This window comes from Musca autumnalis, unplaced genomic scaffold (assembly GCF_047663935.1).
Source record: "Musca autumnalis isolate F117 unplaced genomic scaffold, ASM4766393v1 scaffold_4, whole genome shotgun sequence".
Lineage (NCBI taxonomy): Eukaryota > Metazoa > Arthropoda > Insecta > Diptera > Muscidae > Musca > Musca autumnalis.
The window spans coordinates 168780450-168852538 of NW_027411977.1; the positions used below are offsets into that span (position 1 = coordinate 168780450).

At 30.2% G+C, this 72089-nt stretch overlaps 1 protein-coding gene and 1 pseudogene across 1 annotated transcript; both read left to right on the forward strand.

Moving 5' to 3' along the window:
- The first annotated feature begins 9096 nt into the window (after positions 1 to 9096).
- On the forward strand, positions 9097 to 46036 carry LOC141403154 (NADH-ubiquinone oxidoreductase chain 2-like; annotated as a pseudogene).
- Positions 46037 to 54262: 8226 nt separating this feature from the next.
- On the forward strand, positions 54263 to 56135 carry LOC141403155 (NADH-ubiquinone oxidoreductase chain 6). Its single transcript, XM_073985318.1, is given in 2 exon segments — positions 54263 to 54284; positions 54423 to 56135. Coding segments are annotated over 2 exon segments (600 nt in total). The 3' UTR covers positions 55001 to 56135.
- The last annotated feature ends 15954 nt before the right edge of the window (positions 56136 to 72089 follow it).

Here is a 72089-nt window from a genome sequence, read left to right on the forward strand (position 1 = left end):
ATGTTGCACAGTGTAATTGCGATTTGTTCGAAAGACCAATTGACAGACGGAGAGACGCACATAGCTTCATTATCCTACCAAAAAAAGTAAACAGACAGCTGATTTGCCAAGACTGAACAAATTGTCTGCCATTAAGGGAACCAAAGCAAGCAAATATTTTGTAAAAAAGAAAATGACCTCAAAAAAAGAATTTTTCCAATTTGCAACTTGGTTCTCCAAAAAACAAAACAATTGACTTGCTTATTTCCACAACAAAATTGTTCTCAATTTGCCCAAACATAAGTAACCGAATAATTAAAAACAGCTGATTTATTGTTTGCAGGAAGAAAAACAGTTGCAAGTGCTTGCTAGAAGAAATTTGTCCAGCAAGAATTTGCAAACTCCCAGTAAAAGAACTGTCAAAATGTCTCTCTCGAACAGACGACTTCCAGCAACAATTGGTACAAATTGCAGGGTAACCAGACAAACCCATTATTAGCAAAATATAAAAGCTGTGTTCCTTTACTTACCTGTGGTTACCATTTTTAACCTGCAAAGCGTTCCTTAACCCCGAAAAGTGGCAAAACTGGAAGCAATTTTTAAGAGAGTGAGGGAGGAGAGAGTGCGAAAATGGCTTTCTCTTCTACCACAGGCTACCAGACAAATTTCTGCAGGTAAAAAATGGCAGAACTGATTTTTCGACTTTTGTTTGACGATTATTTCACAAGGAAGAAAAAAATTAACAAAAAGCAGAAGAAAAAGTCGAACGCTGACAAAACTAAATTAAAAACTGTGAAATAAAAGACGAAAATTGATTTTTTTATGTTTACTTCCTTTACTTTTCTGGTAAAAGTGTTCATGAGAGGGCAATTTTGACACTTTTCTCTTTTACCACTCTTACCATTAAAAAAGTAAAGGAACAAAGCTAAAGTGTATAGTTACAAGAGATAATAATAAAATATTGCATTTCTGATTCATTATTTAAGGGAGAGACTTCGAAGACAATAAAAGTCATCATTATAATACGCGTGTAGTTATAATCGGAAATGAAGTAACCAATCTACAATTAACCCTCATAAAGCCACTGGCCGTTTAAACGCCACCAAAAATGGTTGCAAAATTTGACGTAAAACTCGGACATTTTCGCAATTTTTTGTGGGCCCTTTTTGCATTTTGTTATAGTATTGTCATCTGTCATTTCATGCTTTTAAAGCTTCATTTGGCCTATGAATTTCCATACAATTGGCCTAAAACCCAAGCAATTCAAAAAAATCGACTTTTTTAATTTTCGTCTTTTGTGGAAAATTTAAATATGCCATAAAAATTTAATCATAAATGTTACAATAATCCAAAATCAGGGATTTGTTAGGAATGTAGTAAAATCAATCAAAAAACAAGGGATTGCCATGTAAGAATACACTTATTATTACCCTTCAAAGTTTTCGGCACTTTTAAATAAGCCCGATTGCAGGAAAACTATACGTTTTAGAGAAAAAGTTATGTGTTTAAAAATGTTTAAAAAGTAACAAAAATATAATTTTCAAAGAAAATTTTAAGGTTTCTCGCAAAAAAATACGAATACGTTGATATCGAAGAAATAAGGTGACCATGTATGTGGATAGAGACAGAGAAGTGCTATTTCCTGCATCAATCCTATTTCCTCCTCGATACACAGCACTAATCAAGTAGAAAACGTCTTCATATCTCCTATATTTATGAATTAAAATATTTAAAATGGTAAAATTAAAAGTTAATCAAAGTATTGTTACGAATATAACTGCTAGACTTAAGAAAGTTAAGATGAATTTCTGTTAATTTAAGAATGTGAATTGTAATGTAAATTTTTATTGAGCATTTGGTTTGTTCGTATCAGATTTGCAACAACAACTATTACTGCAATCATGAAATTATTGCTTAGTCTTAATTTACATTCTTTACTTATCTATTTTTGTTTTGTACTCTCCCTTATTCATTTTGACTATTCAATTATGATTCTATATTGTAACGCCTCTTACTCCCTCGTATTTATTACCGCATTGATGCGTTATGCGAGTATGTGCATCTGGATCTCGTTCGAACATTGGAGAACCTCCCAGATGAAGGGTGCTGCAACAGTCTATGCATACGCAAGCGGGTATAAATACGAGTGTGTAGTAAGCTGTGTGCTTACTAGTTAGCTGTGTGCTAGTAGAGAAATAATGTCTTGCGTGAATAACTGAAATGAGTAACATCTTATTGATGAGCATTGTAGAATCGTAATCCAAAACAAACCCGGTTTTGTTTGGTACAAATCGTATCGGGGCAAAAACAAGTTCTAAACGGGATTTAGTTAAACCCTAATACCGTAACAGTGTGTATAGGCATTCCTATATATTTCATCTTAGGCGGGGTAGCGAAGCGCACCGGGTTCAGCTAGTATATTATAAATTTTGAGCTAAGAAATTAAGTTTTTCTCATTCGTCCTTGCCCTTATCTACAAGATTGCTGCATAAGTCAAAATAAATTTCGTAGCAGTTTCAAATATGTAGCCGCGATTTGGTTTTAAAAGTCAATATAATAACCGTATGTAGATGAGGTCAAAAAACCAAACCCGATCTGACAAAACACAACCATGCTAGGGCTTTTTTCTCGTATGGGTCTGTACTTGCATAAAATCCTCAGTAGAAGTTGTTTTGCATACAATTGCCTTAAAAATGTTGCACAGTGTAATTGCGATTTGTTCGAAAGACCAATTGACAGACGGAGAGACGCACATAGCTTGGACTATGCACAGTGGATTCACCCATTGGCCAAAAATACAAAAAATGAATATCAACAACGCGCCGAACTTGTTATACCCTCCACCACAAGTTGTATTGAAGTAAAATGGAATAAATAGTTTCCTTTCGTGTATGAAGAAGACTTAATACTAAATTTCAGCAATTTCATTAAAACAATGTGAGGCACCATTCTATGGGGGCTATTTCAAAACGTTGATCTATACCGACAAATTTCTGACGAAAAGTTTTTAGGCTCAAAGAAGACTAAATACCAAATTTCCTATATTTCGGTAAGAGAATGGGGCTAAAACTAACAAAATACCGAAAATCAAGAAGTAAGCTTCTATGGGGATATAGGAAGACGTGTACCTATACTGATAATACTCTTCTGGAATATTTTATAACTCTTGGAAGACGAAATAACGAATTTCAGCCATTTCGGTTGGATATTGACGTCACAATCTTCAGTATTACGAAAATCCGGAGGTTCTATGGGGGCTATATCGAAACGTGGACCTATACCGACGAATTTTAGTCAGAAATGGGGCAATATGAAAGCGTGGACCTGTACAGACATATTTCTGGCGAACAGTTTTGTATCACATTGAAGACTAAATGCCAAATTTCAGCCATTTTGGTGGAATATTGAAGACACAACCTTCAAAATACGAAAAAATACGTGGACCTATACCGACAAATTTAAAGGGGAAGTTTGAGTACCCCCAGCGAAGTCTAAATACCACATTTCAGCCATTTCGGTGGAATATTGAGGCCACAACGTTCAAAATACCGAAAATCGGGAGGTACCGTTCTATGGGGGCTATATGAAGGCATGGACCGATACCGACAAAGTTCTGGGGGAAAGTTTTATACCGCCAACGTAGACTACTTACCAAATGTCAGCCATTTTGGTAGGATAATGAAGCTAAAACCTTCAAAATACCGAAAATCGGGAGGTACCGTTATATGGGGCTATATGAAGGTGTAAACCGATACCGACAAAATTCTGGGGGAAGTTTTATACCCCAAAAGAAGACTACGTACCAAATTTCAGCCATTTTGGTAGGATAATGAAGCTAAAACCTTAAAAATGCCGAAAATCGGGAGGTACCGTTCTATGGGGGCTATATCAAAACGTGGACCGATATATCCCATTTTCAATACCAACCATCCTGCAAGTAATAAAAACTTCTGTACCAAATTTTCTATCTTTAAAATTGCGAGCTGTATCTTGATTTTAACAGAGGGACGGACTTAGAATTTTATCCTGATCAAGAATATATATACTTTATAGGGTCTCCGACGAATATTTCGATGTGTTACAAACGGAATGACAAATTTAATTATACCCTCCATATGGTTGTGGGTATAAAAATTTGGTACATCTGGCAACTCTGACAGCTTTGACATGGACCTTTTTAAAAATATATTTGTTTTCGTTTCATTCGATCTTCTTAAGAATAGCTTCAAAAATCGGAACATTTGACTAATATTTTTGCTGTGAGTACAAATGTATTTAAAACATTTTTTTCACCAAAACAGTATTTTCTGCACGCCACACAATTATAATTGTGTAATAATTATTACTGATCTATCTCAATTTGACAAAAATAACAAAGTGTTCCAAAAATAAAACAAAATGGAAAATAACGATACATTTTTTTATATTTTTTTCTTCATTTGTCTATTAAAATCAATGCGTGGAATACAAATGTAATCGCAGAATTGCCTAATTTCTTTTGCTAAAAAAATTGAGTGTTCCTAAATGTTGCCTTTTTTCTGTACTCAGGCGAGTACAATGGGCGGTAATGGGTTAAGTAACCTTATTAGGCTTTAAAGTTATAAATTTATAAATATAAGAATGTTTTATAACTATAGATTTTTGACACAAAAAACATTTTGGAGTTTTTTGACTAGTGCCTCCCTTAATTTGTTAACATTTCTCCAATATTCTCTATTCTAAAGCATTCTTAAAAGGAACCATGTAGTGGTTTTAGCTAGATTACACTAGATTAGTGGTTATTTTCTGAAAGTACATATTGAGACTAGAAAACCCTTATTTGGGTTTCGGGTTTTTAGATCGGGTTTGGATTTTATGGCCTCCTTTAAACCGGGCTAAAACTACGATTTTTTCCATTGATCCGGGCTTTATCTCAGAAACTAATAAGAATTTTGCTTTGCGGTCTTCAGCAATCTTGTAACCCTAAAGTAGTAGAACTTAAGTGTCAAACAGACGAACTAAAAAAACAGCGTCTAGCGCATCAAAATTGACAAAATATAGGAAAGTTTACTTACTTTGTGGAATTATGGTCAGTATAAGCTAAACTATTGAGAGTTGAACTAAGTAACCTTTCGCAAAAATTGCCCAAATAATGTGCTCTGCAATTCTTCAGAACATTCTGAAACTGTAAAATACTTGTTTCATGTTGTTTAGGTGGCATTTCATATCATACTTTCAACAAAACATATTTCAAACAATATTCACACAGACTGTTTATTCTCATATTTGAGATTTTAATGAATTGTTGATATATTTATCAAACTGTCGTTGAATAATATGCTAGAAATAAGTCGATATAGACATTTTACAACAATGGAATGTTCCTAAGAATTGTGCGAAATATATACAAATTAAGGAATTTTTTGATATATTATAAAATTTGAGACAACAAATGCAATTATTTGAGTTCATTATTCCACCCAAATGTTTTCTTCTTGATCTTATCTACAGTTTTGCTGAGGAGGTCATAGAAAAATTCGTATTGGTTTCGGAGATATAGCACCGAATTTCTTTAAAAAGTCAATATTTAACCATGTTTAGAGAGGGCCATAAAATCCGAACCCGATCTAACAAAACAAAACCCAAAGAGGGCTTTTGTCCATAAGGTATGTACTTTCATAAAAACCACATTAGAAGTTGTTTGCACGAAATTACCTTAAAAATGTTGGACAGTGTTATCCGTGCCAGTTTAAAAAAATTCATAATTTTTATAGTTTAGTCCAAATACCTTGTTCTCTTCTGTCCAAGGTTCTATATGTATATTGCCTTTATTTATTTTCTCCATCAGGGTTTGAGTATATTTGGATGACCACGATCATGTGCCCTCCAACAAACGGAATTCTTGGGAGTCACTGATTGTTTCGGCACCCTCTAGTGTGTCACTCGGAGGATATAGCCCCCGGCTGTGTTTTTTTTTTGCATCCCCTTCCTCACCTATCCGATCCAACCCATTTCTCCTCCCTGTAAAAGACTTCCCATCTCTTCACTTCCACAGCCTCGTTTTTCCCGTCTTGAGTTTGCAGCCATACATACTCATTGACATATACCGCCACTTTCATCAGGTGAGAGATTCCGTCCTTCTTACCAGCTTCAGTTAGCCACCTTCCCAAAGAGTTGCTATATTACTGACTACCTCTAAGATAGCTGCAGAGTTCAAGTGGTACATTAAGAGGTCCCCCTAAAGCTCACTGCAGATTATTTTTTTATTACTTCACGTCCTTGGAGGATGGGTATAACAATTTGTCGTTGACTGTTTTCTCGATGGCTTCCTGATGACCTTTGTGTAACCTGCTGATGTCGATTACCGCATAACACTACTCGTCCGGTAATGTTTTGGCTACTTTGAGGTATGTAGATGGCTGCTCTGTTCCTGCCTCAGCGGTCATCTTTCTCTTCTGGAAGGTCCTGTACTTCCTTTCGGATTCCCCAGTCATTCCAGAAGGTTCTTCATGTCCGAGCTCACTTTGTCTCCAAAGAATACTGGGACAATTTCTACTGGGTGGGTCTTGACGAGGTTTACTCGTGACATTTGAGGTAGGAGGCTCCTTTTCTTCTAGAAAGTATAGTGGTGTTCTGTTCTTCAGGAGATCTTATCCTGTGGTTGGAGGAGGTGGATGATCACACTACACTTTCTGATACGATCTGTCTGGAGTAGAGTAGTGTGATCACGTCTATCTTTAAACCTTCGAGGACAAAAAAACTGACTACGGCGGTGTTTCACTAAAATAAGAAACAATTTTGGATTAGTTTATGTAAAATGTTTATTGCACAATAAAGAAGAATAGTATACATTTTCAAAATTGCCAAAATTTTTGTCCATTTTGTAAGATGTTCCCAATATTCAACATTTTCATTCTTTCTTTTTAGGTATTTATGCTGCTAATATATGATAGAATTCATTGATAGAAGAAAAGTCTGCCCTTGGTCTTTCGGGACGTTAGTTTGAAATTGTTTGCTTGGATAAATCATTACTTCAAATCATAAAAACCAATTGTTGGTTCTTATATTCAGTTCAGGAATAAAAAACGATTAAACAAATATTGGATTGTTATCCATTTGAGTTGAAATGTATGATTCTAATATTCACAAAGTATATAAATTTCACCTTTCCTTCTAGACCTACTGGCTAATTAAACTTGGACACCATGAAATCAATCGAACAAAATAGAATATTTCGAAGGCTTTTTGTTGCGTTAAATGTTGACTGTGTGTACGTGGGTGATTTGCCGAAACATTCATTCTGCAAACAGATTTCAATTCATTTTGGTATTGGATTCATTAGTCCATTGGCTCAACATTGTATTCCCAGCATGGTAATGCTGCTATTAATGCTTTCATAAAATAAAACAATTAGTGAATCAGCATCTTTTGTTTTCGCCAGTCATTCAATAATAATTATGTACAAAGTACGATTTCCATTTTCGCCACTGGCACCATTCACCATTTTCTCATTTCCTTTGTTCTATATTGTTTTCTTTCACGACGTCGAAAACTCGATTAGCTATTAGTGTTCTGATGGAAAAACAAAATGAGTTTCTGGTCTCTAATGGGACCTCAAAGGAAATCACGCATATTTTCGTAATTTCTACGCTGCTAAAACAACAATGAAAAAGAAGCGTGCATAATTTTTGTAGGGCAGCGTGTGTACTTTACGAAGAAGAATTTGACAGTTTGATTAATATGTGAAGCATAACATCCAGTACATCCATACATATACATATAAATATCAGTAACTATTTTTTAATAAAAAAAAAACAAAAAAAATGAAATTATCATCCCTAAAATATTGCATTAATTTACCTAATAGAAATATATGACTCACATAATTCAGCATTTTATTTATTTGTGATATCCATTTACTGGCCCATCATTTGTCTTAAATCTGCAGAGTGGCTCTTAATTAATGTACAAGCGGTTCCTATATTTCCAACCTCTTTGGAACGAAAAACTTTTAGTAACACGTTTTTAACGCGTTCTGTATGTTCTAAAAAAGTTGTTTCACTTTAATGTGACGATTGTTACGATTTTAGGTTAGTTGCATTAGGAATATCGCACGATGAAGCCGGGGATATATCTTCGTATCCTTATCGCTAAGTAAGATGAGGCTAATAATGAAGAAGGCGTGTCTTAAAATCCAACGTAGGAAATACCGATGGTATAAATCTACAAACCAGAGTTGGAGCCCTATTGATAGTGCACTATCATTAATTACATCTAAAACGGGTACTTAGTTTAAATTAACAATTAATACATAAGTTAGGGAGAGCATTAAAAGTTGGTGTTCACAAAAATCTCTGTAACACCTATGATATAATAAAAAGGCATGACAAAGCTCCGTCCTAATTTAATTTTTTTCAGTGTGCCCGACTGTGCCCCTCTTCTGTCAATGTAAATTGTATTGTGTGTTATAAAAATATAATTATTGTTTAAATATATTTAAATTCTGTGGTTATGCAAATTGTTCGTAACAGATTGGTCTGTATCAAATTATGGAGCTCTACCTAAAAATTGCGAAATGTATCTTGATTTCAGCAGACAGTCGGACGCGGACGGACAGAGGGGCATGTTTATATCGACTTAGAATTTTATACTGATCAAAACTATATCCACTTTATAGGGTCTCCAACGAATACTTCGATTTGAAGATGGAAAATATAATGGTTTCACAAAATATGGAAATTAAATACTCCTATAAATTAATTAAAATTAAAAAAATATATAACAGGTAATATGGTGGTGGAACTGTTTTCAATGGCCTTTTTGACAGATAACGTGCTAGTCGTGTCATGCTGTCATATTATTTTTGTTTAGTATTGTTTGGCATTTCATCGTGGAAGGACTTATGACTGAAAAATGTAATCAAATCGTTCACGATCTTTGAGGAATGTGTTTCGAGCCAAATTTTGACCAGCGATGAGGCCCTTTTCTGGCTTAACGGTTATGTTAACAAGGAAAGAAGTCGTATTTGGGTTAAGAACAGCCTAAAGAGATTCAAGAGGTTTCACTTCATCCGAAAAAAAACAAAGGTTTCGTGTGGTGGGTCCGCTGGTAGAATCATCAGCCTATATTTCTTCAAAAATGATAGCGGCCATGATAGCCGACTATTTGATGTCTGGAAATGAAGCTCGTGGTCTCGGCGGCATTTTGGCTTCAACAAGACGACGCTACTTCCCCACATGGCATCAATTATGTATTGGATTTATTAAGGGAACACTTCAATGAGCAAACCATTTCACGTTTTGGCCGGTCGATTTTTCACCAAGATCGTGTGATATCACACGTTTTTTCTATTGGGATATGTAAAGTCTAAAATTTATGCGGACAACCCCACTTCGATTCATGCCTTGTGGCAAAACATCACGCGTCTCATTCGTTAGTTACCAGTCGAAATGTTCGAACGATTCGGCGAAAGACGTAGATGCGGCCAACTTTTGATAGATATAAACTTAAAAAATAAATGCCAAAGAATGTTCTTTCAAATGATAATAAACATTTACCCATTCAATTAGAATTTTCGGTGGGAACCTCTAGTTGGATCACCCTTAATATATTCTTACATTATATATGCCAGCTGCGAAACATACTCGTATATTAAAATTGGCTGCAGTTGGTGAGAAACATCATATAATTAAATCAAAATTAAAAGACAAGGGTGTATTCAAATATTAGATTTACCCTGATTTCTATGAGTTTTGAAGAAAAATCTTTGTAGGGATTGAAACCTTAGTCATTTAAATAAAACAATAATAAATTATATGAGAGGGACACATTCACCACACGTCGGTGGTGGATAAAATATTTAAATTGTTTATAAAGTGCTGGTGCTTGTTGGCAGACCCAACAACGTAATAACACTACGCATAATGGTCAGCCATCATGGTAAAAGTAAAAAGAACAGCCAACCCTGTCCGTGTCACTGGTATTCATTTTCAAATGGACACAATAAATTATCATCTTGTTATTCAAGCATAATTAATACATTTTATCAACACAAGAACAAAACAGAGAAAAATCAGCAACATCACAACAAAAACAAATAAATGTATATAAAGAACCAAAGATGTGATTCAGAACATAACATTGTACATTGGGGTGAAACGTAGAGGAGCAATCCGTGAAGTCATTTTTTCATTGGTTTCTGACATGACAAAGAAATACCTAAATACATAAAAGTCCGATGGAGTCACACGGATCATCACTCTGGGTATATGCAGAAGTAATATAGACGAATTGGCAGGCCAAAGAATAGATGGCGCAAACAAGTGGATGAAGAGATGACTAAACAGAGAGAATTGGAGATTTGTTTCTTAGTTCGGTCTATGGAACAAATGTTCTGTAATGGGCCATTTAAGTAAGTAAGTAATATAGAAGACACATTCTTTGCGCCGCAAAACTGTTCAACATTTTTGAAGTAATGGTGTGGATTGTTCCATAATTGCGCCCTAGAGTTTGATCACAATTTGTAAAGGGCGGCCGACTGAACGGACACACCTACCACTATGCCGCGAGTTCATATTAAATAGAAGGAGTTATCGTACGTGCATCAATTTTGCTACAAGTACTTTTGAAATTAAAGATCCAGTCAACAAAAACTCTAGTTGGGTTTTGTTTGGTCTCATCTAAACATTGTTAAATACTGACTTTTTAAAAAAATCTTGTCAATATCTCTGGAACCAATATGAATCCAAACTTCTACTACTTCAGAGCTACAAGACTGCAAAACAAAATTCCTACTTGTTTCTCAAATAAAATCCAGACCAGTTCAAATAAAATGAACTATTAAGTTACAGTGTTTTATTTATAAATGCACTGAAAACTAGAAAATAATTTTTCGCTTAGCTTTAATGTCTTCTTCTTCATGATGGAATCTCTCAAATAAACGCTTGCCATTTAATTTTGAGAGATTCCATCGTGAAGAAGAATATACATATTGAAGCTAAGCGAAAAAATATTTTCTAGTTTTCAGGGCAGTGTAAAAAGGATAGTTTTAGTCCGGCTTAGAGAAAGCCATGGCACCCAAACGCAATCTAAAAAGACAAAAGACGCAATATGTACTTTCAGAAAATGCGCACTAAAAGTTACTTGCATTTTTGGTGATGCAAAGTGTTATAGAAATTACTACCGTAAAATCGATTTTTAAAATATTAGAATATTATTACAAAAATTAAAATAACTACATACATACTTGATATTTTGCATAGAACTAAACAGGTATCATGCTAAATTGCTAGATGTGCACAAAAATTTTAAATAAATGAATGCATTTTTTGAGTTATAGCACTCTTTTGTTTAAATAAAATACATACATTGTAAAACGTTATTATTAAGGTATTTACATATTTTTCGGTATCTCCTAATGTATGCAAATACATACATATATTATTATATGAGAGAATTGCTCGTCCTCGTTAAACATCAACTTAAGTAAATACTGCTTTAGCCGAAGAGCCGCCGTCCTTGTGTGATCCTTTTTAAATTGCTTGTTTACGGTTTTAATGATTACAGCATGAGTTGTAAGTACGAGAACTGGTTCGAACGTGTAGTACAACAAAGAATGTGTGCTTAATGTGCAATTCATTCATTCCCATAGGTGTGCACGGGCATCCACTGGTGGCTGCTGTAAAATACTCTTACTTTTATTAATTCAACAAAACTCAGACGTTTAAGTATTTTTTGTAATTATTATTTAATAAATAATTTCATCCACGATTTTAGATTAAAATTGTGTTTTCACAATTAAAAAACAATTTAGAAAAACCATGAAAAACGACAAATGTTAAATTCTCTTATATTCTCTTAAATTCTGTTTTGCTCACCATTGTTCATTCCTCACCGCTTTCGACTCTTAGGCGTTGGTAGATGGGTTGATGTGGATAAATTATGCTTTTGTTACTTTGTGTTGTTTTTTGTCAAGTTAGGTCTCTTGTGTTCCATTTGAAAGCATTTAAATCCACGTGACTCTGATTAGTCGCAGATACAAAGGGTTGAAAGTCCCGCATGGTTTGTCTGTCATCTGAATGGTTTAGTGAGTAAATGAACGGCTGTCTGTCCGTACACATTGGACACGAAATGCCAAAAGGAAACGAATGATTTGAAACAAACATTTATTTTTCATATTTCCTTTTTTGTTAAACAGTTTAGATTTAACGAGCGTAAAAATATGTTAATTTCGTCATCCCCCTAAATTTGCGTTTTTTCATCAAACAAATATGTGTACAAAAATAAAATATTGTACATATGTATATACATATTCTGAACTGCAGCTTGTCTGTCTATAAATGGCCTTAGTGGCGTTTTGTATGTGTCTGTTTATCTAAAAATAGAAATGAATGTCCTTATAGAATACACTAGCATAATCGAAGATGGTCCGTACGGTTTTGAAAAGTCTGTATATTCCAATGAAGAAGATTATAAAAAACATATATGTATTTATACATTAATAACTTTAATTGGGTGTATCAAAACGTCGACCTCTGTTGACAATATGTACATGGAAATTCTTTATTTACTAAGATCCCAAAATGTCAATTTTGTGTCAATTTCGTGGGAAACTGTCAAAAACCTTAAAAATTCTTAAAATGGGTGGAACTGTTAACGTGTTTTTGCAAGGAAATTAAAAAAACATTACATTTAAATTTTTAGCAAGATCGGTTTAATATTGTAGGTAAAATCCTGAAAATACATAAAATCGGCTTCGCATGTGGTCGTAGCTAATATATTGAGAAATTAATAGTTCCAGACCTACCCTGAAAATCCAGCATTATTGGAATCATTTTTTTCTGGTGAAAACTCTATAGCTTTTGAACGGATAGATATATTTTCGCCATTGTTCCGACAGACAACACAATAAGCTTTCAGGTGAATCAAAGCGATCAAATTAGATCTAGTAGTTGCAGAGTAATTCATGATCAAAATTAAAAATTTGAATTTTTTCATATTTTGCATCAAAATATGAGTGCTTTTGTGTTTTTTATATGTTCCAATCTATTAAAAAGGTTCTCCTCTATAAACATAAATCTTCTGTCATTTCGTTCCATTATCAGTCAGCTATGACCGATTTCACCCTTTATATATTACCTGATAATCATGAACATTAAAAGTTTCCTATAAGCTCTTTTGGAATTTCGTGTAATCTCCAGAGCCACGACATACAGTGGTGTGAAAAATAATAAGGACAGCGACATTCACAACTTTTGGTCGCTCCTAAAATGTGTAAAATGGAAGAATTTGCGATGGAAATTTGTTTTTGAAAATTTACATGTATTGCAATAAGAAATCCCGTTACGATTTTGGTTTCTTTCTGTTTAGTTTTTATACAAAACAAATATTTTTCGTAAAATCCGTGATTTCTGCTGTGAAAAATAATGACAGTTTTTCGTTTTAGTAAAAGTAAATTGATATTATTTTGTGTGATTCTTTCCTGTAAGTAAAAGTTTAAAATTAATTAATTTATATTCATTAAATGTTAAATCTACCGGTATTTTTTAGTTTTTCTTTGCAAATATGGGTAATGCGTATTTTATCACGCTACTCGAGAAATTATAAAATGTTTACGTAAAGAAGGAAATTCATACAGAAAAATTACAGAAAAAGCTTAGAATCTTTAAAAACAATGGTGGAGGATGCAGCTAAGTGAACTTCAAAGATAAAAGTCGTAGCAGAAATCCAAAAATTGCACCTGTAATAAGAAATGCGTTATTCGATGATTAAAAAAATATCCTTTTACCACATCTTTACAAATATAAAACTACCTAAATATTAATTTTGACGCATCAACAAGTCCTAAAACCTTCTGTGGTGGCCACATTAGAGCTCACAGTGTCAGAAAAGTATCATTTTAATCAAAAAATTATACCCTTCCCGCGTAGTGGTGTAGGGTATAAAAATATTCAGCAAATAATACAGTTTGCTAGAAATCACATCGCTTGGCCTAAGAAAAATTGCGTACCATTCTTTGGTCTGATGAAACCAAATATATTTGTTTGTTCCGATAGAGGAGTTTATCAGGGTTGAAGACCTAAAAATCTATAATATAACCCAAAATATACTCTGAAGACGGCTAAATATGGCAGAGGTAACAGCATGGTGTGGGGCTCATATTCTTACTATGCTGTGGGGTCTCTATACAGTATTCAAAGTGTTTTTGAAATCACCAGATTACATTGAAATTTTGAAAAATATAATTCTTCCGTATGCTGAAGGGGGTGTGCCTCTCAAATGAGTCTTCAGCAAGGTTAATGACCCAAAAATGACGGCAAAATAAAAAAGGTGTTCCAGGATAATTAAGTTAAGTTGTTAAAATGGCCCATACAATCCCTTGATTTGAACCCGATTGAAAAATGTTGTGGAATGAATGAAGTTAAAAAATCAAGCAGGGGAAAGTGTCCATCAAATTATGGCGACCTTTGGCAACTTATACAGGTTGCGTAGGACGCGATACCAGTAGAAAAGTGCCAAAATTTGGGTGACTCGATGCCCAGACGATGCGCTTCCGTTTAAGAAAACAAAGGATCGTCTACAAAGTATTAATGCCACTGAAACACTTTATCTACCATTCTTTAGTAAAAACCTGATTTAATTTCTTTCAAGTTTGGTCCTTATTAAAATATGTCATGAAGTGTCCTTATTATTTTTCACACACCAATTCGCATAAAATATAAATGACTAGTAGACCCGGCGAACTTCGTCTCGCAGTCTGTTGTATACTGAAATTGAAGATTTTAATTCAATTAATCAATAGAATTACAATTAAGTAGACTTTGCAGTGTACTTATTGAAGTAGTTTATTTGAACTCAAATGAAACATCGATTTGTATCATCAGATTTCTTGTTATGAAAAGTTGCTCCCTTTGAGGATTCCTTTTATTTAGATGTAGATCGTGGTAAAACTGGTATAATTGTCTCAAATTCATCGTACCTAGATCTCTTGTAATTCGCTTCAATGGGGTTAACCGCAAGCTTATGCGACATTAGATATTCGTAACAAATAATGATTTGGCTGAAATGTATGTACTATAGATATTTGATCATGAACTTCAGTAGAAATCACATCAGGATGACTGTCAGGATTATTTATGGTTAGTGAAATAGGTGCCTTCGACTATACATGGTGATTATGGGTCGACGACACCACACGCTCTGTGAATCTAATTTACAATTTCAACTAAATGTTGGTCTTCTTCATGTTCGGAATCAGGGATTTCGGCAAATCAACTTAGTTTGATATTATTTTACAGACTTACCTAATGGTAATGTTGACATGTGTCAAGCTCCTTTCTACGTCCAAATTAGTACACTCAATATCGTGTATTCTCCCAGACGCAATCCCCAGAACCGAAACAATAACTTGGTATTTGCTAAACAATTTATATTTTTCCTCGGTATTTATTGTTCTTCATTGATCAAGCTAAATTCACTGTTCCAGTTCATTTTCCAACAACGGAATTCATTCGGAAGCATGTTATATCGCTGAGTGTTAGAAGGAAAATGGCGCGGCATTGGTGTTCTACAACGTATTAAGAATACAATGGCTTTGGTGGTATGGACAATTGTGTTAATTTTACCTTGCCACCGAGGCAGCAAGGGGGGTTTGGAACCAATATTACTATTTTTTGACAAAACACGCTAATAATGCCCTCTCCACATAGCAATTTTACCTCAGCCCATATTAATAAAAAAAGTAAAAATCCTTTTCGGCGCTCCAGCAAGACAGACAGTGGGACGGAAATGGCGTAATCGATTCCAAATTGTCTTAAACAGATTTCGTGCAAACATACTTGGGGACTAAACCATTATTTCGTTAGCTTAAACGCTGAGGGTATAAAAACACTTCGCATTGATTGACTCACACTTAACTAGACAATTGGTATTTTGACTTCATACCCTTCTGATTTTAAGGAAGGCCAATTATGGTCTTAAAAATCTTCTTCATTTTACTTGTAAATGAAAATAAATCTTTAATGGTATACCTCAATTTTAATATGTGCAAAGTGTTTTGCCTTTTTTATTGGAGATTTTTATCTTTAAAATGGAGCTCAAGATCTGGGGGTGAAAAATTCCTTTTTTGGAGGTGAAAGCCCTTGAGTCGAACTTTTGAGTTATGGCGTGATTTTTTCCTGGAGACCCTATAACCCATCAGAAATTATCTTTGTTCGCTGTTGTTTTAAGTCATTTTTTAAATGACATGTCTGTAGTCAAATCAAATGAGGATTATTTTGGTAGAACATTTCGACCTTCTAATCCGCTTCCTTCCATGTACTTTTTGTTCTTTATTTGAAGAACTGCTTGTGAGGATATATTTGTGTCCATGAAAAAATATGCCTGGGTGTAGAAAATTCCTTTTAAAGATGAGAGCCCTTCTTGAGTATGTTTAGAACCCGGATGAACATATTTCCCGTAAATCTTACAACGGAGCTATGACGTGATGAATTTTGGGTCGTGACCCTTAACTGCAAGATTAAACAAATATATGACACAATTTCTAACGGTTGTAGGGTGTTTCTGGTATGATATGTCCGAAGTCAAATCTGTTGAAGAATATTCATAAATAATTTAATGCCGAAATTGTACCCTTTATTGTCATTGAAGTACTTTTTGTACATTTTCCACAAAAGGACAAAGCAGGATAAGAGTTAGAGACAATCAATGTTCAACGAAAGCAATCCTCAACGGATTTGAATTCGGACGTATCATCCTAGAAACACTATACAACCGCTGGAAATTGAGTTATTTAACTTTTTAAGAGCTTTCTAATGATATACCTACACAGTTAATCGGTTCATAAAAACTGGTTAAAAATCCGGTTTATTGTCCGAATAACCGGTTCCGACTTTTGCATATCCGGATCTGTCTTTCAAAAAACAATGATAGTAACGTGTTCGGCAAAACTGGCAAAACATTTATGGCCAATATTTTTGATGACTCCGAGAATTCTTCGCATTCAATAACTTGAATGGTATGTATTGAAATTAATAAATATAGGGTTGCCTGAGCAACGTTCGGGTAAACGTTAAAAAGGACCGCTAATATCCCGTTTAGACTAGTCATTTTAAATCGACTCGATTTCTAAATCCAACTTTCAAATCCTAGTTGTTTAGACTAGTCTAAAATGATATAAGATGCCAGTCAGCTGATCTTTGTTTACGTATACATACGCGAATTTGCAAAAAGAATTGCTTGAAAATTAAAAATGGAATGGAATACTACAAAAAATAATCTGACAAATTGCTATTAAATATTATGTTAACAATTTATATTAAATTAAAGCTACATCCATTTTATTTTTATTTAATAGTTTTTCTATTTTTCCGCTTCTGTTTGTTTTTGTGTGTATGTGTTTACAGTTATTTGAAAAATGTAAATAATAGGGTTATGACTTTTTTGCAACCTCACATCCCTGTGTCATATTTTGATGAGCTTTTGCATAAGATTAGATAAAATCTTAATTACAAGGTGATTCGATAGAAAAAAGCTCACGCACAAAAAGCTTTTAAAGTTTTTATAGATGAGCTTTTTGGAAAAAATTTGGAGTCACTTTAAGCACATAAATTACTCAAAACAATCGTTAAAGCCACACGACATATCCAGAATGACATAAGCTTTTGTTTCGCACCAATTTTATCGTCATATTATTACATATCATCACATAAATTGAAAGTGCTTTGTGCGGGACCTTTTTCAATATTTTAATGGAATAAAAATTATTTTAGTCATTAATAGGCAAAATGTCACTTATTCGTGCAACAGGAAAAAAAAATTTGGAGCAAATTTTTAATAGGCAAAAGTTCATGCACTCTCGCTACAGGAAATCATTTTTTGAGAAAAAAGGTCAAAAAGTCATAACCCTAGTAAATAAACGACACATGAACATAGTTGTCAATATTGGTATAAACTGCAATAGTTGCATTTTTAGGAGCAAAAAGCAGTGTTGTATATCAAAATATTTCGATTTAACATTTGATTAAAAACAAATCCAAGTTTTGAGTTGATTTAATTTTGTATGGTAAATCAGGGTGGATTTGGGTGGATTAAGCACTTAAATCGAGATAATGCCCTTAATCATCCTATAAGGGTATAGTCTAAACGGGCTATAAAACAAGATTATATCGTTTTCGTGTCTTTAGGAACTGATTTTGCAAAATCTTCTGGTCGACATTTTTGATTTCGAAGCGAAAAAATGCCATATTGTGGGTTCTGAATATACTCATCAAAGAATTTTCCACTCCTCGAAATTTCGGTTCACAGTTTTATAGGAAATAATCAGATCCACGGAATCGAGTCAAATGACACTAACATTTTTAATCAGACCGTGTTTGTATGTTCTTCTGTTATAAAAACTCCAATAGGGTACACCAATTCGTATTTTTGAGTTTCCTCAAGACGGAATATTTCCAAACATTGCGACATTTTTATTTCTTTCAATTTGGGACACACTTTCAGCATCCCTCTCTGATACCAGAACAGATATCCCTTTTACCGTGTTTGTAAAAACAAAATGGTGGCAAATCGCTTTCTCGTTTGATATGAGCCAATGTGTATTGAAGGCTAAGTTCCGCTTGTTTTGCTAAATCATTGTGTGAGTGTTTGTCTTCTTTTGTGTTGTTTTTTGTTCTTAACCAGTTCAGGATAAACGTCAGTCAGCCAGTCACCATCTGTAAGTTGTGTTTGCTCTCTATCCTTTGTCGTTGTCCTTGCTATTTTCGTTCATGTGATTCATGCTATAATGAGTTTTGTGTTTTTGTCACACTGAAGGAAAAACAAAACTCTAAAATAGAACAAATATGATACATATTCATTTTACTTACTTACTGGTGTGTGAGTCATTCCCAGATCTACAGATTTTTCGATATGATTTTTGCAAATGAAAAAAAAAAATATATTTAATTAAATTAATTGAGCTATCATGACCTAAGGAGTTGGAATTATAAAAGTGATATGTAGCGAAGTCCTCACACACCCAACCAATATGCTACGATCGTTTCGCTGTTGGTTAATTCAGCTCATCAGGCAGATCAGATGTGGTGCTGGACAAAGGCTGAGTTTGAAAACTTGTATATATACTAAACTTATTGCAAATTTGCACTTGTAAAACATTTTTGAAGCGTTTTTACTACCAAGTCAACCTAAAAAATTATATTTGTGAAAGATGTTTATTTTTAGAATGCAACGTTTTCACTATTGCAGGCGTGAAGCTTTAAGTTGAAAATTTGCCATAGGTATACTTCCAGTAATATTTAACAAGTGCAAAGAAACAGCTAATAGGTCTTAATATTGTTAATCAAATATTCATCCATAAAATTTTGTCTTCATGATTTCTTTGTATTTACTTAATGAATTAATTTCGTAGCATGTTACTTAAGTGAATTTCTTTATTTCAATCAATGATGTGTTTCCAAAAGAAACCCGCCCTTGCTTAAACCCTAAATAATAATATTTATAAAGGCAAATTAAAAAGTGTGAATCTTGTTGGGCAATGGAATAACTCATATATGAAAACCGTTGAGAAAAGTTATGCTAGAAGCTAAACTAACAATAGCTAAGGCCAGTAGAAAGGAAAGAAGAACATACACATAAACTCTTAGGCACCCTTAACATTGACGACAATACAACAAACAAACAGATAGACATAAAATAAACAAGCTCACACACAGCACAGCTTGGTACTCTTGAAACTGTCAGAAGGAAACGATAAAGTTGCGCATTTTGAAATAATCAGGATTAATGAGCAAACTTGTTATCCTTGTTAAATGCTATTCAGCTCGTTGCACGAGAACAGCTTCAAAGCCGACAAGATATTACAGCATCCTAGTATCACTTCAAAGGCGACAACGAATACATTTTAAAAACTTGTTCAAATCGAAGTAAGAAGGAAAGGATTTTAATTTATCTTTGAGAAAAAAATGGCATTTGTAGCCATCTCTGCAATATGGAACATGAATTAGCGTTATCTCCAAATACCCATCGGCAACTGTCTTGATTTTTTGTGGAAAAGGCAAAAGTGAAAAGGATATTGATTAAATGCGTTGCTGTTAAAATGACCTCATTTTAGTTTTCTTGTAACTTTTTTGGTAGCTCATTAATGTCTATACCTAACGTGGGGAATAGTGTCTCCCCATTACGCAAAATTATTTTTACGAAGTTATAGGCTGATTATAAAAACATTCTTTTTATAAATTTTTTACAGGAAATCTGCTAAACTTTTTTAATTTTTTTTTAGTATTGCACAGTATTCTGGCAAAATCAATAAATTTTGTTTAAAAATCTCTCGCTTACGGACAAGCTTTTTATGTGTATAATAATCCCACGATAATTTGTCACACATAGAAAACGTTTACATAATTTGGAAATAATTTAGAAATATAAGCATATGGCGCAATCTTCTCCGTTTTTGTTGTGATCATTTGCGAAATAGCCCGTAGCTTCGATTTCTAGCGTAAATTATGTCCAGAATTTATATTGAAATTTTCAAGACCCTTGCCAAAATCTCGGATCTTACGCCGCTTTTGACATCTTTATTTTCGCTGGGAGATAGCCGTAGACGTCCAAAGATTCTACTTAAAATTCTACTTAAAAGTCTTCAAAATACGCAACTTTTACCAAGTCCGATATGGGTCTTACATATTGTTCTATTTATATTCTCTATGAATATAGCGAAAACAGTTTAGATAGATAACACGAAATCGTTTTAACAAACTCATGTTTAAAAACACCGAAAAAATATTTTTGGTGACCAAAGATAACGAAAATCTGCACAAAAATCGTAAAATAGGGATCTGAGCTATATCTCGAAAACAAGAGCTAATGGAGAAAAACTGATACCGGATTTGAAAATAACTCGCCAATTTGAGTTAGAAACAGAAAAAAAATCTGATGAAAAAGCCAACTTTTTTCATTTTGTTGACCAGTGTTATCAAACATTACTTATTCTCAAAATGCAGACTGATTATTTTTTATAAATCTAGAAAATATAACCAAAAACAAATGAATTCTTCGTTAAAGACTGATCTGCTAGCTTACGTGCAAAATACATACATGCCCAGCAAACTTCAATGGAAGTGATTCCATGCGATGCCATGATTTCATTGGATCTTTTGCATTGGTTTCAAGGAAGTGATGAAAGATCAGAACTCTTTAGCATTAGAACCAATTCCATAAATGCTAAGTACAACTCGTGGATCATCGGATATTTGCTTCAACATTTGAACCAATTCGATGAATGCTAAATACAGTTTCAATAAGAATAACTTTGTTCGCTTTATTTGTTTATCATAGTATTTGATAAATAACGAATTCTTATTCCATTCTTTACTTTTAGAAGTTAAAGATAACAAGTAAAAAAGCGTTAAGTTCGGCCGGGCCGAACTTTTCATACCCTCCACCATAAAATATTCTGAACTAAAATGGAATAATTAGTTTTCATTCCTGTCCCCAACTTTAAGTGGGTACGTTAAAATGTCAGATAATGTACATAAAATGCTTCATTCGGGAGGCCCTTTTTTATGGTGCCTATATCTAACTATGTATGTGACAAATTTTGGTGGGCTAGAAATTGGGAGGTACCATTATATAGGGGTTATAATAAAACATGGAAAATCGGGAGGTTTGTTTTGGGGCTATACCAAAACATGGACCTACGTTGGTTAAACATTTAAAGAAAAATCCTCAAAGTACCGAAAATCGGGAAGTATCGTTATATTGGGGCTATGTTGAAAATTGTTGATGCAGATGTGTGGTGACCACTACTACCTTCAAATGTCAAATTACAGTTAGTTCGGTTAAAAATTGTAGCTAAAATTGCCAAATTACCGTTATATGGGAGCTATATCCGAACATGGACCTATGTTGACAATTTTTGATGGAGATGTGTTGTGACCACTAAGAACTTCAAATGTCAAATTACTGCTAGTTCGGTTTAATATTGTAGTTAAAATCATTAAATTACTGAAAATCGGGAGATACTTTTATATGGGAGCTTTATCAATACATCGACCTTTCTTGACGCTAAGAATTTCAAATGTCAAATGTTCAAATTACAGATAATTCGGTTAAAACTTGTAGGTAAAATTCTCAAAATACCGAAAATCCGTTATATGGGGATACCGAAATCCGTTATACCGAGGTACCGTTATATGGGGCTATTCCAAAACATGAACCTACGTTCATAATTATTTCGAATATAAGTTTTTTGGTCACTAAGAACCCTAAATATCAAATTATAGCTAATTCGGTCAAGAAATGTGAATTTAAACGTCAAAATACCTGAAATCAGGTGGTAACGTTATATGGGGGCTATTCCAAAACATGGACCTATGTCCACTAGTTATATAAGTTTATTGACATTTAAGAACCCTATAGCTAAATCGGTCTGTAAATGTAACTAAAAACGTCAAAATGTCATAAATCGGGGGTACCGTTATATGGGGGCTACACCAAAACGTGGACCTATGTCCACATCTTTTGTTATATAAGTTTATTTACACTTAAGAACCCTAAATGTCAAATAATAGCTTAATCGACCTGAAAATGTAAAAATCGGGGGTACCGTTATATGGGGGCTATACCAAAACGTGGACCTATGTTCACAACTTTTGTTAAATAAGTTTATTGACACTTAATAACCCTAAATGTCACATTATAGCTGAATCGGTCTGAAAAAGTAGCTAAAAACGTCAAAATACCGTAAAGCGGGGGGTACCGTTATATGGGGGTATACCAAAACGTGGACCTATGTCAACAACTTTTGTTATATAAGTTTATTGCCACTGAAGAACCCTAAATGTCAAATTATAGCTACATCGGTCTGATAATGTAGCTAAAAGCATCAAAATACCGTAAATGGGGGGTACCGTTATATGGGGGCTATACCAAAACGTGGACCTATGTCCACAACTTTTGTTATATAAGTTTATTGCCGCTGAAGAACCCTAAAAGTCTAATTATAGCTAAATCGGTCTGAAAAATGTAGCTAAAAACGTCAGAATACCGTAAATCGGGGGGTACCGTTATATGGGGGCTATACCAAAACGTGGACCTATGTCCACAACTTTTGTTATATAAGTTTATTGACACTGAAGAACCCTAAATGTCAAATTATAGCTAAATCGGTCTGAAAATGTAGCTAAAAACGTCAAAATACCGTAAATCGGGGGGTACCGTTATATGGGGGCTATACCAAAACGTGGACATATAAGTTTATTGACACTGAAGAACCCTAAATGTCAAATTATAGCTAAATCGGTCTGAAAATGTAGCTAAAAACGTCAAAATACCGTAAATCGGGGGGTACCGTTACCGGACGGACGGACGGACGTGCACAGATCGACTCAGAATTTTACCCTGATCAAGAATATATATACTTTATAGGGTCGCAAATGAGTATTTCAATGCGTTACAAACGGAAAAACAAACTTAATATACCCTCCATACTATGGTGGAGGGTATAAAAAAGTAATGATGACATGCCAAACAGTTAGTGAAAATACTATTGTAGGGTATTGGTTAAGATGCCATGTCATAGAGTTGGTGAAAATGCAATTCCATGGTGTTAGTGAAGATGACATGCTTAGGATCTCAAAATGAATTGCATCCCTTGTAAAAGGAATGAGTGGAAATGCTTAGAAATTACGTTCCACAATAGAAAATTTGCAGTCAATCCGTATGGGAACTTTTTTTAACGCATTTATTAATATTTTTCAATTCCCTACACTGCACGATGGGGCCGATGAGAGGTTTTTAAGGCAAAAAATCACAGGGGCAAGCTAGACCTTCAAAATTTCGTGCATATATTTATAATCGGCCTAGAAACTAATCTGTCAAATTTGGTTGATATCGGTTCATATATAGATATAGCTCTCATACATGTTCGCCCGATTTCGAGTAATTGATGGACCAAACACGCAAATTCTGTCCAATTCCGATGAAATTTAAAATGTGTGACGGAATTAGGTCTAGAAAAAAGTATGCCAAATTATTTTGAAATCGGTTCAGATTTGGATATAGCTCCCATATATATTTTCATCCGATTTTAGGTATTTCGTGCAGTAATCACGTTATATATGTCCAATTGTGATGAAATTTAAAGTGTCTGACGGAATTTGTTCTAGAAAACATTATTGAGACATTATATTGAAATCGGTTCAGATTTGGATATATCGTTCATAAATTTTCTCTGTCGAAGTTAATTGTTTTCTCATTTTAGTTGATTGATACCGAATTTCCTTGAGAACATAGTTTAAATATTTTTCTTTCGAGGCGGCATGAATCAAGAACTTGGTATTGTTGCCGTGTCCATAGGAGACTTCCGAAGCATGTTTCTTCCTTCACTATAATCCACATTAGGGCCCCCTCTCTTCTTTTTATCATTACCTTGTTCTAGCGTAAATACGCTAGCTAACCATAAGCTTTCAACTTGTAGTACACGATTTTTTGACCTCCAATTTTTTTTTATCCATTTTTGGTTAAGGCGTGCACAAACCGTCGGTGTCATGCTTAAGTGTTCCATACGCCATTTGCCCGCATTTTAATGTTTTGCGTCACAACTGTGTGGAGCTGGCTAAAGCAAATATTTATATTTTTGACTTGAAATATTAATTAATATTTTTGTCGATATGTTCTATATCCGCACTTATGACACAAATGTGAAATATCGTAAATCACATGGAACAAAGTGACAAAAATTTTTTTTCATCTTTGCCTCAATAAATTAAATACTTCTAAATCGAAAATTGAAATTCTGATTTTTTAAACTTGTAAGTTTTTAAAATATTAATTTCATAACTGAGAAGTTTATGCTTTCCCGTCGATGCGTAGATATCTCGGAAACTAGAGCAGATAGAAAGCTGACTAGAAATTCAGAAAGAGCATACCGGAAAACCCTAGAAACCATCTGTATCTCAAAAAGTCAAAAATGGCGTATGGAACACTTAAGCATGACACCGACGAAATGTTATAAACTTGTTTTTTAACTCCCGTCAGGAAGTTGTCTTTGACACCTTGATTAAATTTCGCAGAAATCCAGTCTATTACGTATTTAAGTTTTCGCTGATTTTCCAAACATAAATTACAAATATCCAAATTTTTAAGTTTTACGAAATCTGGAAATTAATAATTTTTTTTATTCGCAAGTATACGCAAAATTGCTTTTCAAAATCTGTTAGCCGGCATTGTCACCTTTCACCAGATACATATATTTACGAGAATACACCCCGATACCGAAAGTTCTACTCCAAAGAACACATGGACGATAACACAGACTACATCAAAAAATATCACTTACCGACACAACATATTATTGACCACATCTAATATTACATTTACATTTTTAATAATAATCTTAATTTACATACCATTACCAGTATTTTCCATTTTTAAAAAATAAATAATATCAACAGATCAGGTTTTGGCGCCAAAATACTTAAATTGTTAATTTCCGACTGAATGTCATAAATAAACGGAATGAAAATTATGACATCTTTGGCAGCTTGGCATGTCGCCGGGGGCCGTTGTCAGATTCTAATTTTTTGTTTTTGGAGGTTTGAAAGTGTTAAGAATATAATTCCGTTATTATTTGATTTCAATCACTGACTTGAAAAAATGACTTTTTGCCTCAAAAACCTGCCATTGGCCCCATCGTGCTCTGTTATATGGTGGTATTTTTATATTTGCAAAAAATGCAGGATAAAGGATAAATAATTTGAAACAAATTGTCACATTTTTGTTAACGATTTCAACAATGTCAAACAATCACAAATGGTTTGTATAGGCACTCCTAATATTTTGAACACAGCCATATATCGACAATTTTTTTCAAAATCGAGATTTCAATTTTAAAAGTCCAAAACGGTAGGAAAAAATTTACAATGCATTTCTTATTCCCCGCTTCCTCATCCTCGTATCTTAAAAAATATTTTTTTTTTTGAAAACGATCATTTTTATACATCGGGGTTGGGTAAAAGTTTAAATGCAATTATTAAGGAATTGGATGTACTCAATTTGCTGATTATTGCATTTAAACTTTTACCCAACGTAAATGTATTGATGATCACTGTGCGCCTTCACAAACTTTAAATGAAAGGAACTTCCCAGGTGAGTTTTGCGGATTCTGAAACTAAAATGTTCATAGATGAGAAAAAACAAAAAACTAAACAAACCAATAAATCGTTAACTAGTTGTGGTATACGATTACTTCGGGTAATCATCCAACCTCAATCCAGTGACGAGGAGAAATAAAAAAATCAAGTAAGAGTTGTCTATAGTCGGACACTTCCCCTGGGCACTAGTTTTCCACTGAATTAATTTTATATGATTGAGACATATTTTTTCCGTCCGGTCATAAATACATAAGGTGATATGCACGATAACATACCAGAGATATACCACATATATACACCGTCGTGACTGGAAACGTTAGGTGTTATTTACCTTATTTTATAATGGACACATATATCGTTTTGGCTATATAGACATACACATTTTTTTCAAAAATAACCTTCGTATAAAAAAAGAAATATCAATAGACATTTAAAAGTAATTTTCGCTGATTTTTACCCAATAACCCAATGAAAAAAAAACCAATTTTTTAGGTATTACATTACTTTTGACCAAGGATAGCACACAAATTTCAAGTCTAGTATATCATTGCAATTTGCATTAATTTAAATTGTGGGAATATCGTTCGACATTTTGTAGCATAGCAACTAAATGTAGTTCGTTACAAACAAACCAAAACAAAAAAGAAACCCATTTATATGTTAGACAGTGCTTCCGTTTGATATAATTTGCATCAAGAGAGAGAGATCACGAGTTGGTTTTCTAATTTCGCTTTCATGTTTGTCTGAATATGTCCCCCAGAAATTAAAAAGTGGAGCCAAAATTAAATTTTTATATCTTTCCCACAAAAGTTTTGGTTAATTTTACCCGCTTAATATTATCCGATCATTGTCAGTATTGAACTGTAACGGCGACCTTAAGCGTGAATGTAATTACACTGCACACAATTAAAACTGTGGGATCCTTGTATATAGTAGGGTGTAACTCTTTCCCACAAAAGTTTTGGTTAATTTTACCCGCTAAATATTATCCGATCATTATCCAAAATTATTGACATCTTCCTTGACCAAAATTCTTACTTCGTGCATAAATTTTTCAGTATTGAACTGTAACTGCGACCTTAAGCGTGAATGTAATTACACTGCACACAATTAAAACTGTGGGATCCTTGTTATAATATGGTGTAACTCTGTTATCTGACTACGTACATCACCATATTTGACATCAACGGGAATGTTAAAAGATCGTCTTCCAAATGTTACTCACGTTGTCGTTCAGGATAAAATAGAAATTTTACACAAAATTTTTGGTCCATTTAACCCGCTAAATATTATCTGATCATCATGTTAAATTGCAAGCTTCTTCTTCGTCGTAAACCAAAACCAAATTTGTAGCATCGGAGGAAAATATGGTTGACCACACAAAATCCATTATATAATAGGCAATAGGCCCGTTATGTAACAGACACATTATTTTCAATTTGCATCAGGGGAAAGGTCAGTAGTTCTTTTGCCATATGTAGGCTACTTTGCCGGTATATTCCCTCCAGGAATTAAAATATGGACCAAAAATAAAATTTTGATATTTTTCATAATAAAGTAATGGTCCATTTCACCCGCTAAATAATATCAGATCATTATCCAAAATTGCAGGCATCTACTTGGACCTAAACTCTTACATCGTGCAAAATTTCGTGACTATTGAGCTATAATTAGGCTGTAACTCTGTTATCTAATCATGTACACCAACACAATTGGCATCAATAGAAAGGTCAAGAGTTCCTTTTCAAAACATAGCTTACTTGCCCAGAATGTGTCGTCCAGGATTAAAGAAAGATACAAACTGTATATAAAAAATTTCACAATTTTCACACAAAAGTTTTGGTCCATTTAACCCCTAAATATTACCTGATCAGTGATCACCATCTCAAGTTGCAAGCTCCTTCTTCGTCAAATACTCTTACCTTATTTAAAACTATTATTGCGACCTAAAGAGCAGATACAAAATCGGTTAAAATTTTTGTTTTTGGTCCATTTCACACGCTAAATATTTCACGAACATCGCCAATAACAATAGGTGTCTATTCTGGTCTCATCCCGACCTCTATCCATAAATGTGGCCTGGAGTTTGATTACAATTTATAATGGACAGACGGACGGACGGATGGACACACATCTCAAAATCGCTTTATCTCGTCGAGGCATGAAGATTGATATACCACATTGGGGGTCGACGAATATTTTGCGGTGTTACATGATTTTTTCCAAAAAGAAACTTATAATACCCTTTCCACATAGTGGAGTGATTTTTAAATAAATCGCGGTCAAAGTTCACATTTTTCAGTTTTTTAGGATTTCACGATTTTGCTTAAAAACCGCAAGTCCTATGGGAATGAGTCACTGTTGTAGCAGTGAAAATTCTCTAGAAGATTGACCTTTACAACATTTTCGTAGGTTTTACCGTTTTTGAGTACGGGTAACGGAGGAATTATTCTTGACTCGAATAATGTCTTCGCACAATGTAACTATTGAATTCATGTGGGAATTTATGTATATCGCTTCAAGTGATATATTAAATATTATTTTCTTAATAGCACAATAAGACAGCTACCCTAATGAAGCAACGATGACGAATCACTCTCTTTACTGCCCATTTGAAGTTATTAGCAACAATATACGATTCATTTCATTGTTTCGTTCAGCTACAAAATCCAAAAAACGGCACTCTGTTTTATCTTGGTAACATTTCTTAAAGTCATTTAAGAGTTGATGCCTTCTGTCTGTCCGTTCATTGTTCGTCATGGTTATTTCGGTAGTCAAAATGGAAGAATGATGTGTTTTCTATGTTGCCGGTACAATACACCTGTCAGCAAGCATTTATGAGTGCAATCAAATGCATTAAACGGAACATGTGCAGCAGAATCTTTCAGCACTAAATAAGTTCCCCGACAGAGAAATACTGTCCCATGCATTAACGTTAACCTCTGTATTAAGTGGTGGCGCCTTCTTATCTAAACCATTTCGTTTAGCAGCAAGCATATAATTACGAGCGTTTTAAGCCTTTTCGGTGGCTCTTTTCTCTTTCTGTTGGTTAAAATGTTTGTTGTTGTTCTTTAAAGCAATTTGTTAATGCATCCGCAGAGGCATTAGGACTAATGGCATTTATATGGAAATGAAATGGCTCTTAACATCTCAAATATGCAACTACCATTTCTACCACAGCAACATGGAAACATAACTGACGTTTATATTTCATTCTTTTTATGGATCGATAACGTTGGTCATTAATTTTTATCTCGTTCGTTTCTTGATTCAATTAATGTCGGTCTCTATACGGTGGGTGAAGGTAGTGCGCATTGGGATAGTGCATTCATTAAAAACAATTAGAACAAAAGTCGTAACGTTTATCTGCGTTAGTATGAAGCTATTCTAGTAATATTTGTTAGACTTTATCGTGTAACTCTTTACATACCTTAAACCTAGCTCATTCATTTGGCTGGTTATTGGGTCCATTCTATTTACATTTATTTATGACATGTGTTTCTTGAGCAGTTTTCACCAACAACTACAAATGCAACCGCTCCGTTTGTGTTGGGTACACACACGAGATTACCCAGCAAACCAAATGTCGGATGTCCGACATATCGGAACAATTTCGGAAGCAAAATCGTTCAGATTTCGTATCGATTTCTATACGATTATTCGTAGGGTGATTCGGTCAGATTTCGTTCGTTTTCTTCCGATTTCGTTACGAACTCGGATCGATATGTCGGAAACAAATTTCCCTTCGCACAACAACCACCTTTTGTATATATCTAACAAGCAACATTTTAGTTTGTTGTCGAAAAACAAAATGGTTGGTTATAAAATTCGCATGTACATTTTTTAAATATTTTAAACTAGCTGACCCGGACCGCGTTGCTGGCCCGTTGTTTGGGTTCTCCGTGTAAACTTTAGTTATCTATCCAGTATTGATACAGCCATAATTAGGCATCCCTCTAGAAACTTCATAATATAAATCAATGTTTTGACATAAATTCCATGTAATGTTATCCCCCAAATTTAAGATATAAAATCTCTTTTATTATACCCTTCACCATAAATCGACAGTTTAATGCTCTTTGTGACCCACATATAATTGTCGGTGCACGTCAATTAACATTGCTATATATTGAATTGGTGGTCTCGGTTGGGGTCGTAATTATTACTGCAGAGAATTGTCAGTATAGGTCCACGTTTTGATATAGCTCGCATAGAACGGTACCGGCTGATTTTCGTTATTTTTGTGGATTTAACATCATTATCACACCGAAATGGCTGAAATCTGGTTTTAATATATTTTAAAGAGGAGAGCATAGATATTCGGATCGACCGAAAGACACGCCTTTTTATAGGTTCCCGTTTTGATATAGCTCCCATAAAACAGTACCTCCCGATTTTCGATAGTTCAGAGATATAGCCACTGTTGGGGGTCGTAAACAGTCTTGCAGATAATTTTCAGTGTACGTCCTTGTTTTGATATAGCTCCCATAGAACGGTGGCGCCTGATTTTCGCTATTTTTGGTAGATTTAACCTCATACAGCCCGATCGAACGTAACGCCTTTTTTCTTCGCGCTCTATATGCAATAGTGGTAAAATACCCCTCAGCGAAATGTATGTTCCTTCGGGATATGTATGGCAACATTTATATAATTCATAAAAAAATTACTTCTATAAATTGTTGTTGTTGTAGCAGCATATAATGCTGGGTTGGCAGCCGCTGGCCGAAACACTTTTGGTTTCGGGTCAATCCGGTACGTAAGAAAAAATGTATCTTTACCTAGCTATTCCAAGGATTGAAATCAATGCTCATGAAGTTTCACTTCCCACATTTTGAGATTTTATCCGTAATTATAATATTTTCAAAAATCGAACACGATCGCGGTATTCTGATTCCAATGATGATATTGTATTGTATATCAATAACTTTGTCTGATTTCCAATGGATCTTTCTGGAATTTCGATCTTGTGACATCTCAAGTTATCCGGATTTTACTGTATTCCAAAATATGGAGTTGATCGCGCTGTCCCACTTATTGTTTAGTGTTCAGCGTTTATAGCATTTTTTAGGAACGCTTACAAAATTATGTGTATTATCTGAAATAATAAATGTTTGCAAATTTTGTGATGACCGCGATATTTCACTTTTCGCGATATTTCACTTCCGCGAAGACCATTCAGGGTCGATACAGTAATTACAGTAGTATTGCAAACAATCTGTAAACAATACGTTGAAAAATATCATGGACTTCAGATTTAAAAAAAAAAATTGAAGGAGAACCTCCGGTCACTACACTTAGCCGTATTAAAATAGCTCACGACCGCGCTATCCCACTTGTTCAAGCTAGTGTTTATATCACTTTTGTGTCACGCTTACTAAAATTATGTATATTAATTGAAATAATACATTTTTGAAAATTTTCGGATGACCGCGTTTTTCACTTCCGCGACGACCATTCAGGGTCAAGACTGTAATTACCATAGCATTGCAAACAATTTGTAAACAATATATTAAAACGTATCTTGAATTTCGCGGTTTTCTTAAAAAAATTGTGGGGAGGACCACCGGTCACTACACTTAGCGTGATAAAAAAATAGATTACGACCTATTCTCAGACCTAAAAACTCCACATAAAAAATTTCATAAGATTTTTCGGAATTTCTATATAGTGACATCTCAAGTCATCGGGATTTTACTGTATTCCAAAATATGGCGTTGACCGTGTTATCCCACATATTGAAGCCAGTGTTTTAGCGGTTTTGTAGTCACGCTTACTAAAATTAGGTATATTATCTGAAATAATACATTTTTGAATAATTTGGGATGACCGCGATATTTCACTTCCGCGACGACCATTCAAAAAAATATATAGCCTATTTTCACCACCGGTGTTCCCAGTACATTATCTGAAATTTTCAAGAAAATCTATTTAGCCGTTTTTGAGTCTATGCGGAACTTACAAACATACAAACAAACAAACACTAACATACACACATTGTCTTTTATATATTAGATTATAAATGCAACATATAATAATTCAAGCTAGTGATGATAGACTCAACATATTCGTACACAATGTTTACATTGTTCTACTATAACTACAAAATGATAACAACAGTGAAAATCATTAGATATCTTTGAAATTATAACCTTCCAATTAAAAACATAACAAAGAAAATTTATCAATAAAAAAATCGTTCAGAACTCTTTACGTAAGTTCGGAAGGTACCTCATATTTTCATACGACATTATTCCGAAATCGTTCAGAAATCTGTACGAAAATTCGGAGGAAAAAATTCGCATTCCGAATTTCCCAAGGATTTTCTTCCGATTTCGTTGCGAATTCTGACCGAAATCGATTTCGCTCCGACATTTCGTTCCGAAATTATGTCAACCTCTTCATACAACTTTCGTTAAGATATCGTTACGATTTCGGATCAGATATCGGACGTAACGTCCGAATTTTGTTCCGATTTCGTTACGATATCGGCACGATTGGTTTATCTAGAGATAAACATCGTGTGCGTTGATTCATTGCTAAAACAAAGAAGATGATCGGTGGTGAGAGTAACGTTCAAACTCACCACAATTGAGATTGTGTGTGTTCACACAGACACGGCTCGCGAGCCCAGTGGTGATTAACACTGGTCTCGAGGCTATTCTGATGCAGACATATTGCTCATTTACTCATCTCGAAAAATTCGTTTCAAGAAAAACTTGTTTTCAGTTGCCGATTCAAATTTGACTTCTGAACTTAAACACAAAAAAAACATTGTTCCACAACATCCCATACGGGACAAGGGAGACTTCTCTCATATCAATGAGTGCACCCCGATTCATATTTAGCTCAATGATATGGGACCTACTGTTTATCGCCTAGTCCGAACGGCGTGTCCTAAGACACCACTTATAGAGAAGTTTTTCAAGGCTGAAATACTCAGGAAATGAGTATTTTTGACACCGTTGAAAAATGTTTGGTGTTGCCTGGCCGGGGAATCGAATCACCGACCTTCTGCGTGCAAGGCTGGCGTGCATACCATTGCACCACGGTGGCACCCACTTCTGAACTTAAAAAGTCTATTATTCTACTTGGATCATATTTTGCAAGGAGTTGTCAGTTATCAGTGCTAAATTTCTGTACAGGATTTCATTTAAAATGCTGTAGTGCTTCATAAACTCAAAATACTTTTTCGTTGATTATCCCAAACTCCAAGTAAAGGAGCTGTAACTCTTTGAGTTTTAAAGATATCAATATGAAAATTTAACACAACAAGAAATTGCTATTTTAGAAAACGCATTTTTGATTTATGACACTCTTTGAGAAAATGAGCGATATGATCTTTACCAGGGACGTACGCAGGATTTCACCTTGACCAAAAAATCAAGAAAATTTAAAATGTTGTGTGGCTAGTAAAGCCATTTTAAAGGTTGTTACTTCTTTTTGTGAAACCAGTGAACGCGGCGAACTTCGTCTCGCAGTCTGTTAGGCATTGAACTTGATGATTTTTAATTAATTGAATTAATTAAGCTAGCACAGTCCCACACATCCAACCAATATGTTAGATCTAAAGTTAAATAAAAATTATTAACGCAGTAATTTTCTAAACATACTGGTTGACCTAAAAATAATTAATAGTATTGAATTGAATGGTTATTGGCCGTTATAACGGTATGTTTATTAGGAGTTTTTTTGCAAGTGCTAAAATCGACTTTTTTGATTATTTGTATGTTGTAAGTAATATGAATAAAGGAATGTAAAGATTACCATAATATCGGACTTATATTACATACTCCGAGGTAACTACTCCAAAAATTTCGTCTGCCTGTATTTTCCTTTTTTCATGTTATCACCAATTTTATAAATCCATTTTTATATGAAAACTAGCTGAACCCGGTGCGCTTTGCTACCCCGACTAAGATAAAATATAATGAAATGCTATAATTATATTAACTGTTTTTAATATTTTAACGTATAAATATAGAAGATATGAAGGCGCTCTCTGCCCATTAAGGGTTGTTATGAAGCTACTATGGTATTTTTGTATGTTTCAGGAGGTAACACTCCTCCTAAAGTCTTTTCGACTATAAGTATTTCTACGTAGGTTATATAATCTCACACTATTAATTTCTCCTTATTTCTACAGATTGGACTAAGATCTACCTGAGTGAATTAAATAAAGAATAGAACCAGGTGCGAGAACCTTAAGCTTGAGGATAGTTGTAATTTATTTTATACATGGGATTTATGTTTTCCAGGTCTTATACATATCAATATATTGTGATATCTGAAATCACTCTTAAGAAAACTCCCTCCCTCAAAGATATTATATTTAAAAACTGTAGCCTTCCTTCCTTTGTAATATAAATTACATATATAAATTCTAAATTTATTGCACTAATCTGCCAAAATAGTAATATTAATTATATTCAATAACAAAAATAATAATTTATCAAATATTAGGTCCTTTCGTACTGAAATATTTTAATTTTTTAAAGATAGAAACCAACCTGGCTTACACCGGTTTGAACTCAGATCATGTAAGAATTTAAAAGTCGAACAGACTTAACATTTAAACGGCTACACCTAAATATATCTCTTAATCCAACATCGAGGTCGCAATCTTTTTTATCGATATGAACTCTCCAAAAAAATTACGCTGTTATCCCTAAAGTAACTTAAATTTCCCATAATTCCAACCTTATTAGGACCCTTCCGAATTTGAATATATCCTAATACCTTACGCTCAAGAAGAGTCAAAAAAGCAACTCTTACTAATACACAAATTACTAATAATAATCTACCAATAATAAATAATAAATTTTCTAAATAAAACATGAACTATTTTTAATATAAATTACATATAAAAATTCAAAATTTATTGCACTAATCTGCCAAAATAGTAATATTAATTATATTCAATAACAAAAATAATAATTTATCAAATATTAGGTCCTTTCGTACTGAAATATTTTAAATTTTTAAAGATAGAAACCAACCTGGCTTACACCGGTTTGAACTCAGATCATGTAAGAATTTAAAAGTCGAACAGACTTAACATTTAAACGGCTACACCTAAATATATCTCTTAATCCAACATCGAGGTCGCAATCTTTTTTATCGATATGAACTCTCCAAAAAAATTACGCTGTTATCCCTAAAGTAACTTAAATTTTTAATCGTTAATAACGGATCAATTAATCATTAATTAATGATTTAATTAATTAAAAGTTTTTTAAATTTTAATATCATTCCAATAAAATATTATTAACAATCATAACAAAAAAAAATCCAAAAAATTATAATTGCCTAAATATAAAGATTTATAGGGTCTTCTCGTCTTTTAAATATATTTTAGCTTTTTGACTAAAAAATAAAATTCTATTATAAATTTTTATGAAACAGTTAATATCTCGTCCAACCATTCATACCAGCCTTCAATTAAAAGACTAATGATTATGCTACCTTTGCACAGTTAGGATACTGCGGCCATTTAAAAATTATTCAGTGGGCAGGTTAGACTTTTTAAATAATTCAAAAAGACATGTTTTTGTTAAACAGGCGAACATTAATTTTGCCGAGTTCTTTATAAAAACTTATCATAAAAAATTATTTATACAATAATAATATACTAATTTTATCATTATTACTTCATTTCTAAAATTAAAATGAATATTTTAATAAAAAATTAAAATTTAAATAAATAATTTAATTTATAAAATAAATTATAACACTTTTACTAATAATAACTATTTCTAAATCTATATTTATTATTTTATTTAAATATTTTTAATAATTTATTTTACAGCTTATCCCATAAAATATTAAAATTAAATAATTATTTAATTAATTTAACTAACTAAATAATATAAAATTTCTAAATTAAATTTATTTCTTAAAAAACTAGATACCTTTAAAAACGAATAACATTTCATTTCTAATATATTATTAAAAATAATTTTGCCACATTAACTTTTATAATATATTAACTCTTTTAAAATCGAGAAAATTAAATTTTTAATTTTTATTTAATAAACCCTGATACACAAGGTACAATAAATTAAATTTTCTTTTAAAATAGTAATTTTTCAAATTATTTCAATTTTCTTTCACAATACTAATTCACTATAATTAAATTTATTTTTTCTTTATAAAATACTAAAACCAATCACTATATAATTATTTTTAATAAAATATATGCATACAACAAAAAAATTAATAATAAAATCTAATCAATTTATATTGATTTGCACAAAAATCTTTTCAATGTAAATGAAATGCTTTACTAAATAAGCTTTAAATTGCATTCTAGATACACTTTCCAGTACATCTACTATGTTACGACTTATCTTATCTTAATAATAAGAGTGACGGGCGATGTGTACATATTTTAGAGCTAAAATCAAATTACTAATCTTTATAATTTTACTATCAATAAACATTTCAAATTTATATTCGTTTAAATAAATTTATTGTAACCCATTTCTACTTAAATATAAGCTACACCTTGATCTGATATATTTTCTTTTTAAAAATTTTGAAAATTAACATTCTTATAAAATATTCTAATAACGACGGTATATAAACTAAACAAATTTAAGTAAGGTCCATCGTGGATTATCGATTACAGAACAGGTTCCTCTGAATAGACTAAAATACCGCCAAATTTTTTAAGTTTCAAGAACATAACTACTACTACCTAAGTATTAATATTTACATTTTAAATAATAGGGTATCTAATCCTAGTTTATTACTAAAATTTCCAAGCTTCAATTAATTTATAATAAAATAATTAATAATTTAAAAATTTCACCTAATAAATCATATTTTATTTTAAATTAAACAATTTAACTTTAACTAACAAAATTTATTTGCATTATTCGTATAACCGCGGCTGCTGGCACAAATTTAGCCAATACTCTTTAATATTACTATTTCTAGATTTCTCTAATTAATAATACTAATTACTGCGAATATAAATTCATTTATTTATTATTTAAATAAATAAAAATTCATACAAAAATTTACATATAAATTAAACTAATAATAAATTTATAAGCTAAAATAAAACTTTATACTTAAAATTTTATTAATAATAACAAAAATTAACAAAAATTAATAATCTAAAATAATAAAAATAAGAAAATTATTAAATTTATTTAATAAATAAATAAAAATTGGTACTAGGTAATATTTTCAACTCTTAACTATAAAAATTATATATTAATTTTTACATAGAAATAAATCAATTATATCCCCTAATATAAAGATTCATTCTATTATAATTTTATTTAATATTTTAACAAATAAATATTAAATTTATTAATTATAAAATAATTTAAATTAGTAAAAAAATCAAAAAGTAAAAATGAACCATCAGAATTTTTAAAAATCCATAAATTTTATCAAAAATCCCGATTTTTTTTTTTTAAATTTTTCAAAAATTTAAAAATTTTTAGTGTTATTTTTTCATATAAAAAATTTTTATAATATATATTTAATGTTTTTAATAACATTAATTTAATATTATAGGGGGTATCTATTTTTTATTTGAAGCGTGCAGAATCTGAAATTAGGTCTATATACTCTATTATATAGATAGACTAGCTGAACCCGGTGCGCTTCGCTACCCCTTTAGATTGATATGCATTTGAAATTTTACGGATTTTTTGAAATCAGATAGAAATCAAATTCAAAAATTTAAAGTAAAGTATTTATTGTAATGCTTTAGGATATACAATGTTTTTTGTTTTTCCTTCAGGAGCGTAAACAAACAAATCGGCCGGTCTACCAACACGTGAACATGCAACGTAGAGCTGACCATGAGAAAAGCAAGAACATGCTAAATTTAGGCCGAATACACAAAGAGTCTGTCCTTGGGATTTATTTATAGTCATTGCAAATGCCAAACGTACAGGAAACTGCAATCTTTTAAAATTGAAGGGCGTTTCTGTTGCTATTAGAGGGATTCGAGGTAGAAGTACATCTGAACCTATATACTTCCCAGTAATAATCGTTGCCTCAATTAAATAGTTATGTAGTTTTTTTACTGTTAACCTTGTACCATTGCAAAGGCGAGGTGGGTCTATGTTTCTTAATAAAATAATAGGAACACCAACTTTTAGCACTAATTTATGTGGTGGAAAGCCTGAAGATCCAACGAACTTAGGAATTCAACTGGATAGTTAGCCGCGTTGTCTTCAGTTGCCACAGTATCAATGGATTTGCACGTTCGTGCATTTCCTGAAATTGTATTCACTGAAATTCTTTCAATATAATTTACCAATTTGTTTTGTAGACCAATTCCCGCCACATAGTCCAAATTTCATTGAAATTGGGCTTACATAGCGTGTTTGGTGCATCAAATACATGAAATCGGCCGAAAATATATATCCAAATCTGAGCAGATTTCAAATTACTTTGGCAAATTTATTTTTAGACCAAATTCCGTCACACATACCAAATTTGAAGACTGTATCGATAATCATTCGTTAGATATCAGCATACAAAGTCTACAGTTTTTGGAGGTACTTCCGATCCTGAGGCTATATCTCCAGATCGGGGCGGAATTTTTAAGATTTATATAGAGTGTGACACATTCATGAGGTAATATACTCTGAAAGTTTCAGGAAGATCGGATCAGCGGTTTTTGAGTCCATAAACTTCAAACAAACAAACGTACAAACATTTTCCTCCGTTATAGATATACACGTAGATACCGCACAAATTTCATTGAAATAAATATGGGAGCTATAATCTGAACCGATTTCTATATAATTTGACAATTTTTTTTGTAGATCAATTTCCGCCACATATTTCAAATTTCATTGAAATTGGACAAACATAAGCGGGGTTATCATGAATGAAATTTCCCCGTGAGTTTTGTCTTTCCGCCGTTGCAACTTAAGGGAGAAAGTTAAAAAATTCACGGGGAATTGCCGTTCATGATAACCCCTAAGGTGTTTATTGCATAAAATACATGAAATCGGCCAAAAAATATATATTGTAGGTATATCCAAATCTGATCCGATTTCAATATAATTTGGCAAACTAATTTCTAGGATCAATTCCGTCAAAGATTCCAAATTTCGTCAAAATTGAACATACATGGCGTGTTTGGTGTAGAAAATACATGAAATCGGCCGAAAATATATATGGGAGCTATATCCCAATCTGAACCGATTTCAAAATAGTTTGGAACATTTATTTCTGCAATAAATTCCGTCACACATTCCAAATTTCATTGGAATTGGGCATACAAAACGTGTTTTATGCATCAAATGCATTAAATCGGCCGAAAATATATATCCAAATCTGAGCAGATTTCAAATTACTTTGGCAAATTTATTTTTAGACCAAATTCCGTCACACATACCAAATTTAAAGACTGTATCGATAATCGTTCGTTAGATATCAGCATACAAAGTCTACAGTTTTTGGAGGTACTTCCGATCCTGAGGCTATATCTCCAGATCGGGGCGGAATTTTTAAGATTTATATAGAGTGTGACACTTTCATCTCGTAATATACTCTGAAAGTTTCAGGAAGATCGGATCAGCGGTTTTTGAGTCCATAAACTTCAAACAAACAAACGTACAAACATTTTCCTCCGTTATAGATATACACGTAGATACCGCACAAATTTCATTGAAATAAATATGGGAGCTATAGCCAAATCAACACCGATTTCAATACTTATTTCTACAACAAATTTAGTTACACATTGGACATACATAGCGTGTTTGGGGCATCAAATACATGAAATCGGCCGAAAATATATATAGGAGCTATATCCAAATCTGAACCGATTTCAATATAATTTTGCATACTCATTTCTAAAACAAATTTAGTTACACATTCCAAATTTCATTGAAATTGGACATACATAGTGGGTTGGGTGCATCAAATTCATGAAATCAGCCAAAAATATATATAGGAGCTATATCCAAATCTGAACCGATTTCAATATAATTCGGCATACTCATTTCTACAACAAATTTAGTCACACATTCCAAATTTCATTGAAATTGGACATACATAGTGGGATGGGTGCATCAAATACATGAAATCGGCCGAAAATATATATAGGAGCTATATCCAAATCTGAACCGATTTCAAGATAATTTGGCATGCTCATTTCTGCAAAAAATTTAGTCACACATTCCAAATTTCATTGAAATTGGACATATGTACATAGTGGGTTGGGTGCATCAAATACATGAAATCGGCCGAAAATATATATAGGAACTATATCCAAATCTGAATCGATTTCAATATAATTCGGCATACTCATTTCTACAACAAATTTAGTCACACATTCCAAATTTCATTGAAATTGGACATACATAGTGGGTTGGGTTCATCAATTACATGAAATCGGCCGAAAATATATATAGGAGCTATATCCAAATCTGAACCGATTTCAACATAATTTGGCATACTCATTTCTGCAACAAATTTAGTCACACATTCCAAATTTCATTGAAATCGGACATATGTAGCGTGTTTGGTATATCAAATACTTGAAATCGGACGAAAATATATATGGGATCTATATCCAAATCTGGACCGATTTCGATATAGTTTGGCACATTTTGTTATAAGCCACGTTCCGTCACGCATTCCAAATTTCATGGAAATCGGACATATATAGCGTGTTTGGTACATCAAATACTTGAAATCGGACGAAAATATATATGGGAGCTATATCCAAATCTAGACCGATTTCGATATATTTTGGCACATTTATTTTTAGGCTAAAATCCATCACACATTTCAAATTTGGAGTCTGTATCTGTAACCGTTCTATAGATATTTGCATACAAAGTTTAAATTTTTTGGAGGTACCTCCGATTCTGACGGATCAGAGCGGAATTTCGAAACTTTTTATAGCCTATGTTACTTTCAGGCGATGTAGTAATATACCCTGAAAATTTCAGCAAGATCGGTTCAGCGGTTTTTGAGTCTATAAATTTCAAACAAACAAACAAACAAACAAACATACAAACATTTTTCTATTTTATATATATAGATATATATATATAAATGTTTAATTAATCACTATTTATCTATTGATCTAGAATCAAAAAAAATTTCTATAACAATCCAATTAATCATAATAGACAAATTAATCTTTATTATCCATCTATTTATCTATCAATAGTAATATAATGTCTAATATATAGTATACATTATATAAATAATTTATATATTAATAATCAATTAGATGAATATAGTTATATATATAAATCATTTATATATATATATATATACATCTATATAATATAAATAATATAGATATTATTAAATATTGTATATAGATAAATCTATATATATATATATATATGCAAAAATTAATTATCTATATATACACATATATAGATATATAATTACATTAATTTCAAATTATAAAATAACTAATATATTAACTTAATAAATAAATAAAAATTGGTACTAGGTAATATTTTCAACTCTTAACTATAAAAATTATATATTAATTTTTACATAGAAATAAATCAATTATATCCCCTAATATAAAGATTCATTCTATTATAATTTTATTTAATATTTTAACAAATAAATATTAAATTTATTAATTATAAAATAATTTAAATTAGTAATAAAAAAATCAAAAAGTAAAAAATGAACCATCAGAATTTTTAAAAATCCATAAATTTTATCAAAATCCCGATTTTTTTTTTAAATTTTTCAAAAATTTAAAAATTTTTAGTGTTATTTTTTCATATAAAAAATTTTTATAATATATATTTAATGTTTTTAATAACATTAATTTAATATTATAGGGGGTATCTATTTTTTATTTGAAGCGTGCAGAATCTGAAATTAGGTCTATATACTCTATTATATAGATAGATATATATATATATAAATGTTTAATTAATCACTATTTATCTATTGATCTAGAATCAAAAAAAAATTTCTATAACAATCCAATTAATCATAATAGACAAATTAATCTTTATTATCCATCTATTTATCTATCAATAGTAATATAATGTCTAATATATAGTATACATTATATAAATAATTTATATATTAATAATCAATTAGATGAATATAGTTATATATATAAATCATTTATATATATATATATACATCTATATAATATAAATAATATAGATATTATTAAATATTGTATATAGATAAATCTATATATATATATATATATATATATATATATATATATGCAAAAATTAATTATCTATATATACACATATATAGATATATAATTACATTAATTTCATATTATAAAATAACTAATATATTAACTTAATAAATAAATAAAAATTGGTACTAGGTAATATTTTCAACTCTTAACTATAAAAATTATATATTAATTTTTACATAGAAATAAATCAATTATATCCCCTAATATAAAGATTCATTCTATTATAATTTTATTTAATATTTTAACAAATAAATATTAAATTTATTAATTATAAAATAATTTAAATTAGTAATAAAAAAAATCAAAAAGTAAAAAATGAACCATCAGAATTTTTAAAAATCCATAAATTTTATCAAAATCCCGATTTTTTTTTTTAAATTTTTCAAAAATTTAAAAATTTTTAGTGTTATTTTTTCATATAAAAAATTTTTATAATATATATTTAATGTTTTTAATAACATTAATTTAATATTATAGGGGGTATCTATTTTTTATTTGAAGCGTGCAGAATCTGAAATTAGGTCTATATACTCTATTATATAGATATATATATATATATATATATATATATATATATATATATATATATATATATATAAATGTTTAATTAATCACTATTTATCTATTGATCTAGAATCAAAAAAAAAAATTCTATAACAATCCAATTAATCATAATAGACAAATTAATCTTTATTATCCATCTATTTATCTATCAATAGTAATATAATGTCTAATATATAGTATACATTATATAAATAATTTATATATTAATAATCAATTAGATGAATATAGTTATATATATAAATCATTTATATATATATATACATCCATATAATATAAATAATATAGATATTATTAAATATTGTATATAGATAAATCTATATATATATATATATATATATATATATATATGCAAAAATTAATTATCTATATACATATCTTTAATATGTAACATATTTTTATTATATATATAAATATAAATATAATAAATATAACTAATATTATTTTTGTTATATATATACATATAAATATGATATATATAGCTAATATTTATAATTACATTAATTTTGTATTATAATAATTTATATAATATATATTTAATGTTTTTAATAACATTAATTTAATATTATAGGGGGTATCTATTTTTTATTTGAAGCGTGCAGAATCTGAAATTAGGTCTATATACTCTATTATATAGATAGATATATATATAAATGTTTAATTAATCACTATTTATCTATTGATCTAGAATCAAAAAAAAATTTCTATAACAATCCAATTAATCATAATAGACAAATTAATCTTTATTATCCATCTATTTATCTATCAATAGTAATATAATGTCTAATATATAGTATACATTATATAAATAATTTATATATTAATAATCAATTAGATGAATATAGTCATATATATAAATCATTTATATATATATATACATCTATATAATATAAATAATATAGATATTATTAAATATTGTATATAGATAAATCTATATATATATATATATATATGCAAAAATTAATTATCTATATACATATCTTTAATATGTAACATATTTTTATTATACATATAAATATAAATATAATAAATATAACTAATATTATTTTTGTTATATATATACATATAAATATGATATATATAGCTAATATTTATAATTACATTAATTTTGTATTATAATAATTTATATAATATATATTTAATGTTTTTAATAACATTAATTTAATATTATAGGGGGTATCTATTTTTTATTTGAAGCGTGCAGAATCTGAAATTAGGTCTATATACTCTATTATATAGATAGATATATATATATAAATGTTTAATTAATCACTATTTATCTATTGATCTAGAATCAAAAAAAAATTTCTATAACAATCCAATTAATCATAATAGACAAATTAATCTTTATTATCCATCTATTTATCTATCAATAGTAATATAATGTCTAATATATAGTATACATTATATAAATAATTTATATATTAATAATCAATTAGATGAATATAGTTATATATATAAATTATTTATATATATATATATACATCTATATAATATAAATAATATAGATATTATTAAATATTGTATATAGATAAATATATATATATATATATATATATATATATATATATATATATATATATATATATATATATATGCAAAAATTAATTATCTATATATATATATATAATTTTAAAAACCCTTAAATTACATTCTTAAAAATTTTTAAAAATTGTACTAATTTTAATTCACTATAAAAAAATAAAAATATAATTTTTTTTCAAAATTTCAAAAAAAATTACTATAAAGAAGGAAAAAAAAAAAGAGTCAAGTTTCATTGAATGAATTGCCTGATAAAAGGGTTACCTTGATAGGGTAAATTATGTAATTAATATTACATTCATTAATTATATTTAATAGAATTAAACTATTTCTAAAAGTATCAAAAACTTTTGTGCATCGTACACCAAAATATAAAAAGATAAGCTAATTAAGCTACTGGGCTCATACCCCATTTATAAAGGTTCTAATCCTTTTCTTTTTAATTTTTAATAATTCATCAAAAATTATATTTTTAGCTATTTTAATAATAGGAACTTTAATTGCTATTTCAGCTAACTCTTGAATAGGAGCCTGAATAGGGTTAGAAATTAATTTATTAGCTTTTATCCCCCTAATAAGAGGTAATAAATTAATATCTACAGAAGCATCTTTAAAGTACTTTTTAACGCAAGCATTAGCTTCTTCTGTATTTTTGTTTGCAGTAATCCTATTTTTATTAAATATAAATAGAGACTCGAATTATTTAATAGAAATAATTATTTTCTCTGCTCTTTTATTAAAAAGTGGATCTGCTCCTTTTCATTTTTGATTTCCTAATGTAATAGAAGGATTATCATGAATTAATGCATTAATTTTAATAACTTGACAAAAGATTGCTCCTTTAATATTAATTTCTTATGTAATTTTTAAGCCATTAATTATTATTAGAATTATCTTATCAAGCTTAATTGGTGCATTAGGAGGATTAAACCAAACTTCTTTACGTAAGTTAATAGCTTATTCATCAATTAATCATTTAGGATGAATATTGGCAGCAATATATAACAGAAATATCTGATTAGTATATTTCTTATTTTATACATTTTTAACATTCTCAATAGTATTTATGTTTAATATATTCAAAATTTCTTATATTAATCAATTATTTACACTATTTTTCCATGAAAAAAGAATTAAATTTTTTTTATTCTTTAACCTTCTTTCATTAGGAGGATTACCACCATTTTTAGGATTTTTACCTAAAATATTTGTAATTCAATCCCTTACTATGAACAATCAATTATTTCTATTGACTTTTATAGTAATAATAACGTTAATTACTTTATATTTTTATATACGATTATGTTATAGAGCTTTCATATTGAATTATTACGAAAATAACTGAATAACATTTTCATTTTATAAAAGTTCTAATATAAAGTTATTATTGATCTTTTCTTATATTTCGACCTTTGGGCTATTTTTAACTTCTTCCTTATATTTCTTTTTTTAAGGTTTTAAGTTAAATAAACTAATAGCCTTCAAAGCTATCAATATAAGAATAATCTTTTAAGCCTTAGTAAATTTATTACTCCTTTAGAATTGCAGTCTAATGTCATTATTGACTATAAAGCTAATTGATTAAAGAGAATGATTCTCATAAATAAATTTACAATCTATTGCCTAAACTTCAGCCATTTAATCGCAACAATGGTTATTTTCTACTAATCACAAAGATATTGGTACCTTATATTTTATCTTTGGAGCATGATCTGGTATAATTGGAACTTCATTAAGAATTTTAATTCGAGCTGAATTAGGACACCCTGGTGCACTAATTGGTGATGACCAAATTTATAATGTTATTGTAACAGCTCATGCTTTTATTATAATTTTCTTTATAGTTATACCTATTATAATTGGAGGATTTGGAAATTGATTAGTTCCTTTAATACTAGGAGCTCCTGATATAGCATTCCCTCGAATGAATAATATAAGTTTCTGACTTTTACCTCCTGACTGACTTAGAAGCATAGTAGAAAAGGGAGCTGGGACAGGATGAACTGTATACCCACCTTTATCTTCAATTATTGCTCATGGAGGAGCTTCTGTTGATTTAGCTATTTTTTCATTACATTTAGCTGGAATTTCTTCAATTTTAGGAGCAGTAAATTTTATTACAACCGTAATTAATATGCGGGCTACTGGGATTACATTTGATCGAATACCTTTATTCGTTTGATCAGTTGTAATTACTGCTCTATTACTTTTACTTTCTCTTCCAGTTTTAGCCGGAGCTATCACAATATTATTAACGGATCGGAATTTAAATACTTCATTCTTTGACCCTGCGGGAGGAGGAGACCCAATTCTTTACCAACATTTATTTTGATTTTTCGGACACCCAGAAGTTTATATTTTAATTTTACCAGGATTTGGAATAATTTCTCATATTATTAGTCAAGAATCTGGAAAGAAGGAAACATTTGGGTCTCTAGGAATAATTTATGCTATACTAGCAATTGGTCTTTTAGGATTCATTGTTTGAGCTCATCATATATTTACAGTTGGAATAGATGTTGATACTCGAGCTTATTTTACTTCAGCAACAATAATTATTGCTGTTCCTACTGGAATTAAAATTTTTAGTTGACTTGCTACATTATATGGTACTCAATTAACTTATTCTCCAGCCATTTTATGAGCCTTAGGGTTTGTATTTTTATTCACTGTAGGAGGATTAACAGGAGTAGTATTAGCTAATTCTTCTGTTGATATTATTTTGCATGACACATATTATGTAGTAGCCCACTTCCATTATGTACTTTCAATAGGAGCTGTATTCGCTATTATAGCCGGTTTTGTCCACTGATACCCATTATTTACAGGATTAACCCTAAATAATAAGCTTTTAAAAAGTCAATTTGTTATAATATTCATTGGAGTAAATTTAACATTTTTCCCTCAAAATTTTTTAGGATTAGCTGGAATACCTCGTCGATATTCTGACTATCCAGATGCTTACACGACATGAAATGTAATCTCAACAATTGGATCAACAATTTCATTATTAGGAATTTTATATTTATTCTATATTATCTGAGAAAGTTTAGTATCCCAACGTCAAGTAATCTTCCCAATTCAATTAAATTCATCAATTGAATGATTACAAAATACTCCACCTGCTGAACACAGATATAATGAATTGCCTTTATTAGTTAATTTCTAATATGGCAGATTAGTGCAATGGATTTAAGCTCCATATATAAAGTATTTTACTTTTATTAGAAACTAATGTCAACATGAGCAAATTTAGGTTTACAAGATAGTTCTTCCCCATTAATAGAACAATTAATTTTTTTTTCATGATCACGCATTAATAATTTTAGTAATAATCACTGTATTAGTAGGTTATTTAATATTTACTTTATTTTTTAATAATTATGTAAATCGGTATTTATTACATGGACAAACAATTGAAATTATTTGAACTATTTTACCTGCTATTATTTTACTATTTATTGCTTTCCCTTCTTTACGATTACTATATTTATTAGATGAAATTAATGAACCTGCAGTAACTTTAAAGGCTATTGGTCATCAATGATATTGAAGTTATGAATATTCAGATTTTAATAATGTTGAATTCGATTCATATATAATCCCAACTAATGAATTACCTGTAGATGGATTCCGTTTATTAGATGTTGATAACCGAGTAGTTCTTCCTATAAATTCACAAATTCGAATTCTAGTGACAGCTGCTGATGTAATTCATTCATGAACTGTTCCTGCATTAGGTGTAAAAGTAGATGGTACCCCTGGCCGATTAAACCAAACAAATTTTTTAATTAATCGACCAGGACTATTTTATGGACAATGTTCAGAAATTTGTGGAGCAAATCATAGTTTTATACCAATTGTAATTGAAAGTGTTCCTGTAAATTATTTTATTAAATGAATTTCTAAGAATAATTCTTCATTAGATGACTGAAAGCAAGTACTGGTCTCTTAAACCATTTTATAGTAAATTAGCACTTACTTCTAATGAAAAAATTAGTTAAATATATAACATTAGTTTGTCAAACTAAAATTATTCATTCATTAATATTTTTTAATCCCTCAAATAGCACCAATTGGTTGATTAAGTTTATTTATTATTTTTTCAATTACATTTGTAATTTTTAATATAATAAATTATTACTCATATATTCCTTCAATACCTAAATCAATTTTAAGCAATAAGACTCACTCAACAAAGTCATTAAATTGAAAATGATAACAAATTTATTTTCTGTATTCGACCCATCATCAAGTATTTTTAATCTTTCCTTAAATTGACTAAGTACTTTTTTAGGAATTTTGATAATCCCATCTATATACTGACTAATACCTTCTCGATATCATATTTTTTGAAATAATATTTTATTAACTCTTCATAAAGAATTTAAAACATTATTAGGTCCTATAGGAGCTAACGGTTCTACATTTATTTTCGTTTCATTATTTTCTATAATTTTATTTAATAATTTTATAGGATTATTCCCATATATTTTTACTAGCACAAGTCATTTAACATTAACTTTAACATTAGCTCTTCCTTTATGACTATGTTTTATATTATACGGTTGAATTAACAATACTCAACATATGTTTGCCCATTTAGTACCACAAGGAACTCCAGCTATTTTAATACCATTTATAGTATGCATTGAAACAATCAGAAATGTAATTCGACCTGGGACTTTAGCTGTTCGATTAACAGCAAATATAATTGCCGGACATTTACTATTGACGCTTTTAGGAAATACAGGACCTTCTTTATCAGTTATTCTAATTAGTTTCCTAATTATCACCCAAATTGCTTTATTAGTTTTAGAATCAGCAGTTGCTATAATTCAATCTTATGTATTTGCTGTTCTAAGAACATTATATTCTAGAGAAGTAAACTAATGTCAACTCACTCAAATCACCCATTTCACTTAGTAGATTATAGTCCATGACCATTAACAGCTTCAATTGGTGCTATAACAACAGTTGCTGGAATAGTAAAGTGATTTCATCAATATGATAATTCTCTTTTCCTATTAGGTAACGTAATTACAATTTTTAACTGTTTATCAATGATGACGAGATGTTTCCCGAGAAGGAACTTACCAAGGTCTTCACACTCTTTCTGTAACAACAGGATTACGATGAGGAATAATTTTATTTATTCTTTCAGAAGTTTTATTTTTTGTTTCATTTTTTTGAGCTTTTTTCCATAGTAGTTTATCTCCTTCAATTGAACTTGGAGCTATATGACCTCCTATAGGAATTACTCCATTTAACCCATTCCAAATTCCTTTATTAAATACTGTAATTTTATTAACTTCTGGGATCACTGTTACTTGAGCTCATCATAGTTTAATGGAAGGAAATCATTCTCAAACTACTCAAGGTTTATTTTTTACTGTATTATTAGGAGTCTATTTTACAATTCTTCAAGCTTATGAATATATTGAAGCCCCATTCACAATTGCTGACTCAGTTTATGGATCTACTTTTTTTATAGCAACAGGATTTCATGGTCTTCATGTATTAATTGGGACAACTTTTTTAATTGTTTGTTTAGGACGACACTTAAATAATCATTTTTCAAAGAATCATCACTTTGGATTTGAAGCTGCTGCTTGATATTGACACTTTGTTGATATTGTTTGATTATTCCTTTATGTATCAATTTATTGATGAGGAGGATAAATTATTATCTATATAGTATATGAAGTATATTTGACTTCCAATCATATGGTCTATTATTAATAGTATAGATAATTTTTTCAATTTTAACAATTAGCTTAATCCTTTTATTAATTTCTGTAGTAGTAATACTATTAGCTTCACTTTTATCAAAAAAAACTATTGTTGATCGAGAAAAAGCATCTCCATTTGAATGTGGATTTGACCCAAAATCGTCATCTCGACTTCCTTTCTCTTTACGATTTTTTTTAATTACTATTATTTTTTTAATTTTTGATGTAGAAATTGCATTAATTTTACCAATTATTTTAATTATTAAATTTTCAAACCTTATATACTGAACAATTACATCAATTATTTTTATTTTAATTTTATTACTAGGACTTTATCATGAATGAAATCAACGTATATTAAATTGATCAAATTAATGATAGGGTTGTAGTTAATTATAACATTTGATTTGCATTCAAAAAGTATTGATTTTTCAATCTACCTTGAATATGAAGCGATATATTGCAATTAGTTTCGACCTAATCTTAGGTAAATTTACCCTTATTCTTTAATTGAAGCCAAAAAGCGGCTTATCACTGTTAATGATAGAATTGAGTATTAAACTCCAATTAAGGAAGTATGATGTTCAAGTAAAAGCTGCTAACTTTTTTCTTTTAATGGTTAAATTCCATTTATACTTCTATTTATATAGTTTAATAAAAACATTACATTTTCATTGTAAAATTAAATAATTTTATTTTATAAATTACTAAAAAAAATTCAGTATATTCAAAGATTAATTAATCTCCCTAACATCTTCAGTGTTATACTCTAAATATAAGCTATTTGAATAAAAACAAATTATATATATAAATACAATAACAATCCAAAAAACAAAACTTAATAAATAAATTTTTAAATTATTATTTTGTAATATTTGATTTAACTGAGAATTCTTTGCTAAATTATAATAAAGTTGTTGCCCACCAAAATATTCTGATCAACCCTGATCAAATGACTTAATACTTAACTTTCCTAAAATTAAGGAATAATTAATAATTCCATAAGTAGAAATATAAGGTATAAATCATATAGAGCCTAAAAAATAAGAACTATTATAATTTATTAAAGCCTTATTTATAAAAAATAAAGAAACATTAGAAATTATATAACCTATAAATCCCCCAATAATACATACAAATAATGTTAATAATTTTAAATTTAAAGGTAAAATAATAACTTCTGGTGTAGGAAAAATTAATCAATTTAACATACTTCCTCCTACAATTCTTAAAATTAATAAACCTATTATACTCTTTAATATTACTCAACCTTCATCATTTAATATATTCAATGAAGAAAAATTAGAATCCCCAGTTATTGTGTAATAAACTAAACGAAAAGAATAACAAACTGTTAAACCAGTAGAAAAAAAGTAAAGAAAAAAAGAAAATATATTAATATAAGAAAAAGATACGATTTCTAAAATTAAATCCTTAGAATAAAACCCAGCTAAAAAAGGTATCCCACATAAAGCTAAATTAGCTACATTAAAACAAGAAGATGTCAATGGTATTATTAAGCTTAATCTACCCATTAAACGAATATCTTGATTATTATTTATATTATGAATAATAGCTCCAGCACACATAAATAATAATGCCTTAAATAAAGCATGAGTTAATAAATGAAAAAAAGCTAACTTATAAAAACCTATAGATAAAATTCTTATTATTAATCCTAATTGTCTTAAAGTAGATAAAGCAATAATCTTTTTTAAATCAAATTCATAATTAGCACCTAATCCAGCTATAAATATAGTTAACCCAGATAATAATAATAAATTTCCTATTCAACTTATTCTTAAAACAATATTAAATCGAATTAATAAATAAACACCAGCTGTAACTAAAGTAGAAGAATGAACTAAAGCTGAAACAGGTGTTGGAGCCGCCATAGCTGCAGGTAATCAAGAAGAAAAAGGAATTTGGGCACTCTTAGTTATAGCGGCTAATATAACTAATAACCCTACAATTATTATTTCATTATCAGATTGTATTACATCTAAATAAAAAATATAATTTCAACTCCCATAATTTAATATTCAAGCAATAGCTAATAAAAGAGCCACATCTCCAATTCGGTTAGACAATGCAGTTAATATACCAGCATTATATGACTTAATATTTTGAAAGTAAATTACTAAACAATAAGATACTAACCCTAATCCATCTCACCCTAATAAAATTCTAATTAAATTTGGACTAATAATTAATAATATTATTGATATAACAAATATTAATACTAATATAATAAATCGATTAATTTTATAGTCACTTTCTATATATTCCTTTCTATAGTAAATAACTAAAGAAGAAATCATTAATACAAATGATATAAAAATTAATCTTATTCAATCTAATAAAATTGTTATCACAATTATTAAAGAATTTATTGAAACAACTTCTCATTCAATAAAAATTGTATAATCATTTATAATAAAAATTAACCCTATCGTAAATGACAAAAGACTACAAAAAAATAGACTAACGAATCTAATAGAACAAATTGATAAATATTTCACGATTTAAAAAGATTTACTCTTATCATTGACACCACAAATCAATATTTTTATTAAACTATTTAAATTATAACCATAATATACACATATCCCCCTTTAAAATTAATAAATTTAATGGAAATCAATGTAAAAATAAAAGTAAATATTCTCGAATCTTACCTCCTCTAAAAGAATAAATACCTGAAAATAACTTTCCATGTTGTCTATAAGCATATAAATATAATGTATAAGCAGCTCTAAAAAAAGATAACAAAGATAATATTAATATTGTTACCCAAGATCAACTAACAATTCTATTAATTAATGAAATTTCTCCTAATAAATTTAAAGTCGGAGGAGCCGCTATATTTGCTGAACTTAATAAAAATCATCATAAAGCTATAGAAGGTATAAAATTTAATAAACCCTTATTAATTAATAAACTTCGACTACCTAAACGTTCATAAGAAATATTTGCTAAACAAAATAACCCTGAAGAACATAGCCCATGAGCAATTATTAAAGTATAAGAACCACATATCCCTATATAAGTTATAGTTATTAGACCCGCTAATACAATTCCTATATGAGCAACCGAAGAATAAGCAATTAATGCCTTAAGATCAGTTTGGCATAAACAAGTTAATCTCACTAATACCCCCCCTACTAATCTAATTCTAATTCAAATAAAATTAAATTTTAATCCTAAAAGTTGTAAAAAGGGGAAAACCCGTAATAAACCATACCCTCCTAACTTTAACATAATTCCAGCTAAAATTATTGAACCTGAAACAGGAGCTTCTACATGAGCCTTAGGTAATCATAAATGAACTAAAAATATTGGTATTTTTACTAAAAATGCTATAACTAATGAAAAATATAAAATCTCATAATTAAATATATAATTATTTAATAAATAAAAATTCATAGTATTTGTAACCTTATATAAATAAAAAATACCAATTAATATTGGTAACGACACTAATAAAGTATAAAATAATAAATAAACACCAGCTTGTAAACGTTCAGGTTGATACCCCCACCCTAAAATTAAAAACAAAGTAGGAATTAATCTTCTTTCAAAAAATAAATAAAACATAAATAATCTTATTCTACTAAAAGTTAATACTAATATTAATAATAATAAAATAATATTAAATAAAAATAAATTAGTATAATTATTATATTTAAAGACAGATTCTCTAGCCATTAATATTAAAGAAACAATTCATAAACTTAATAAAATCAACCCATAAGAAAGCATATCAGAACCAAATAAGTAAGAAATTGACATAAAATAATTTGAATATATATTATTTAAAATAAAAACAAAAGAAATTAAAAATAAAAATCTTTGAACCATTCAATATGACTTTTTAATAAAACATAATGGAAATAAAAATAAAACTATAAAAATAATTTTTAACATTGTAAAATATTAAATCTTTGAAAATAATCATTTCCATGTGTACGAATTATTGAAACTAAAATTGAAAGACCTAAAGCTCCTTCACAAACTCTAAAAGTTAAAAATATTATTCTAAAAAAATTCTCATAATTATATATATTTAAATATACAAATAATAAAAGAAATAATCTTAAAACAATATATTCTAATCTTAATAATATAGACAATAAATGCTTTCGATTAGAAACAAAAGTAAATACCCCTATAATAAATAAAATTCTAGGTAAACATCAATTTAAAATTATTAACATTAGTTTTAATAGTTTAACAAAAACATTGGTCTTGTAAACCAAAAATAAGATTAATTCTTTTAAAACTTCAAGAAAAAAGAAATTTCTTTATCATTAATCCCCAAAATTAATATTTTATTTAAACTATTTCTTGATATTATACAATGAATTTTAATAACTCTTCTATTTATTTTTAATTTTATTTTTATAAATATTAAACACCCACTAGCAATAGGTTTAACACTTTTAATCCAAACTATTTTAGTGTCAATAATTTCAGGATTAATAACTAAAACATTTTGATTTTCATATATTTTATTTTTAGTATTCTTAGGAGGAATATTAGTTTTATTTATTTATGTAACTTCATTAGCTTCAAATGAAATATTTACTTTTTCTACAAAACTTTTAATTTCTTCAATTTCAATTTTTATAATTATAATTATTTCATTATATTTTATTGATAAAAGTATATATCAATATACTAATTTAGAAATTCAATCAATTTCAAACTTAAATTCTTACATAATAGAAAATTCTTTATCATTAAATAAATTATATAATTATCCAACCAACTTACTAACAATCTTACTAATAAATTATTTATTAATTACGCTAATTGCTGTAGTTAAAATTACTAATTTATTTAAGGGACCTCTACGACCTATATTTAACTAATGAACAAACCTTTACGACTTAAACATCCAATTTTAAGAATTGCAAATAATGCACTAGTAGATCTTCCTGCTCCAAGAAATATTTCATCTTGATGAAATTTCGGATCATTATTAGGCTTATGTTTAATTATTCAAATTTTAACAGGATTATTTCTTGCTATACATTATACAGCAGATATTAATTTAGCATTTAATAGAGTAAATCATATTTGTCGAGATGTTAATTATGGTTGATTATTACGAACTTTACATGCTAATGGTGCATCATTCTTTTTTATTTGTATTTACCTTCATGTAGGACGAGGAATTTATTATGGATCATATTTATATACCCCTACATGATTAGTAGGAGTAATCATTTTATTTTTAGTAATAGGAACAGCTTTTATAGGGTATGTTCTTCCATGAGGGCAAATATCTTTTTGAGGAGCTACTGTTATTACTAATTTATTATCAGCTATTCCTTATTTAGGAATTGATTTAGTACAATGAGTCTGAGGAGGATTTGCTGTTGATAACGCTACATTAACTCGATTCTTTACATTCCATTTTATTTTACCTTTTATTGTATTAGCAATAACAATAATTCATTTATTATTTTTACATGAAACAGGTTCAAATAACCCAATTGGATTAAATTCTAATATTGATAAAATTCCTTTCCACCCTTATTTTACTTATAAGGACATTGTAGGATTTATTATTATAACAATAATTTTAATTTTATTAGTACTAATTAATCCATACTTATTAGGAGACCCTGATAATTTCATTCCAGCTAATCCTTTAGTAACACCTGTCCATATTCAACCAGAATGATACTTCTTATTTGCTTATGCAATTTTACGGTCTATTCCTAATAAGCTTGGAGGAGTAATTGCTTTAGTATTATCAATTGCTATTCTAGCAATTCTTCCATTTTACCATTTAAGAAAATTCCGAGGAATTCAATTCTACCCAATTAATAAAATTTTATTTTGAGTAATAGTAGTTACAGTAATTTTATTAACATGAATTGGAGCCCGACCTGTAGAAGCACCATTTGTGCTAGTTGGACAAATTTTAACAGTAGTCTACTTTTCTTATTTCTTATTTAATCCTTTAATTACAAAATGATGAGATAACCTTTTAAACTAGTTAATGAGCTTGAATTAAGCATATGTTTTGAAAACATAAGATAGAAATTTAATTTTCTATTAACTTTTACTACTAAATTTAATTCATTATAATAAATATAATAAAAAAATTTTAAACCCTAAAAAAAATAATATAAAATTTAACGAAAAAGGTAAAAAACTTTTTCAAGCTAAATACATTAATTTATCATATCGAAACCGAGGTAAAGTCCCACGAACTCAAATAAATATAAAAGAAACAAAAGTTAACTTTAAATAAAATATAAAAGAAAATACATCACACCCCAAAAATATTACACAAAATAATATACTTATAAATAAAATTCTCGCATATTCAGCTAAAAAAATTAGGGCAAAACCCCCTCTTCTATATTCAACATTAAATCCAGAAACTAATTCAGATTCCCCTTCAGCAAAATCAAATGGAGTTCGATTAGTTTCAGCTAAAGAAATACTAAATCATACTAAAGCTATAGGAAATATTAAAAATAAAAATCAAATAAATAATTGATATTTATAAAACATTAACATATTATACCCTCCAATTAAAAATACAAAACTTAATAATACTAAAGCTAATCTAACTTCATAAGAAATTGTTTGAGCTACAGCTCGTAAACCTCCTAATAAAGCATAATTAGAATTAGATGACCAACCAGCAATTATTACAGTATAAACTCCTAAACTTGTACAACATAAAAAAATAATAAACCTAAATTAAAAGAAAATAACTTAATAAATATATGTATACATATTCAAACTAACAATGATAAAAATAAAGAAAAAACTGGTGAAAAATAATAAGAAATATAATTTGATAATAAAGGGTAAGTTTGTTCCTTAGTAAATAATTTAATTGCATCACAAAAAGGTTGAGGAATTCCCATAATTCCAACCTTATTAGGACCCTTCCGAATTTGAATATATCCTAATACCTTACGCTCAAGAAGAGTCAAAAAAGCAACTCTTACTAATACACAAATTACTAATAATGATCTACCAATAATAAATAATAAATTTTCTAAATAAAACATGTACTATTTGTAATATAAATTACATATATAAATTCTAAATTTATTGCACTAATCTGCCAAAATAGTAATATTAATTATATTCAATAACAAAAATAATAATTTATCAAATATTAGGTCCTTTCGTACTGAAATATTTTAATTTTTTAAAGATAGAAACCAACCTGGCTTACACCGGTTTGAACTCAGATCATGTAAGAATTTAAAAGTCGAACAGACTTAACATTTAAACGGCTACACCTAAATATATCTCTTAATCCAACATCGAGGTCGCAATCTTTTTTATCGATATGAACTCTCCAAAAAAATTACGCTGTTATCCCTAAAGTAACTTAAATTTCCCATAATTCCAACCTTATTAGGACCCTTCCGAATTTGAATATATCCTAATACCTTACGCTCAAGAAGAGTCAAAAAAGCAACTCTTACTAATACACAAATTACTAATAATAATCTACCAATAATAAATAATAAATTTTCTAAATAAAACATGAACTATTTGTAATATAAATTACATATAAAAATTCAAAATTTATTGCACTAATCTGCCAAAATAGTAATATTAATTATATTCAATAACAAAAATAATAATTTATCAAATATTAGGTCCTTTCGTACTGAAATATTTTAATTTTTTAAAGATAGAAACCAACCTGGCTTACACCGGTTTGAACTCAGATCATGTAAGAATTTAAAAGTCGAACAGACTTAGCATTTAAACGGCTACACCTAAATATATCTCTTAATCCAACATCGAGGTCGCAATCTTTTTTATCGATATGAACTCTCCAAAAAAATTACGCTGTTATCCCTAAAGTAACTTAAATTTTTAATCGTTAATAACGGATCAATTAATCATTAATTAATGATTTAATTAATTAAAAGTTTTTTAAATTTTAATATCACCCCAATAAAATATTATTAACAATCATAACAAAAAAAATCCAAAAAATTATAATTGCCTAAATATAAAGATTTATAGGGTCTTCTCGTCTTTTAAATATATTTTAGCTTTTTGACTAAAAAATAAAATTCTATTATAAATTTTTATGAAACAGTTAATATCTCGTCCAACCATTCATACCAGCCTTCAATTAAAAGACTAATGATTATGCTACCTTTGCACAGTTAGGATACTGCGGCCATTTAAAAATTATTCAGTGGGCAGGTTAGACTTTTTAAATAATTCAAAAAGACATGTTTTTGTTAAACAGGCGAACATTAATTTTGCCGAGTTCTTTATAAAAACTTATCATAAAAAATTATTTATACAATAATAATATACTAATTTTATCATTATTACTTCATTTCTAAAATTAAAATGAATATTTTAATAAAAAATTAAAATTTAAATAAATAATTTAATTTATAAAATAAATTATAACACTTTTACTAATAATAACTATTTCTAAATCTATATTTATTATTTTATTTAAATATTTTTAATAATTTATTTTACAGCTTATCCCATAAAATATTAAAATTAAATAATTATTTAATTAATTTAACTAACTAAATAATATAAAATTTCTAAATTAAATTTATTTCTTAAAAAACTAGATACCTTTAAAAACGAATAACATTTAATTTCTAATATATTATTAAAAATAATTTTGCCACATTAACTTTTATAATATATTAACTCTTTTAAAATCGAGAAAATTAAATTTTTAATTTTTATTTAATAAACCCTGATACACAAGGTACAATAAATTAAATTTTCTTTTAAAATAATAATTTTTCAAATTATTTCAATTTTCTTTCACAATACTAATTCACTATAATTAAATTTATTTTTTCTTTATAAAATACTAAAACCAATCACTATATAATTATTTTTAATAAAATATATGCATACAACAAAAAAATTAATAAATAAAATCTAATCAATTTATATTGATTTGCACAAAAATCTTTTCAATGTAAATGAAATGCTTTACTAAATAAGCTTTAAATTGCATTCTAGATACACTTTCCAGTACATCTACTATGTTACGACTTATCTTATCTTAATAATAAGAGTGACGGGCGATGTGTACATATTTTAGAGCTAAAATCAAATTACTAATCTTTATAATTTTACTATCAAATCCACCTTCAATAAACATTTCAAATTTATATTCGTTTAAATAAATTTATTGTAACCCATTTCTGCTTAAATATAAGCTACACCTTGATCTGATATATTTTCTTTTTAAAAATTTTGAAAATTAACATTCTTATAAAATATTCTAATAACGACGGTATATAAACTAAACAAATTTAAGTAAGGTCCATCGTGGATTATCGATTACAGAACAGGTTCCTCTGAATAGACTAAAATACCGCCAAATTTTTTAAGTTTCAAGAACATAACTACTACTACCTAAGTATTAATATTTACATTTTAAATAATAGGGTATCTAATCCTAGTTTATTACTAACATTTCCAAGCTTCAATTAATTTATAATAAAATAATTAATAATTTAAAAATTTCACCTAATAAATCATATTTTATTTTAAATTAAACAATTTAACTTTAACTAACAAACTGCTGGCACAAATTTAGCCAATACTCTTTAATATTACTATTTCTAGATTTCTCTAATTAATAATACTAATTACTGCGAATATAAATTCATTTATTTATTATTTAAATAAATAAAAATTCATACAAAAATTTACATATAAATTAAACTAATAATAAATTTATAAGCTAAAATAAAATTTTATACTTAAAATTTTATTAATAATAACAAAAATTAACAAAAATTAATAATCTAAAATAATAAAAATAAGAAAATTATTAAATTTATTTAATAAATAAATAAAAATTGGTACTAGGTAATATTTTCAACTCTTAACTATAAAAATTATATATTAATTTTTACATAGAAATAAATCAATTATATCCCCTAATATAAAGATTCATTCTATTATAATTTTATTTAATATTTTAACAAATAAATATTAAATTTATTAATTATAAAATAATTTAAATTAGTAAAAAAATCAAAAAGTAAAAATGAACCATCAGAATTTTTAAAAATCCATAAATTTTATCAAAAATCCCGATTTTTTTTTTTTTAATTTTTCAAAAATTTAAAAATTTTTAGTGTTATTTTTTCATATAAAAAATTTTTATAATATATATTTAATGTTTTTAATAACATTAATTTAATATTATAGGGGGTATCTATTTTTTATTTGAAGCGTGCAGAATCTGAAATTAGGTCTATATACTCTATTATATAGATAGATATATATATATATATATAAATGTTTAATTAATCACTATTTATCTATTGATCTAGAATCAAAAAAAAATTTCTATAACAATCCAATTAATCATAATAGACAAATTAATCTTTATTATCCATCTATTTATCTATCAATAGTAATATAATGTCTAATATATAGTATACATTATATAAATAATTTATATATTAATAATCAATTAGATGAATATAGTTATATAAATAAAAATCATGTATATATATATATATATATATATATATATATATATATATATATATATATATATATATATATATACATCTATATAATATAAATAATATAGATATTATTAAATATTGTATATAGATAAATCTATATATATATATATATGCAAAAATTAATTATCTATATATAAATTAACGAAAATATGTTTTGTTGATTCGAGTTTATTTGAAAAACTAAATAACTTAATCTAAAAAGACATTTTATAAACGCTAAATTTATAATAACAACCGCTGACACTGCGCCTCGTGTGTGGTGTTGAGTTTCATTATGTTGGAAGTCAGAATGCTGATGTTGCTACTCGTGTGGAGTATTGCATTGCATTCGTAAACAACCATTCCGTCTGGATTATTAGGGTGGGACGACGGAGACTGTGTTAACTCCTCCCACACTTAAGTGAGGGCCGTCCTCGGACCTCTTGTAGCTCTCGATGACAGCTTCAATATCGATGTTCTGTACCACTCGTTTCTGGCGCAATTTTAGGACAATGAAAAGGCCAAAAATTAAGATTGAAGTTGCTAGCCCTGAAATTGCAGGACCTATCAGTGCCTTTGCCTTTACGTCGTTGATATGCTGTAGATTCTCTATGCTTAATCTTTGCAGATAAGGAAGACTTAGTATGTCTTGATGACCCGTGATATTGAGAATCGCTATTGAGGCTGTGGCAGGTTTTTTCATTATAATACCTTTCCGATTTCTGTAAGTGGATCCATTAATGGTAACTTCGTCCTCAAAGGTAATTAGAAATGTGCCGCAAACTGTGGTTGTAGAACCCTGTGTGTTGTTTATTACCGCTGTGTTCTCGTTAAGAATCATGACACCGTCATCAATAATTACCAAAGGCTCAAGGTGACTGGGTCGTGTGCTGCAATGGGCTTGGACGCCTGAATAAAGCTGTTGAGCGCATGTTGTTTCCGATAGTTCTTGACAAAATGATGATGTTAGAGTAGCGCTACAATTTCCAATTGCCAACGTTTGTGTTCCGCAATCTGCAACATTGTTGTCAGCGAGGTGCAGTGTTGTTCCGTTGTGTTGAACAGGAAAAATAATGATTTTCTTACATTCTAAACTAGGCTTAGGGTACTTTATAATAAAATGTAATAGCTTACTGTCTAAAAGGACTTTAACAATAGATACTTCCAACAAATCTGTAATAGTTACATTTATATTATCTATTTCCATAATTTTTCAACTCTTCAGTGTCTAAAAGCATGGGGTTAATTATTCCTATCTTTGCCAAGGTGACTGACAATATTAATGACTCGATTTCGCTAATTATTATTCGATTTCTGGCAAGTAGGGTCTCATACAAGTGATCCGTGCTGGTTTGTTTAGGATTTGTCATTGAAATAATTTTGTTGACTGTTTCTGTCAATTTATTAATTTGATCCTGAGTTTTTGTGTTTATTGATATTTGTCTGTTCATAGCGTTTGTGATTTCTTGTTGTTTAAATTTTAGTCCCTCGAAGTCATCAAAGTCAGGCGTTCCAGCAATTATTTTAAGAGTTGTTCCTATCACATTGATGCTCCTTGCATGTCTGTGGTGAACTTCTAAAGTTGTTAAAAGGTCTCTTATCCGCATTGTATCGGAATTTAGTAGTTTAACCATGTGTGATAAAGAAAAGTGTTTGGTGAGTTTTTCAGTTTCGTCTGCGATCTCAGAATACAATGTTAAGTTTGTTGTATGTCTCAAGTAGTCAAAATCTCTCCAAATAATCACGTTGCCGTCAGTAATCGGAATGTATTTACTGTTGGAATAGTCCGTTAGTGTTGCTGTCGTTGGCCAGGTGGATAGTATCATTGTCAAAATCAGCTGAAAGAAGTAATTTATTTTAAAAAAAGGTAGTAAGGGCGTGTTCATTTCATCTTAAATTGTCCTTGTGGACTACCCTCCCTTTTATAAGAACAGTTGTTCCTAGATCTGCTTCAACAATTTCCTCGGAATATAGGGGGGTTAGTTTATTACCTAGCCGTTTATTGTTCCTTACCATTACTCTGTCTCCAACATTAAATGATCTGTTCTGCCGAGAGGTGTTGTTTCTTTCTAATGATGTCAGTTGAGCGTTAGTTAATCTTTCTTTTACCCTCTCTTTACCATCTTCCGATGAAAAGTGAATTATGTCTATCGGTCTTTGGTTTGTCACTGAGTGTATGGTTCGGTTATATTTCACTGTTGCAAGTAGGATAAGATCAACCGTACTCTCAATCTTTTTTTCTAATTTGAGGCATCTTGAGATCTCTGAAAGGGTACTGTGAAAGCGTTCAACTTGCCCATTTGAAGTACTATGAAGTGGGGGTGCGTAGGAAATATTGGCACCAAATTGGTCTCGTAATAGGGATCCTATTGTCTCGGACTTTAATGAAGGTTCATTGTCGCAGTAGACATTCTTCGTATGAGGAAAGAAATTCATCAATTGTAATATTGGTCCTTTTAGGTCAGCTATGGTTCGTGAAGGTATAGTCTGTACTATAGCGAACTTTGAAAATTTATCCACACAGGTTAGAAAGTATTTTCTATCTGTAGAAAATATATCGATATGCAGCATCTCACCAACATAGGAGGGTAACGGTGTTGAACCCATCTCTTGTTTCCTGGGATGCCTAATGTATTTGGCTTTGGCGCATATTCTACAGTTTGCCACAACTTCGTTTGCTATCCTAACCATGTTTGGGAAGTAATAGTCTGAGAGAATTTGTTTAACGTTTTCCTGTGCTGCTCTATGAGCACGATTATGTTCAGTAACAACTATCTCTCTTTGTTCATTTTTATCAAAAATATCTTGAACCATATTCTTGCAATGCCAAAATTTTGTTCCTGGAAAAAGACTTACCAATTCGTGCTGGATGCACGCAAGAGTAGGCAGATCGCAATGAATGGCGTTTACAACATTTGGGCTGACTACTAACTTGACATCATTGACTAGAGTGTTCTTGTCAGTGAAGTCAATCATATGACGGACTTTCTCCGAATAAATGATGAACTTTCTGGTTTGAGGAAAGTTCGCCTCGTGGAGTATAATCTGGTTCCTGAAACAATTGACGGGTTTGTCAGTTGCGTCAATCGTATGAGTCAAAGATATCTCACTGTGTACTGTCGCTACATCTGACGAGATATCATCTTCCAATGCATATAAGATCTGAGAGTCTGGGTTCACGGCGTCGTGTGAATTTACTTCCAAACTATGTATGGCATGTCTTGAGAGGGCGTCTGCCACATAATTTTCTTTCCCAGGTTTGTGGAAAATTTTGGCGTTATGTTCATCAACAAAGGCCATCCAACGTTTGATCTTGGCGTTTGGGTTTTTGTCTGAGACCGCAAACGTAAGGGGTTGGTGGTCCGTAAAGATGTTCAAGTTTCTAACACCATAAAGGTAATTTCTCAATTTTCCTAGAGCCCAAACAATAGCTAATAATTCACGCTCATTAGTCGCGTAATTTAGCTCCCTTTTAGTCAATGCTCTGGAAATCATTGTTATAGGCCTACCACCTTGAGACAACACTGCCCCTAGTCCTAATGCCGAAGCGTCTGTTGTCAAATCAAATGGCTTTTTAAAATCAGGGTATAAAAGTAAGACATCTTCGGAGGCAAGGATTTCTTTCAACTTTTGGAAAGCTTGAAGTTGATTTTCATCCAAATTAATCTTAATTTTCCTTGATTGAGAGGCGCTAACCTTCCCATTCTCCCCTTTTAAAATGTCATACAGAGGTTTTGCTATTGAAGCAAAGTCCTTAATAAAACATCTGTAATAACCTGTCAGGCCTAGAAATGACCTGATATTATAAAGTGTAGTGGGCTGCTCGTAATTGCGAATCGCCTCCACTTTTTCTGGGCATGTTTTGATGCCATCCCTAGATACGGTGAAGCCAAGATATTCAACACTTTCCTTAAAAAAGTGAGATTTTTCACGAGAAACTCTCATGTTGGCTTCAAGCAATCTAGTCAAGACCCACGAAATGTGTCTAATGTGGTCTTCCTCGTTTTCGGAAAAAATTATAACATCGTCCACATAAACATAACATGTCTTTCCGATTTGTTCTCTCAAAACATCATCAATGGCTCTTTGAAAAATGCTAGGAGCATTTTTCAGGCCAAAGGGAAGTCTACAAAATTCGTATTTCCCGTTTGCCACCGAAAATGAAGTTTGCTCTCTATCTTGTTCTGAGAGAGTAATCTGATGAAATCCTGATTTGAGGTCGAGAGTTGTAAAGTACCTTGCTTTGCCAAGGTTTGCTAGTATTACTCTCACCTCTGGAATCGGATATTTATCATCGACTGTTATACTATTCAGTTTTCTGAAGTCAATGACGAGACGTTTTTTAATGTTTCCTTGCTCATCTTTTCCCTTCTTATCAACAACCCAGATAGGATTATTGTATGGAGACCTAGAAGGCCTTATTATTCCATTTTTTAACAATTCCTTTATTTCAGAATTTACAAAATCCGCCACACCCATTGGGTATGGGTAGAGCTTGGAATACGTGGGATCAGTCGTAGTAGTACGAATTGTGGCCACGATATTCGTATTGTATGGAAGTGCCTCGTCGGGGTTTGCAAAAACTCCCGACAAATTTTGCATCATTTCCTTAAATTTCTTCGATATCCCTTGAGGTACCTGAATGTCCTCAATTTTTGTGAAATTTACATTTGCACATCTCAAGAATTGCAGTTTTTCTATTCCAGAATTAGTTTTTATTTCTTTATTGTTAAAGTCCAATGTAGCACTAGTCTGCGTGAGCAGATCCAGGCCAATTATCGAATGTTGACAGTGATGGAAGAATAAAGAAAGTGCTATTGGTGTCGAATACGTTAACGACACATTTTTTGTCAATCGTAGTGAAACCGTGAATTGATTTCACTACGAACTGATTATCTACGGGAACCACATGTTTTAAACCTTTTATAGGTTTAATGTAATTTTTAGAAGCCCCCGTGTCTATTAAGAGTTTTATCCTCCTCCCCACTACAGTCCTTTCTATGAACGGTAGCAGGGAACTTCCTCTAAAAAATTTATCTGATCAAATTCGTCCGCTTCTTCAACATCAATGTCACTTGCTTCATTGTCTGCAAGAGTTTGATAGTCTTGGTCTGACTTTTGATCATTGTTGGTCAGAAGATTGACTCTCTGGTGCTTCATCCCAGTAAATCTTGCTGTACCACTATTTGGTCTCTTTGATCCTTGACCACTTGGAGATGGAACGTCACTGTAATGATTCCTATATTTTGTCGAATGTCTAAAACGAGCTGAATCATCAACGTCCATAGGTTCAACTGGACTCTGTGAATGTGACTTTTTGTTGTCAGACCTACGCCCTTTCATGAAATGAGGATTTTTCTTCACATGAGGTTCAGCCGAGGAAGATCCAGTTGTCGCTTGATCATTCCTTAAGTTTCCCTTATCGTCGCGAGATCTGGCGAAATTAGACGCAAACAAATACCTCTCCCTATTAGATTCCACTTCCTGAGCTAATGCTAATGCGGAAGGCAGATCAGTCGGCCGAGCCGAGAACAATACATTACTTAATTCCTTCTTCGTACCTGATATGAATACTCGAAGTGCATCCATTCTATATTTTTCATTAAGTGAAGCGGCAATTGTTTTGTCGTAGGTCATCAATGTCTTGTTAGTCAATAAGGTAAGTTTCTTCTCCACTTCATCATAATATTCCAGAAGTGTAAGATTTCCTTGCCGGAGGGTTGATAATTCTTGTTCAATGAGGTAAATCGGACGTTTGTCCGAGTATGTAAAATCGAGACGGGCAATAATTGCCTTGAAGTTAAGAAGTGTGTTGAAGGAAGATAAGATCATATCTGCTGGTCCCTTTATTTTATTTCGTATGATAGCTACGGCCTGATAGTGTCTCGAGCTCCCATCATATTTCTCTAAAAGTTTGTAGGCCGTGTGAGCCGCCTGACGCCATGAAACATAAGTTTCATGCTTGCCCTCAAAGTCCGGTAACGATTTTACAATGTCTAATGATTCATCGCATTGTACTCCCGGTACAATGGATATTTCTTTATAAGTTTCAACCTCTGGTGTTGAAACTACTATTTCATTAAACCTGTTTTCAAGCAGTTTCAATTGGTTTTCAAAAGTCTGTCTTTGGACAGCTAAGGCTGCCTGAATGGCAGAGTCCACCAGTGTTCTTATTTGCTCTGCTGTCGACATTTTTACAGATTCCCTGGCCACTGAAATGTTTTTTATACCTTCGATCAATAAGTCCACTTCTTTGTCCACAATACTCATTAATTTTCAAAAAAAAAGAAATTTTCAGTCACCTTCACAAGCACACACTTAGTTTTTAGCAAAATAAAATGAAATTTACATTTAACTTATCACTCTACTTACAACGTAATATTTTAAATACATTTTACAGCTAAGTATTTGGCTGGATGGGTTGACAGGCTGGCGGTTCGGTTGATAGACTTGCTGGTTTCCTTGGTTTCTTCTTCTCGCTGCCCAGGCTATTCCGAAGCTCTGGTGACTTTTCTTTTGTTTGTCCTTTTATTTCGCTGCCCAGGCTATTTCGAAGCTCTGGTGACTTGGAATATTTTTAAAATATTTGTAATTGTAATGCGACAAATATTTATTTTATTAATAATTTGTCCTTCTGTGCTCTGCACTTTTACAGTGAGTGTCAAAAATACTCAGTTCTTGTATGTTTTCTTTGTCCCGTAAGGCGACAGAAATGTTTTTTGTTAATTTCTCTTTTGCACTATTTATTTTTCTCTTCTTCCGTAAGGTGACAGCAATGTTTTATGTTAACTCGTTTTTCACAAAGGCGACAAAAATGTTTTTACTAAGTCTTATTTATCTTTCTGTTTGTCCCGTAAGGTGGTAAAAATGTTTTTGATAACTGGTCTTTTTGCACTTTGCACTTTTAATTTTTTGTTCTGTAAGGCAACAATTTTTTAACTAATTTATTGTTAATTTGTCTGTAATTGTTTCATTTTCCCGTAAAATGACAAAATATTTTTTAGATTATCTCTTTGCGCTTTGCACTTTCTATTATTTTTGTCCGTAAGATGACAAAAGTATGTTTTACTTTTCACTTTTATTTATTTTTTGTCCCGTAAGGCTACAAAAATATAATGTTATTACTTTGTTTGCAATTATTACTTTGTCCCGTAAGATGACGAAAGTATTTTTTAGATTGTATTTATTTTTTGTCCCGTAAGGTTACAAAAATATAATGTTATTAATCTGTTTGCAATTTTTACTTTGTCCCGTAAGATGACAAAAGTATTTTTTAGATTGACTGTTTGCACTTTTATATTTCTTTTTGTCCGGTAGGATGACAAAAATACTTTTTGTTAACACACTTATCACTTTGGTTTTTTTATTTTTCCCGTAAGGCAACAAGAATTTTTAATTCATTTGTCTTCCCTTGTTGGGCGCCAATTAACGAAAATATGTTTTGTTGATTCGAGTTTATTTGAAAAACTAAATAACTTAATCTAAAAAGACATTTTATAAACGCTAAATTTATAATAACAACCGCTGACACTGCGCCTCGTGTGTGGTGTTGAGTTTCATTATGTTGGAAGTCAGAATGCTGATGTTGCTACTCGTGTGGAGTATTGCATTGCATTCGTAAACAACCATTCCGTCTGGATTATTAGGGTGGGACGACGGAGACTGTGTTAACTTATACACATATATAGATATATAATTACATTAATTTCATATTATAAAATAACTAATATATTAACTTAATAAATAAATAAAAATTGGTACTAGGTAATATTTTCAACTCTTAACTATAAAAATTATATATTAAATTTTACATAGAAATAAATCAATTATATCCCCTAATATAAAGATTCATTCTATTATAATTTTATTTAATATTTTAACAAATAAATATTAAATTTATTAATTATAAAATAATTTAAATTAGTAATAAAAAAATCAAAAAGTAAAAAATGAACCATCAGAATTTTTAAAAATCCATAAATTTTATCAAAATCCCGATTTTTTTTTTTAAATTTTTCAAAAATTTAAAAATTTTTAGTGTTATTTTTTCATATAAAAAATTTTTATAATATATATTTAATGTTTTTAATAACATTAATTTAATATTATAGGGGGTATCTATTTTTTATTTGAATATTATATAGATAGATATATATATATATATATATAAATGTTTAATTAATCACTATTTATCTATTGATCTAGAATCAAAAAAAAAATTTCTATAACAATCCAATTAATCATAATAGACAAATTAATCTTTATTATCCATCTATTTATCTATCAATAGTAATATAGTGTCTAATATATAGTATACATTATATAAATAATTTATATATTAATAATCAATTAGATGAATATAGTTATATATATAAATCATTTATATATATATATATATATATATACATCTATATAATATAAATAATATAGATATTATTAAATATTGTATATAGATAAATCTATATATATATATATGCAAAAATTATAAGTACTTCTGTATATAATGATGACTTCTAAGTCTCTTCAAAATTTTATTGAAATTGGACAAACGTAACAGAAACATGAAATCGACCGAAAATATATATGGGAGCTGTATTCAAATATGAACCAATCTCGATACAATTTGGCACATCTATTTTTAGATCAAATCTTGTCTCACATCCCAAATTTCATAGAAATTGAACATAAATAGGGTGTTTGGTGCATAAAATACAGGAAATCAGCCGGAAATATATATGGGCGCTATATTCAAATCTGTACCGTTTTCGATATAATTTGCCCCATTTATTTCTAGAAAAAACTTCGTCACGCATTCCAAATTTCAGCGAAATTGAACATATATAGCGTGTTTGGTGCATCAATACAGAAAATCGAACGAAAATATATGTGGGAGCAATATCCAAATCTGAACCGATTTCGATATAATGTGGCACATTTATGTCTAGGCCAAATTCGTTACACATTCCAATTTTAAGCGAAATTGGACATATATAGCGTGTTTGGTGCATAAAATACAGGAAATCGGCCGAAAATATATATGGGAGCTATATCCTAATCTGAACCGATTTCGATATAATTTGCCACACTTATTTTTAGAACAAATTTCGTCAGACATTCCAAATTTCAGCGAAATTGGATATATATAGTGTTTGATGCATCAAATACAGAAAATCGGCCGAAAATATATAGGAGCAATATCCAAATCTGAACCGATTTCGATATAATGTGGCACATTTATGTCTAGGCCAAATTTGTTACACATTCCAATTTTAAGCGAAATTGGACATATATAGCGTGTTTGGTGCATAAAATACAGGAAATCGGCCGAAAATATATATGGGAGCTATATCCTAATCTGAACCGATTTCGATATAATTTGGCCCATTTATTTCTAGATCAAGTTCTGTAACACATTCCAAATTTCAGCGAAATTGGACATACATATATATCGCGTTTGATGCACCAAATACGGGAAATCGGCCGAAAATATATATGGGAGCTCTATTCAAATCTGAACCGATCTCGATATAATTTGGCACATTTATTTCTAGAAAAAAATTCCGTCAGACATTCCAAATTTCAGCGAAATTGGACATACATATATAGCGTGTTTAATGCATCAAATACAAAAAATCGGCCGAAAATATATATAGCAGCAATATAAAAATTTGAACCGTTTTCGAAATAATTTGGCACATTTATGTCTAAACCAAATTCCGCTACACATTCCAAATTTCAGCGAAATTGGACATACATCGCGTGTTTGGTGCATCAAATACGGGAAAGCGGCCGATAACACTGTGCAACAGCATTTTTGGGGGGGTGGAAAATTTCATTTGGAGATGAAAGCCCTTTATGAGTATACTAAGAACCCAAAAGGAAATTTTCGCCATAGGTCAAGTTTCTGAAATAGGAAAATAGCTCCATATTTCTGTCAATCAAATCGATTGGCGAATTTTTTTGTAGAACATTTCATTCTTCTAACTCAATGCCTTTCATGTCCTTTTCGTCCTTTATTTCGTGAACCGCAGTGAAAGTACCACAAGATGAGATTTTTCAGCATCCAAATATTCTACAAAAATGTTGCTCAGGTACGGTTCTCTTTGACAACTAATCGATTTTATCCCGTTTTCATTGTCATTTTTGACATTTATTCGGACTTGGTTCAGAATTAAACTATGTTTTGTTTTTCTGTATATTCGTTATTGGTTATGTATACCCAGCAAAATGTTCGATGCCAAAGATGCCATTCAATCATGGGTGCAAGTGATCCGGCATGTCATCTTTTTAGAATCTGCATCGATGAATTTAATATGAGCGTGGACCCCAAAAGATGCTATTCATTTTTGGATCGAAAGCATGTCATTTACACCAATGCTTTAACATGTCATTTTCACCAATGCTTTGGCATGTCATTTCCACCAATGCTTTGGCATGTCATGTTCACCAATCCTTTGCAATGACATTAACATTACGACGAGAGTTTTAACAACGTTGGTTGTGATTTCGAGTCTCCGACAACATCAAACCTATTGTAAATAATTAATCTTATATATTTAGAAAAATGTGTGTAAGTAAAAGCTCAAAATTCATATCTATTGGATCGATGGAATGGGTTCAAATGCTGATGAAAAGATCGGATCTTTCACGACTTCCTTTGCATGGGTTCAAATGCTGATGAAAAGATCGGATCTTTCACGACTTCCTTTCCATTGGTTCAAATGCTAATGAAAAAATCGGATCTTTCACGACTTCGTTTGAACCAATGCGAAAGATGCCATGAAATCACGTCATCGCATGGAACCCCTTTCTTAAAATTTTGCTGGGTAGGTATGTAGACATAACAATTGGTTATTGCTTATTTAGACATCTGCGGTGCTTCTGAAATATTTACCACAAATAGCTCTTGTAATGGTGAACACGTAATAACAAATTTGCTTGGAGATTAGATCCGGTTATTTCAGTTTTTGAACCGGATATTCCGGCATTAAAACCCATTTTTGAACCGGTTTTAACCGATTAAACTTATATGTAAACCATTAAAAAGCTTATAGCGTTGTCAATCAAATTAAATTAATTCGCTTCTGAAAACTTTGTTAGTTGCAGTTCTAGAGCAAAAAAACCGTTTTCTTAAACCGTTTTTAAGGAAAAATATCAGTACGCGCAAATATGGAGATCAAAGGCTGGGGGCGAAAAATTCTTTTTGGTAATGAATGTCGATGAAGATAATATGATGAACCCGGAAGGACAGTTTTGCCATAGGTCAAACTTCTGAGTTATGGCGTAATGAATTCTTTCTTGACAAACTATTCATACCTACATGCGAAAAAAACCTAACGAAATTTAATCACGCCATAACTCAGAATATTTGGATGCTGAAAAATCTCATCTTGTGGTAATTTCACTACGGTTCAAGAAATAAAGGACGAAAAGGACATGAAAGGCATTG